The sequence below is a fragment of the Amphiura filiformis genome, chromosome 12 (genome assembly GCF_039555335.1).
Source record: "Amphiura filiformis chromosome 12, Afil_fr2py, whole genome shotgun sequence".
Taxonomy (NCBI): domain Eukaryota; kingdom Metazoa; phylum Echinodermata; class Ophiuroidea; order Amphilepidida; family Amphiuridae; genus Amphiura; species Amphiura filiformis.
This window is the reverse complement of record NC_092639.1, coordinates 53495016-53561394: the sequence shown is the minus strand read 5'-3', so window position 1 is coordinate 53561394 and position 66379 is coordinate 53495016. Positions and strand designations below refer to the sequence as shown.

At 36.6% G+C, this 66379-nt stretch overlaps 4 protein-coding genes and 1 non-coding gene across 5 annotated transcripts; 1 reads left to right on the top strand and 4 right to left on the bottom strand.

Moving 5' to 3' along the window:
• Window positions 1-3451: 3451 nt before the first annotated feature.
• Trnar-ucu (transfer RNA arginine (anticodon UCU)) lies at window positions 3452-3535 on the bottom strand. Its single transcript is given in 2 exon segments — window positions 3452-3487; window positions 3499-3535. It is a non-coding gene; the product is annotated as a tRNA-Arg (tRNA).
• Window positions 3536-19517: 15982 nt separating this feature from the next.
• LOC140166405 (uncharacterized) lies at window positions 19518-27854 on the top strand. Its single transcript, XM_072189862.1, has 5 exons — window positions 19518-19767; window positions 21478-22281; window positions 23123-23349; window positions 23814-23957; window positions 24950-27854. Exons 1-5 carry the CDS (start codon window positions 19747-19749, stop codon window positions 25020-25022), a joined length of 1269 nt encoding a protein of 422 aa, XP_072045963.1. The 5' UTR covers window positions 19518-19746; the 3' UTR covers window positions 25023-27854.
• Window positions 27855-35147: 7293 nt separating this feature from the next.
• On the bottom strand, window positions 35148-42587 carry LOC140165422 (uncharacterized). Its single transcript, XM_072188727.1, has 4 exons — window positions 42374-42587; window positions 37396-37542; window positions 35637-35865; window positions 35148-35390 (listed from the first exon to the last, which is right to left on the bottom strand). The coding sequence occupies exons 1-4, from the start codon at window positions 42545-42547 to the stop codon at window positions 35293-35295; spliced, it is 648 nt and encodes a 215-aa protein (XP_072044828.1). The 5' UTR covers window positions 42548-42587; the 3' UTR covers window positions 35148-35292.
• Window positions 42588-43254: 667 nt separating this feature from the next.
• Window positions 43255-50365, bottom strand: LOC140165421 (uncharacterized). Its single transcript, XM_072188726.1, has 4 exons — window positions 50176-50365; window positions 48519-48665; window positions 46492-46720; window positions 43255-45263 (listed from the first exon to the last, which is right to left on the bottom strand). The coding sequence occupies exons 1-4, from the start codon at window positions 50347-50349 to the stop codon at window positions 45166-45168; spliced, it is 648 nt and encodes a 215-aa protein (XP_072044827.1). The 5' UTR covers window positions 50350-50365; the 3' UTR covers window positions 43255-45165.
• Window positions 50366-59565: 9200 nt separating this feature from the next.
• LOC140165420 (uncharacterized) lies at window positions 59566-66177 on the bottom strand. The gene is made up of 4 exons (XM_072188725.1): window positions 65991-66177; window positions 64903-65049; window positions 63735-63963; window positions 59566-60710 (listed from the first exon to the last, which is right to left on the bottom strand). Exons 1-4 carry the CDS (start codon window positions 66162-66164, stop codon window positions 60613-60615), a joined length of 648 nt encoding a protein of 215 aa, XP_072044826.1. The 5' UTR covers window positions 66165-66177; the 3' UTR covers window positions 59566-60612.
• Between the last annotated feature and the right edge of the window lie 202 nt (window positions 66178-66379).

The following is a 66379-nucleotide window of genomic DNA, read 5'->3' as shown; positions in this document are numbered from 1 at the left end:
TGTCTTGCATTCGGTCACAAACCAATTCGTTGTACTTTGTGCACTTAACCCTTATATCCTAAAGAGTCGTGTGATATGAACTTTTCCTCAGGTCATAAAGAACAAAACAAGTCAGCGTTCGCGGCTTCCGGTGAGCTGCCGGTCCTAGGAAATGGAATATTACTGATAAATATATAAAGATGGCAAAATCAGTAAACCAGTTTAAGTTACAAATAAAGAAAAGTCTAATAAAAATTACATCTAATATTTAGGCATTATTTAATGACCTCACCCATCCCCACCCATCTCCACCCCAACTATCAATTTCTTCTGTGAACTGTGGAATGTCTATATGAAATGTTATAAATATTTATATTGCTTCTTTCTTTGCATGTTCTTCTCCTCTTTCTTTTATTTGTTAGCTTTGTGTAATTGTATGTTGTAACTTAAGGCAGTGTAAGGGGGGCGCTCGCTTCAGGCCTTTTGAGCATCTCCTCATTCAAATGTTGTGTCTTTTATATATATTTTGTATGTCGATTTGTATGAAAATAAAATAATGATGTATGATGATGATGATGTACATCATTTCCTACAGAGTCGTGAGATATGTCAAACTTTTCCCTTGGTCAAAAAAAAAAAAAAAAAGTCAGTGGTCGCATATCTGTAGGATCATCGGTTAATGAGATATAGTCACTTTTTTTGTACGTTGTGCACTTAACCCCTTTGTTTTTTACTTCTGGATATCGTTTGGAGTCAAATGATTTTTCATTTTAAAGCTTATGATATATTTTCTAAACACGAAATAAAACAAAATTGACCGCCAGCCGACTTTACAGCTGTTTCGTGATGGACGGTCACATATATTCATTAACATATTAAATCGTTTATCCCTTTTGGTCGATATTGAATTGGTTTGTGGCTGACTTAGCTTGGGGCCAATGCATGAATTGGCATATGGCCAAGTCAACTGTGGACGAATTGGTTTGGGCCGAATCGACCTGATACCAGGAAATGCCGAAAAATTACGTACTTTTACAAGGCAAAAAGCAACTTTTCTAGGCATTGTTGACATGGTGCCCCCGCTAAAGAAAGTTTCCTACTATAAAGACCTAACTTTTGAGATGGTTTGTACGGTTTGAAGGTGCAAAATTAACAATAAGCTTAAAATAAGACGCCGTTAACACCGGTTCATCATCAACGGCTTTGACAGATGACGTCATCAGACGCAATCTCTGTCTTGATAATATCGACATGGACTAATTATAGAGCACGTAGTGTGATGGACTGGAAACTTCACGCATCGATCTGAGGACAGCTTTCAGACATAAGTCTTGATAGTAATACGCTGTTTTAATTAGCCTATATCTGGTGGCAACAGCATTTTTCTACAGTCACGTGATAATGGCACCGGCCGATAATACACGGGGGAAGCCGACGGTGTCCACATCTTTTATTTTTTTTTCCTTTTTCAGCTTTAGTATGTGTTTTATCTGTACTTAGAGCTGGTGGGGGAGAGAAAGCATAAAATACATTCAGGAAAAAATACAACTCGAACCAAAGATCAAGGCTCCATTTCAAATTTAAACCTAAAAAATCACTCATTTTTTAAACCGGACGTTGTTCAAATTTGCGCCAAAACTTCAGCTCTGAAATAAAATATTGGGATTTTTTCTCAGATTCCTTCATGTAGACACTTGCCAGAAGCAAATGAGCTGAAAACGGGCGAATTTTGACAATTATCTTTTGAAAATAAAGCCACAACAAGCTCAAATAAGCGGTGGACTATTTTAACCGAATTTCACTGGTACATAAATCGTGGAGTGATTTGGTGGTGCGCCCTCTGAAAAGATTTGAAGAATAGAAGGCTGACGTTGCGCCAAAACATGTGGGCCTATTTAATGATATATGAACTACCACTCATGTTCTTGTCAGCGCTACAGTGCAAAACTTCTCTTTAACATTACATTCAAACTGAGACATTGTAAATTGGAACTGACACAGGAATACTTGTTTCTATTATTCTGTCAAAAGTAGCCTATCGTATGGCCGATACCAATTAATGGTATCGACCCACAGTACCGATCGGCGGTATCGGAAGTTTCAAGTATCGCCCAACCCCGAAATACAAAATTATAATGGCGACCTCCACAAACATGGAAATATCATCTGGCAGGAATTGTTTCAAGTGAAATAGAACGGATTGTCTTCTCTGATGTAAGTAAAAATGGTGGCATATTAATTATGCTCCAACATACAATGTAAACGTTCTCACTTAAGTTGATTTTGTGCAACAAGTTGCGACAAATTAACATTTTTATCCCAAACACATGTACTTGTATAGCGTTTACATTATATTCACTGTTTGTGTTTTACTGAGATGGCGACTCTAAAAATCGCCTAGAACTAAAAACCAAGCATTATCTTATCATTAAGATTTTACTGTTTCAAACCTGAAACAGATGTGCTGGCTAGCGAACACACATTTTGCATATCATTGTCAACTGGAAGGGGAAAAAAGAAGTTTATTTTCTTTAATAATGATAAGTGATGCCAAGCATGTGTTTTCAAGCTCTGTGCATGATTAATGCATTTCCAAAAAATATATATTTTGGTACATTTAGGGTCTGACATTAATGCTTAATTTGTGCGTGTGACTGGTTTCACGGTAGCAATTCTGAAATTTTAGATATACTCCAATTTGTAAAAGTGCACCCATGTACCGCTTTTGGGCATGTCCCTTTAAAAGCATGTAAGCTACATCGATACCGATGCCACCAATAGAACGAGAAGATTTGCCCCTTCATTTTGCATACCACTTTGACCAATTTTTTTTCTCATTTCTTCACAAAATGCAAAAACCTGCCAAAAAATGCGATGGGTGTAGTACCCCCTTAATGGCCTCTAGAGTCCACAAACTTCGGTGGAATTCAATCGTTTTACATATGCTGAGAGATCATGCAAACGTCTTTCTAACGGTAATAATTTCATTTTGATTGAAGGACATTCAATGACATATATGGTGCTTTATCTTTGAATTCGTGGGTAACGCCAATTCATTTAAGCTATCATAACTTGTCCCCTGGTATGACTTGCTAGTAAAGGCCTATTATGCACAAAGAGAGCACATTGGACGTGACATGATATGCTCCATCAATAACGTGATTTCCTTTATTAATGACATTTTAAAGTGGAAAGTTAACATAGAGAGAATTTTGTCCGCTTTCGCTGGAATTGACCATATATGTGGACTTTCAGTCTTTCAAATTCTTGAAAGTACTTATTAAAAAGAGGTTTATTTAATCAATAAATAACAGTTGGACTATGATATTCCCTATCCAATCCTGTGTAAGGCAGGAAACTAACTGGCTTATTACTCAGAATAGCAACCCGCATCGATAGTGTCATAAATATTTAAAATAATAGGAAATAAAAATAGGAATAAAAGGAAAATAAAATTACAATGCACAAAATTCGTCTCCGATGGGATTCGAACCCACAACCTTCGAATACCGTACCGAATAGAAGTCCGACGCGCTATCCATTGCGCCACGGAGACGGTTGAAAGTGGTTTAATATTTGCGGTACTTTTTCGTTTTGCCAGCGGCTCGACTATTATCATGGTTATGTAACCATCAAAACATCCAGCGTGTATGACTCCATGATTAAGAAAACCCGCCAAAATATGAATGCATGATGGGATATTGATTTTTAGTAGGTAATATTTCGGCTTGAAGGTGAAATCAAAGTCACCATGGTCACGCATGAATCTCGCATTTAATTTTAAAGGTCCCAATGATGAACTTTAAGCCATAATGTAGGCCTACGATCTTATAATAATTATGAAATTAGTTGTTTTGGATTTTTTTTTTTTTCAATCTGATTTTTTGTTATTTGTAATATTTATAGATTTGGAATCAGCTAAATTTATTGTGTTTGTCAGGTCAATAGAGCAAAGTTGATATAATATCATAATATGCATTAAGTCGCCCATAGAACTCCGTGTTAAATAGCCAGTGAGATTTCTTTCACTTTGTTATTTCGGCTTAAAATGGACAGAAATCTCCCCTGATAGTTAGTATTAATATTATTTCAGCATTTTGAGTAAATAATAACAAAATTGAAAGTTGATGAAAATCGTGGCTCAAAATTATACAAAGAATAAAAAGACCCCTTGATAATTATATGTTCTAAAGATCAAACATTACCATAATACGTTTCAAATAATTTAATACAAGCAAGTGGCGTATACTGCATGGTCAAAAGTTGTGATGTGTGTGGGGAACTGCATCGTCGGAAACTGAAGTTTTGGGTATTTTTGAATTTGAATTTTGACAATTGACCACACCGTTCGTGAAATATAAGAATTTTACGAAACTCCTTCAATTTCAAACCTTTCCACGGATTCACTGCGCATTATTAGCGCATAAGGCGTCTATTGTCTTTGACGCGATATGACAGATACTGTATTTGACTCCGTGGAACGGCCTGAAAATAAGGTAGTTGCGAAAAATTCTTTTATTTAAAAAATGGAGCGGTAAATTGTCAAAATTCAGAAAAAAAGTATGTGATAGCTGATATATTCCTCAACCATATCAGCTTTTTAGTTATGTCTGGTTTATGTGTTAAAATACCCAAAAAAATCAGTTTTCTTTCAGCGACACCGTGTAGGCCTATTAGAAAATCAATACGCAGAAAAAAATAAATTAAAAAACTGTAAAGATAATTAAACAATGAATATAACAAGATGAAACTCAAAAATAATTATTTTTGTAAATATTAGGACAAAATCAATGCGATACATTTTAAATGATTTAATACATTACATGCACAAATAGGAAATAGACCAAAAACGAGTTATGTTACATTATTGCATTTCTCTACAACCCAATATGCCATTTTCATGATTTTTTCAGTATTTCAAGAAAATACTCTCACCTTTAATCTGGTATTCAATACATGGATATATATACATTCACAGATCAAGCTTTTGATGGTTGCATTTTTTATTGAGTAACCTTGTAGGCCTACAGCGAAACAAACTACTGTTTACCATTGCATTACCACAACCAAAGAAATTTAGTTTTATATGACGGCAGACGTTAGCATTTATATAGGTTATTGCGCTTCAAAACACAAATTCTTCCGGTTTTTACTTCAACATTATTCAATTCAACTTCTGCTTTTCTGAAGTTTCCATTATTACAAGAATTAACAGTATTCTGGTCAGTGATGGAGCCAATGGGTGGGTGGGTGGGTGGGGGATATGGGGTACGCAGGGGCGTAGCAAGAGCATCAGGGGCCCATGGACAAGGAGCAGTACGGGCCCTTTTAACCATGGCGGGATTTAGCCTACCTGATGGAGGCCCCAAACTCACGTGCCGAGGAAGGCATGTGCACTCAAGTCAGTGGCCAAGTTTTGGTTTAACTAAAGGGGGACTAACATATTTTGTTCAATTCAATTGCAGACTATTTTGGCCCCATATCAACATATATTTTGCTATTTGAATGCGCTCGAAGCGCGGAAAATTTTCAATGTTGCCCTAGTTTGACCAAAAAACATGTTGTTATTGGGGTAAAAAGAAAGATGCATATGGCAATTTTGGGGCCCCCAAAGTTTGGGGCCCAAAATTGCCCTGGATCCGGGCACATCTGGCCCAATTGTATAAAAATCCGGCCCTGCTCTCCATTATCAGCCCTTATTTAATTTTCGCTTTTGTGCTCGGGGCCCCTGAACCCTCGGGGCCCATGGACTTCGTCCACCCTATCCCCCCGCTTGCTACGCGCCTGGGGGTACGTCTTCTTTTTTCCCTCCAACTTTGGCTTTGCCCTCCCCCCACATCACTCCCTCGGTTGCCTACCAGTCAGAACAACAAAACTTCTAGTTGGGCAACCGGAGGGAAGCCCAAGAGCAAAGGGAAATTTTCTCATGCCTGTCCATGGCAAAAGGAAGAAAGGGGAATTTATAATTACATTTTTATCATTTTCACATCTAAGACTTTTAAAAATAAACGCAACTTCTCCCTTCCCCCTTGTCAGGAAAAAATATAAAATTTGTTTAATGTGGCTAAATATAGACATGTTTAAGGCTATGATCTATAGGCTATTTGACTATAGTTAAAATGTTTCAATAACATTTTAACATGTTTAAAATGTCGGGTTAATATAATACTTTTTGGCAAACATTTTTGTAAATAATTTTGTCAACACTCAATAACATTATGTTAGAAAACAAAACACGATTCTAACAGGTTTAAATAATGTTTTAAAAACATTTGTGTTTTCTGAGGGGTATTCGTCCTTCGAATGTAAGGAGTCAACCCAGAACTTTCAAATCAATCAAAAGCCAGGCCCGTACGCAGGACTTTTTTTTTTTTGGGGGGAGGTGCTGATTTTAAAAAGTGGACTTTTTACAAGAGGACGTGCGATTTTGTGAAAAGTGGACTTTCTTCCCAAAATTTGGGCCTTTTTGACCAAAAGAGCGTAAAAAATCATATTTTTTTGCTCGCTACGCTCACAAGATATTTTGGGACTTTTTGTATACTTTTGCAATTTTTTTTTTGGGGGGGGGGGGGTGGGTTACAGCCCTGAACAAAGCCATTGTATGTATTACTAGTGAGTTCGCTTCCCAGCTTATAACAGCGTAAGTTACTAGAGAGGTGTCAAATTCAGTTCGTAACTCAAACGGGAAAGTAAAAGGCACAGTGTCGACAGCCAGTGTTATAAATATAAACTTAATACTCCGTTGGTGAGCGACGGGCGATTGGTATTTCACCGAACGCAAGAAAAGGAGGCCTACCGTATCTGATTGGCTAGAAATCGATCGCTGATCGCTCAGAGGTGTAGTACAAACTCAAAATGGAGACATGTATTCAATTCGATTGAAATCGATATTCTATTATTGACTCAGATAAAGAAAGTCGATAATGTACATTGAATTATAGATACAGCAGCTGGATCTTACACGGGTTCCTTTGTATAATTCATTTCTCAAATAGTTGAATATATTACAATTTTTACTTTGGATTTCAAAATTTTTACTTATAAAATGCAGTAAAATATATCCACAGCAAACAGCAAGGCCCCGCTAATTAGTGTATTGCTTTTCGAGTTAGTGTACTGGAAACAAAACCTGCGTTTTTCCTGACAACAAATCGAATTTTCTAAAATGGCAACACCATAATGTGGTACTGATCATCATGCACAAATCATAGAATAGAAACTATGCGGCAGGCTCTGTGTGATATCTCATATATCATGTAAATGGTATGCTTAGCCTGAGTCGCTCGGCCTATCTCGAACAAAATCGCCATGCGTAGCTTTTGAAAAACGAGAGGATTCGTTGTACTATCACGGCAATTTTTGACACGAAGATATAGGGATGATGATGATGTGAAAGGGAGAAACTCAATAAAAAGGGGAAGTATAAAATGGGGGATATTAAGTGGAAGTAAAACAGAGGAACTATTAAAAGGGGGAAGTACAATGCGTGAACTGGGAGATCAAGAGTAAAAGGAACTATAAAAAAGGGAAAAAGTTAATAAAAGGGGGAACTTTTATTATTAAAAGGGAAAGTAAAAACGGGGGACTATCAAAACAGGGAAAGTAAAAGGGAAAACGTTGAAATGGAAAATAAAAGGGACAAACTATTATTGGATAATCTATAAGGGCCCCTTATTAAGGGGGAACAATAAGACGGTGAAAATGGGTGATATAATAATTATACGTAAGGCGAAATTTGCGGAAGTCTTTATAATCCCTGAACGTTTCAAAATTTTGTATAATATAACGGATTAATCAACGGATTTAGACTGATAAAATAGTGCTTGATAATATACATACACTTTTGGAATTATTTGAGACATATTCGTGTTTACGTGTTAAACCAATGACGACGACAAAATGCAGTCAATCTTGGCCGCCCCCCCCCCTGCAAAAGATTACCCAAATCAAAGTACGCCCTCTCCTTTTGTGCCCGCCATACTTCAAAAAGCAAAAACACCCGATATTACCAGAGAGTCGAGTAAAGATTTTTTTAGTTGCCAACAAGTCAAGCACCAAATAGTTGCCACCCCGACGACTATACACACAGAGACATTTTTACATAACGTTATGTAAGCATAAATTATAACTTCATAATAAGTACCGGTAAGTAAAATTTACCTCACCTCAGAACTGAATATTTACAAAATTATGTAAAACGTTATTTTTAACTATAACATTTTACATAATTTAGTAAATATTACATAGTTCTGAGGTAAATTTAATTTAATCATTATGAGGTTCTGTGCTAACGTTATGAAAAATTTCTCTGTGTGTGTCTTTGAGGTCGAAATTTAATAAAAACCCAATGTAAAAGTATCAAAAATGCACGTAAAAAAACTAGGTGAGGTCAAAAAACGTATGGTGAAGCGCATTAAACAACAATATTTAATTATATGTATATGGTCAATTCCAGCGAAAGCGGGACAAAATTCTCTCTATGTTAACTTTCCACTTAAAAATGTCATTAATAAAGGAAATCACGTTATTGATGGAGCATATCATGTCACGTCCAATGTGCTCTCTTTGTGCATATAGGCCTTTACTAGCAAGTCATACCAGGGGACAAGTTATGATAGCTTAAATGAGTTGGCGTTACCCACGAATTCAAAGATAAAGCACCATATATGTCATTGAATGTCCTTCAATCAAAATGAAATTATTACCGTTAGAAAGACGTTTGCATGATCTCTCATCATATGTAAAACGATTGAATTCCACCAAAGTTTGTGGACTCTAGAGGCCATTAAGTCAATTTGGCTAATAATTTTGTTACCCGCGTATCAAAAATAAAATGATCGTTCTGAAAAATGTTAAGTGAATATGCCATAAATGACTATATCATGAAACGAAGTTTCGTTCTATAATTCTGAGGTCCAAGTGATTATTTTATGCAAATACGTTTTACCCATAAAATTCCATAAAATCAAATTTGACGTTACCCACGTATCAACTGTTACCCACGAGTCCAGCAAATATAATTGCCATAACTTAAATTAACATTTAATGACTTTGGACACTGAATTTAGTTTGACAAGCGCTTAAAATTGTAAATCGTAAAAATACGTTCACCGCTTTAAAAAGAATCTACGACGGTTTAAACTTGTGTTACCCACGAATAACGAATAGATGCTAACCTTGAAAAATAAGGAGATTGTTTATTTTAAGTTTAAATCAGCACATATTCAAGCCATGGGTATGCTATAATTTTGACAGTACTTACAGTTTATACACCTAAGAAACGCAAACCCCAAACGGTACTATAGTACTTATAGCTTTACCCACGAATTCGGCGTTACCCACGAATCCAAGGATTTACTCGTAAATTATATGTTTCTTATGCATCTTAACATTTTGAAAACATGCGAAATAGGTTCCAAAACAGTCCTGTTTAATAGCGTCCTCTTGAAGGTATACTGAAGCTGCATCATGAAGTTTTGATTGATTATCCTAAATTACCATTTTTGGGTAAATGCAATTGGTTAGAGAAACGGGAATCATTGAAACACAATGGAGGAATAACCGCATGGTGGTTTCCAACCTTCTGTAATATTTTCTATTTTGCCGCTTACCAATACATACCTTCAAATATGTGTTACCCACGAACATTTTGGTTACCCACGAATCCCTACTTAAATTATAGTTAACAATGTATTGATAGTGTTTTAGTTCACAGGAACTGTCAAACACGAGTTAATAGAATATTGCTGCATGAAAATATGGAATGATTTTACTAAAATAATAATATAAAACTGTTTGCTCTGTCTATTTGAATTTGGCAACTTCATTATTCTCAAAAATGTTATACCCAAAATGCCATAATGATCCATTCTAAATATTCCATGTAGTCTGTATTACAAGGCTGACATCCTGTTTAAAATAGATGGGTAGCAGTTACAAATTGAAACACAGCATACTTAGCTTACAGTGTACTTTATCGCACCTCAACGGTTAAAACATAATTTCGCTTTGACCCTACATAACACATTCTTTGTAAAGATTTATGATTACATGTTGACGACGTAAAAATAGTGATATCGCATCCGACCCCCGTCCCTGAATGTATGATTAAAAACGCCTGATAATAAAGTCATTACCTAGCTGGGGGTTTACACCCCCCAGCTAGGTACTGTAATGCTCTCCGATTCTTACCTAGCCGGGACTGCGGCTAGGTCTTGAAATGCTATCGGTTGGTTTTTCTGGCAACAAATATACACATTTTTTGCTCCAGCTCGGACATGCTTTGACCGATTTTGACCTAACTTGGTCACAATCATCATTGACTACGACTATACATGTCACATTACTTTTAATGGGTTAAAGGTCACAGAGGGGTCAAATGAGCCAAAAATGTGATTTGAGCTAAAATGGTTTTCTTCCTACATAAAACATCCTACAATAACGTCACTTGCCCATACGGCTCGGCTATATCTTGTGTCTATAGGGTTAACACAGAATTGGGGTCAAAGGTCATTAAGGGGTATTTCCGGTATAAAACCAAATATCTTCAAAATGCTTCTTCTGCCACAAATTACATAGTACGATGACGTCACTTCCACATATGCATTGGCTATATCTAGTGCCTATAGGGTGTTCACAGAATTGGGGTCAAAAGGTCATTAAGGGGTCATTTCGGTCCGAGTCTAAAAAGCTTTTAAAAATTATATCTGCGACATGTAACATAGTACGTTGATGCCATCTGCACTGACAGCATGGTCATTACCCATTGCTTGGAGTCAAGGGTTAAATTTTGAAATAGCCACAATATTTGAAGTAATTTATCCGTTTTGCCTACAAATTTTAGAAAAAGCACACCTTGTAGATATGTTCCTCCGATTTTACGAAACTAAAAATAAGTGGGACATACTGTAATAATTGGGTAATCCATCATTTTGCCTGTCAATTAGTGCCTGTCAATCATGAGATAAAATACTTGAGTAGCAGGGTACTCGAGAATCGTGACGCGTGAGAGATTAAGGTGGCGATTGGTACACAGTAATTATTTGGAATTTTAAAGAGGGAGGGAGAGACTGTGAAACGGAGTGGGTGGGGTGGGTGGGGTGGGGGCAGTAAGAGAGAAACTTGGGAGGTAAGGGAGAGAGACAAATGGCGGGAGGGTGAGAGAAAGAAGGAATAAGGTAGAGCCTATTATGGTTATGATGATGATGATGATATGATGATGATGATGATGATGAATCATCATCATCATCATCATCATAAGGTAGAACCGATCTCATCATCATCATCATCATCATCATCATCATCATCATCATATCATCACCATCATCATCATCATCATCATCATCATCATCATCATCATCATCATCATCATCATCATACCATCACCATCATCATCATCATCATCATCATGATAGGGAATCATGACGACCATGATGATCATGCATGATGATACATGTGCTACATGTATACATATTAATGTTCAGCGTTCAATTTCCAATTTTTATCAACTTTTCCTAGACCATGACATAAACAAGAATCGAGACATACAATAATTGGAAAGCGATACCGTTTGGGTGACGTGCCATATCATGTGAGTAGTCATGTAAACATACAAGCACTGCACTCTGAGATTCGCCGCCTACTACCCACTCAACGTGTGCTGATCATGCTCATGATACTTTGAACATAAGGCCGTGTAATATTAATATTTTGGTTCTCGTCCCTCCCTCCTCAATTTCTGGGATTTGTCAGATTTTTTTTTTTTTTTTTTTTTAATTTTTTAATACTTTGGAATGATTTATAAAATCTTCATACATATAAATAAGTTTATTAGAGAACAAGCATCACCTCCAAGTCTTTTTGTGGTACTCTAGGGGGTTTATCCCTCAGAATCTCACATTTGAAAAAAAAAGGGCCTCATCGTTTCCTCGAGCACTGTTGGAGAAGACCGAAAACTACTGACAATGCTAATTTTACATTGAAAAAAAAAAAAAAAAAAAAAACACCTCCCTCCCTCATCAATTCATGAAAATCCTCTGGACGAGAACCAAAACATTAATTTTATACGGCCTAAAGTGAAGTCATTTAATTATTTGGAATTCAAGAGAGGGAAAGAAGAGATTGAGAGCCAGAAATTATTTGGAATTTAATAGAGGGGGAAGGGGCTATTGAGAGAAATGATGGAAAGGGGAGTGGTGGAGGGATGTAATAGATAAACTTGGAAGGTAAGGGGAGAAACAAATGGGGGAGGGTAAGAAAAAGGAGTAAGGTAGAGAGGGGGGTTTTAAAGTTACCCAGCAAAAGTCGCAATTTTATTTTAATAAACCTGAATACAATAAAGAGCAATTATTTGGAATATAAGAGGGAGAGGGGAAGGAGAGATTAAGAAGGCGATTAGTACAAAACAGTAATTATTTGGAATTTAAGAGAGGGAGGGAGAGATCATGAGAAAGGGAGGGGTGGGGTGGGGGAAGTAATAGAGGAACTTGGGAGAGAGAGAGACAAATGGCGGGAGGGTGAGAGAAAGAAGGAGTAAGGGAGAAAGAGGGGATCTTTAAATTACCCAGGAAAAGTCGCATGTTTATTCTAATAAACCTTATAAATACAATAAAGACTTATAGAGAGGGAGAGAGGGGAAGGAGAGATTAAGGTGGCGATTAGTACAAAACACAGTATTTATTTGGAATTTAAGAGAGGGAGGGAGGGATCATGAGAAACGAAGGGGTGGGGTAGGGGAAGTAATAGAGGAACACGGGAGGGGGAGACAAATGGAGGGAGGGTGAGAGAAAAAAGGACTAAGGGAGTGAGAGAGGGGATCTTTAAATTACCCAGAAAAAGTCGCATTTTTATGTTAACAAACCTTATCAATACAATAAAGAGTAATTATTTGGAATTTAAGAGAGAGAGGGGAAGCAGAGATTAAGGTGGCGATTGTTACAAAAAAGTAATTATTTGGAATTGAAGAGAGGGAGGGAGAAACGGAGGGTGGGTGGGGAAGTAATAAAGGAACTTGGGAGGGGGAGATAAATGGCGGGATGGTGAGAGAAAGAAGGAGTAAGGTAGATGGGGTCTTTAAAGTTACTCAGCAAAAGTCGCATTTTTATTTTAATAATACAATAAAGATTATTTGGGGAAGAAGAGATTAAGATGGCGATTGGTACTAAACAGAGTAATAATAGTATTTGGAGTATTGAGGGGGGGAGATTATGAAAAACGGAGGGGTGGGGTAAAGGAAATAATAGAGGAACTTGGGAGGTAAGGGGAGGGACAGCTGGCGGGAGGGTGAGAGAAAGGAGTAAGGTAGAGGGGTGGGGTTGGGGTCTTTAAAGTTACCCAGCAAAAGTCGCATTATTTTAATAAACCTTAATACAATAAAGAGTAATGATTTGAAATTTAAGAGAGAGGGGGGGAGAGGAGAGATTAAGGTGCCGATTGGTACAAAACAGAGTAATTATTTGAAATTTAAGAGAGGGAGGAGGGGAGATCATGAGAAACGGAGGGTTGAGTTGGGGGAAGGAGGGGGGAGAGAAAGAAGGAGGGATTAAGGTGGTGATACAGGAATGATTATTACGACATTCTAAACATGAAAAAAATTATGACCCCAAAGGTCTAGGGGTCAAATGTTAAGTTTAAGATTAAAGGTCAAAGTTTAGCGGTTAAAGGTCAAACTTTAAGACTGGCATTTCCGGCCCCGGCTAGGTCCAGATCTGTAGCCAGATCTAGTTCTTTCTTTCTTCTTCTGGCAACAAAACTTCAAAATGCTTCTCCTCCTACATGTTACACCCTACAATTACGTAACTTGCACATATGTATCGGCTATATCCAGTGCATATAGGGTACAAACAGAATTGGGATCAAAGGTCATTAAAGGGGCATTTTCGGTATTTAACCAAATATCTTCAAAATGCTTCTTCTGCCACATATTACATAGCACAATGATGTCACTTGCACATATGCATCAGCTACACCACGCGCCTATAACTTGCACACAGAATTGGGGTCAAAGGTCATTAAGGGGGTAAAACCTTACAATTTCATTATCTGGACATCTGTATGGGGTATGGGGCTTAAACTCGGTGACAAAAAATCTCATGACCAGGAGAACATTTTGCAGGGGTCAGGTCAAAGGTCATGCAGAGGTCAAATTTTAAAAATTGCATTTCCTGGACAACTGTAAGGGGTACGGGGCTTAAACTTGGGGATAACAAACTCAATGATCTAGGGAACATTTTGGAACACTTTGCAGGGGTCAGGTCAAAGGTTAACTGGGATCAAATCTAATAATTTCATTTTCTGGATATATGTAAGAGGTATATGGAGCTCAGACTCAGTGACAACGAATCTCATGACCAGGGAACATTTTGCAGGGGTCAGGTCAAAGGTCATGCAGAGGTCAAATTTTTAAAATGCATTTTCTGGACATCTGTAAGGCGTACGGGGCTCAAACTCCATGACAACAAACTTAATGATCTGGGGAACATTTTTGAACACTGTGTATGGGGCAGGTCAAAGGTTATCTGGGGTCAAATCTTACACTTTCATTTTTGGACATCTGGAAGAGGTACGGAACTCAATCTTGGTGACATCAAACCTCAAGACCAGGGAATATTAAGGAACATCATGCATGGGTCAGGTCAAAGGTCATCTGGGGTTAAATCTTAGAATTGTATTATCTGGACATCTGTGTGGGGCTCAAACTCAGTGACAACAAACCTCATGACCAGGGGAACATTTTTGGAACATTTTGCAGGGGACAGATAAAACACCAACATGCCCCAGCTAGGTTTGTGGTCTATGACCACCATTTGCCACTAGTTTGTTTTGTTTTGTGTTCTTTCCAAGAAATTCTCAACATTTTCCTCCTGCACCACTGTTCCAAAGCTTGGATTCTAGATCTATCTGCTCTTCCAATAGCACATGCAGCCCATATGGCAATCGGGAAGACCAGGGCATCCATGATGTTCATCTTTGTTGTTCTAGAGATTCCTCTATGTTTCCAAAATGTCTGTGAGTGCAATGACAGATGTTCTTGCCATAGCCAAACGTCTTTTGATTTCCTGGGAGCTGTACTGCCTCCTTCATCTACAATGAGGGATCCAAGGAAGTATTAACAACCACTATATGTCCTCTCCACCTGTACCTGCTGTTCTTGCAATGAGGGTGGTATCGTCAGCAAACCTGAGGCTGCTTTATCGTCCTCCAATTGGAACCATACCCGAGAAGCCATCAAGTGCATTCCGCATGATATATGCTCGGCATATATATGTTAAACAGGTACGGTGACAAAATGCATCCCTGGCGTACTCCTTGGCTAATTGTAAAACATTCACTATCTCCACATTCTGTTCTTACTGTGGCTTCCTGTCCTTTGTATAGAGATCTAAATTAAATCCACCACATATGCAGAGAAGCACATGTTTTTCATGATGTTCCATAATTGTCCATGCTGGACACAATCAAATGCCTTGGAGTAATCAATGAAGCACAGAAATGAAGGTTGCTGGAATTTCACGATTTTCTCCATTAGGTTTCTCAAGTTTCTAACTCGATTTCAAGTTACCCTTCCTCTGCTGAAAACTGCCTGCTCTGGTGGTAACTCACTTTCTAGATGACCCCTAATTCTTTCAGCAATGATATGGAGCAGCACCTTGCTGGCATGAGAGATATGGTACGGTTATTAGCACATTCCCTTCACACAAACACTGCTCTTTTCCAGTCTTCTGGTCTTTTCTTCTCCAAATTTGTTACAGAGTTTGTGGATGATGGGGACTCCTTCAGCATCACATTCTTTCAACAATTCTGCCTGGATGTTATCAATTCCGGGTGATTTACCATTCCTGAGTCTTTTTATGGCTTGCTCAACTTCACACATCAAGATGTCTGGGTCAGCATTTGCATCTTCCTGATCAGATTCTACTTCAGGTGTATTTCCTTCTCTAGATGCATACAGGTTTTCACAATACTGTTTCCAAATCGTTTTGATCTCCTCTTCTTCTGTAAGGATGTTGCCAGCTTCATCTTTCAGCACATTGAGCCTGTGAGTTGGTTTGCTGGACAGTTGCTTGATGTTTCTATACATGTCCTTGGTGTTGTTTGTTACACTGTCCCTTTCAACCTCGGCATATTTCTGCCTGATGAAGTCAGTTTTATCTTTCCTGACCTGTTATTGTATTCTACTGCTCATATCACGATAATCCTGGCGGTTTTCATCCTTATCAAGTCCCTTTTCCTTCACTTTTCTTCTTTTATCCGCCAATTTGAAAACCTCTTCTGAAAACCAGGCTTTTTCATGTTCTTTCTTTTGGGGAGTGTCTTCTGTGCTGTATCTGTAATTACAGTTTTGATTTCTTGCCACAGTTCTCCTGGTGTGGACTCCTCTGGATCATCTTCCAATAGCTTCTGGAACCGATTCTTCACCTCAACTGTATACCTGTCACTGATCTTACCGGGGGGGCACATCAAAAATTTTGGTGGGTATGTTCCCCGGAATTTTGAGGTGGTGGGTCTTTGGGAGCTGACGGCGTACCGGTAAAGGGGGTCTTTTGGAGCTGCGAACCGGGCTGCGAACAAGTAAAATGGGGTCTTTTGGAGCTACGAACAGTCAAAATCAAGGGTCTTTCTTGGCTTTTTGGTTGAAAATCGCCTGAAAAAACAGAAATATGAGGAATGAGAAATGTTTGGGTATTTTAGAGCTGAAATTATCAAAATCAAGGGTCTTTCGGAGTTCTATTTTGGTTAAATATAGGGGGTCTTTCGGAGCTGCGAAATCCAAAAGGGGGTCTTTCCGGGGGAACATACCCGTACGGTCATTTGTGTTGAGTGCCCCCCGGGCCCCAGGATCTTACTCACATCATATCTGGCAGGCTTTCTTTGTTGTTTTGAACGTCTCAGCTTAATGGTCACAAGCCAGTGATTTTACAGTGGGAGGACAAGATGTTGAAGCAGCTATCAACTAAATTGTTTTTACCAAATACCTCATACTTTTTAATAGTGTCATTTTTCAAACTGTATACTTTATAAATTAAAAGCTTCAGGTCGTTATTGGTCCTAATCACCATGATCTCTCTTAAGTCATAGTTGAAACTCGCAACTACTCGCAGCCCTAGAATTTTGAGTTTGGATGGAAAAATATGGAATTATTATGAGATGGTTATCTTCTTTGATAATGAAGGTAAAAGACAAAAGAAAAAAAAAGGCAAAGAAAAAACAATTCTGTTTTTCTTCATAAAGGTGGGAAGTAACTTCAGCTCAACACGGAATGGTTGGACTTCAATTTGACCTATCTGCTCATCCGGAATTGTGTTGTAATGTCATCATTTCGCCCTACCGTAAAGAGGCAATTGATAACATAATACAGAGATTGCGATGTTCCGTAGTGGTGCGTGGACCGTGCGTTTATACGGCGTTCAAAACTGCGTTCAATATTACTAGTCTCGGTTCCATCCCAAAGCTGGATTGTGCTCATTTGTCATGAATGAGAACAAGGCGGCTGGAACAAAGAATAGCATCTGATCTGGTCACTAGAAGGCGAAGCGCTTAAAATTTAAAGGTCATCGGGTCTTATGTCTACTTCAATACATCATGCTTTTGATTTTAACTAAAAACCAAGGTTAATATGCTGCGTATTGTATTTCAGTGCTTCCCAAATATTATGGTTGCCAAAAACAAATATTTTGGTAGATACTGCATCCATGTATTTTTACTGAACATTCAAAATAAGACTTTCTCATGGTGAAAATTGAGTGAGTTGCATGAACCGTCGTGACGGCGTAAAAAATGTCGATTTCAACGTGTACCATGCGTATTAGGTGTGCGTTTGTTTAAAAAAATCGCAAAGGCAAACCGCTCTTTAAACTGTTTCAGGGGATCTTTGGGTGAAAATGTTCAGTTCCTCCAAAAATAATAACATCATCATCATCATCATCATCATAATCATCATCATCATCATCATCATCATCATCATCATCATCATCATCATCATCATCATCATCATCATCATCATCATCATCATCATTATCATCATCAACATCATCATCATCTTCATCATCACCATCAAAACGACACAAAACAAACAAACAAATTTCTTTCAATTTCACTTTTCAATTTCTTATTTCAGAAACATACAGGGGAAAACTTTTGTAATGTGCTATATTTACACTACTACAGAAACAAAGAAATAAGACTATTTTAATTGGGATATATTCTATTTATATCGTCGGAATCGCGCAATAATTTATGACGTAACGATAGAGTTCATCAGAATTTCATTCATTAAAAAACTTAAATTAAGAACAAGAGTTATTGACACATAGTGCGTCTCAAGAAATATTTATTTTCACAATCGTGTTCCTGAAAATAAAAAAATTACTTTTGTGACGTAATCGTGGTAATACAAATTCCCGGGAAACAGCATTAATACTTTCATATTGATTTTACGTCCCTGGGGGTTTTGATTTTGAATTGGGTAGGGACGGACGGCTAGGATTCCGTAAATATACTCCCAAATACTCCAAATTTGGCGAAAATGCGACCCAACATACTAATATGATTTATCGATTATTTTTATTCAATATTACTGTAAATTTGCCCAGTTCTGTACATTTTTCGCAAATGTTGCTGTAAAACAATAAAGAATCTGCACTTTCTTCAGACTTTTGGAAAACAGTTTGACACCCCATCTAGATTTCTGAAAATTGCGACTCAAAGTATACCAAACAGCCTGAAAATCCCTGGGCTGAAAATGAAGACCTGCGCGCAAGAAGACCGTATTGGCTCCTCAACATGTATACACTCAAGTTGCGTATAGTTTTATATAGTTTTATACATGTTCAGGGGCCTAAACAAATCATTCACAACCTTTCATGATGTTTTCACCAGGGAACATGTATTAAACATTACAAAACGTTAAGAAACTATACGTAACTTTAGTATATACATGTTGAGGGGCCAAGTGGACTTACAGTCTTCTTGCGCTCAGGTCTTCAAATGCACCCACACACCCTCGCCGCCACCATCCCACCAAGACCCCTCCCCCGGCCCTCACCCCGTAGAGGTGTCATTTTCTATGAACTTGTTCCTTTAAAACGACAAGTATGAAGATACAAAAGTATGTGAACAGAAATAGCTGCTTTATGCAAATATCTCTTTAAAACGTTTTGGTCTTAAAGTTATAAACTATCTTGCATTAATTTTATTAAATAAAAATGATCACATCTAAGGTTCAGATGTTTCAGTATAATAATAGTATCTTTTGAACTATCGAAAAATAGTGAAAACTCTGAAGTCGAATCGCTAAATATAAAATTTCACAAGAAGCAGCTTTGAAACAAAAACATAATTCTATAAAATGAATTCATGATTTGAAAGTACAAGTGTCAGCTGCCCTACAATGTTACTTTTTTAATTGAGTACAAGTTACATTCATAGTTTCAATTATATTCTCGAAGTGGGAAGTGGTTTGAATTAATGATCAATTTAACCTTATGCAAACCAGGGAGACTGGTGAACGGGAAATGACTGATTGAACAATAATAGGCCTAACTTTTTCATGTAATATAAATGATGGGTTTCAGCCGGGGTTTCAGATCATGAACATGATGAGGGGGTGACATACTCGACTATAATTAAATCATGACTTCAGACAGATAGGCCTACTTAGATCCCCGGACTTTGAGTCCCTTTAAATAGGGGGCAAAATGTTTCTTCAGATAATACTACTTGTTGTTGCAGAGAACTCAGAACATCAAATTAAGAAGCATACGAAAGAAGATGGATTTCTCAAAACAGTTGGTAAGCTTCTATGTCATTTACTTAATACTAGTTATATGATAGCCTACCTATGGTTTATTTGCATGTGCTTGATTCGCCTCTTTGTACAATTTCACAGAAATCAAGGGCAACTGCCAATTTCGCTTGATGGGAAAATTGTTGAAGCCGTGTTTGTGCACATGCATACGCATTTTTGAAACCGCGCTAGCGTTATACCTATTGATAATGTCCCTAGGCCTACAAAACATTGATGCTTATGCCTAATATTATTCTCAGTTTATCATGTTTATAGCCAGAACTGATGAACTTATTCAAGGGGCTTATATAAACGTTTTTAAATATCGAATTGTATTTTTGATGTAGTGATTTTGAATGTGCAATATATGTATTTTATATGTTTTCTGGCGAATAAAATGAAATGAAATGAAATGAAATCATTGCATGCGAAGATTCGTTTATGGCTAAGGCACCAGAGCCTAATTTGTTTGATCTTTGGATCGACCGTCTATGCTACTTCGATGCTTGTTATTAATTAACTATCAACTAATTAATCAGAATGAATGGTAAAATTGGATAATGCATTACGTATTACATGTGAGTTTGGTTGCCGATCCATGCGCGTCCTCGCAGGTTTTTCTCCGGGTGCTCCGGTTTTCCATCTGTATCTAAAATCGGACCTCTTCCCATATCCCTGTCCCGTAAAGTCCGGTTGGCATCCATTTAGTCGCCTCTTGGCACTATTGGGATTTGCCTGTCTTTGGCCGAATGTTATAAATAAAGATTAATTAATGTTATAACAATTAACTTGCTAATTAATTGATATTTTATACAATAATAAAGATCAACCAAGCATCGATGCTTGAAAAAAACCCGAACTAATTTAGTTCTATTGCCTAAGCTTTCATCAGCTGATAAAGAGCCGGTTTCAGTTCCTCGAGGGGAGGTGCGTAGAAAGCGCGCAAGGCCACGAAGAGCGACCATCGCACATCGTGACAACTGCATGGGTGAAATTTTAAGCTCCAGAGATCGCCTGTCACCTCCGCACTGAAGAAGTGCTAAGTCTGATTAGGATATGTGCCTGATAGAACCCTAATTATACTGTTGAACAATTTTATGTAGTTATATTATGTTTTGACAGAGATGATTCCTATCTTCTATCATGTCTATGATCTTGACTAACATGACTAAAGTGCTCGAATAGCAACGTTTGCACAGTATTGTTGTAGGACCTGAGAGCACATCAGACACATCCAATTGCATTCTGAATACGAGGAATATCCTTCTGACATGTCTGATATCAAATAATTTATAGTGTTTTTTTTTTTAATTCGTGATATAATAGAAATTTGATGACAAATTATATAAAGATTGATATTTTTTAATATTTTGGATATTTGGCAGTCCTTGAAGTAAATTAATAAATCTAAAGATATGTACCGTATGTAGCTGGGAGCAAAACCCGCCCACCATAATGAACATTTTGACCTTTCGTATTGAAGATATCCATTTTTCCCTCAAAGACATAAAATTTGAAGACAAAACAAAACAAAACATATAGGATACAGTGGTGGGGTGGGGTTGTAATACTTTGATCCGAAGAGCCAGGATGGCCAAAGTTGCCAATCATGATGCCGTGCCCATGGGCCAGCAAAAGTCAATCCAGCCCTATTTATACTAAGGAAGACGATATATGATAAAGAATCTTTTTTTGTTTTCCATTTATGTTTGTAGAACATCTTGCTGGTGGTACTTGCCTATGTCGTTTACGAAGTGAATTGCATACCAGTGGCCTGGACAGATTACAGACGTGATATGCAGAAAATTATATTCAGGCCAAGAGCGAGACAAATAACTAGGCGGAATTCACCATTTACTTACGACCGACCAACTACTCAATCAAGCGTGACAGAAAGTCCAACTCCTGACGCAATTGAACCAGCCACAACAAGTGATCAAAATTCATTCCATACTGAAACAAGCAAAACAGAGAGCTCGAATGTAGAAGGAGTTGAACTAACCACAGTAAGTGATCCGAATCCACAACAAACTGAAGTAGAAAGTGTGACACAGGTGACAAGTGATCCAAATCCACTCCAGCATAAAACAAGCGTGACAAGTTACCAAATTCGCAATAATGGTACAACGAACTTGACGAGTGAGCAAACTCTAGTCGAGGCAGAACCAAACGTGACAGAACACAATACATTAGATCACAGTGTCCTGAACGTGACAGAGGATAAAACTCTAGACCAAAGTGGAACAAATGAGGCTGATAATCAAAGGAACACAAGCATGACAAGTGTACCAAATCCAGCCCAGAGTGGAGCAAATGCAACGAATGAACAAAATGTAGACCGAAATCAAGCAGACGACACGAATCATCCGAATTTATATCCAGGCAGACACAGAGCAACACAGGAAACAGCAACAAGTGGAGGTAACCCGAATCCGGATCAAAGTGGGACAAAAACAACCGATGGTATGGATCAGAATGAGACATTGACTTGTGCAGAACCAGCGTCTGAAGACTTGCAGGTAAGAGGACACCCGATTAGCAATTCGCCGTAGAAGTGGTGATGTAACAGGATTAACTACCATGTAACCATAGCAATAGGTTAAAACAATATTTGAATATATCGCACTGTACTGCATTGAACCATAGATGTCAAAGAACAGGGATAAAGACCTGCATCGTAATTCTATAGAATATTCATATTATGCTAATCACTCGCACCTTTAAGATTAGTATCTTTGAAAAGAGCGGTATTGTATTCAATCTATGATTGCAGACATATACACAGGTGATAAGTGTAACCCGCTTGTAGTGCAGGGCGATATATTCAAAAATATGTTTTAACCTATTGCTATGGTAGTTAATCCTTACATCATCACTTCTACGGCGAATAGCCCATTTTCGAATTGGGCTATTCTAGTTGAAATCCACACACCCCTATGGAAGACATGACCTTAATCGCTACAGAGGGGTGTGTATATTCCACTTAGGTAACCCCATTTGAAATTCACACTCCATATGTGGAAGATTAAGATCATGTCTTCCACCATGTCCATAGCTCGGGAGTATATGTATCTCAACTGGAATAACCCATTTGCACATTCATTGGTACTTTCGCGGTTTGCTAGTTTGACAAGTCGATCTTTGTCATGAAATTACATGTAGGCGTAGGATAATAATAAAGTTCATGATATTTAAGGACGAAGACATTTACACAAACAAACACCAAATAAACAAATACATCGGTATTTTCTGGTCACACAATGGTATACTGCTTCTTCCGGAAAGTGATAGTGTCATGTTTTCTCCAAATAACCTTATTGCATTATTGAATGATGTGTTTTTTATTTGTCTTCCATCTAGACAAATTATACACGTCTGCACGGGGCCCATGATGTAGCAATTCAACCAAAGATGTCACAGAGAACCCCTCCTACCTCCGATGATCTCTACAATGAGCATTGTCGAGAAAATTACCCAGCACCTTACAGTCCTACCTGTTCACCGGATCTATTGGGTTTGGCTAATGGCGAAATCAACGAAATGAGTACGTGCCCATGGACTTACGTACGTCATTACAACAGTCTACGGTAAGTAAATGCCAAAGCACGATCTGCTCATATCGTATACGTCGTAATTTTAATAACGCCACACGATGCCAAATTACGACGCTACGTGACGTCGTTATTTACATCGTAATTTAGTGGCGTCTGTATTATAGCTAAGCAGGTAAAACCTATGAGGCGATTTTAGTAATGGCGCTATGGATTTTTGGAGAGTGAGAAAATAGTAAATTGTTACCATATTTTGTTTTAACCCCATGAGTACTACCTGTTAATTGGTTACAAAAAGACTATGAATTATTAAACTAATCTGCAATTTAGGTAAGAATGGTCGTAGTGCTGTCAAAGTGGAAATAATTAGAAGCTGTATTTTAATTGGTCGCACAGATTAATATAACACGTAATTGGCCAATCAGAGACGATGTAAGGAAGACAGTAGTTCTCATGATTTACGTTGTTTCAAATGTGTTTTATGTGCTTAAATATTTCAGATACCCACCGACAATGATGTTTGCCCAGTGTGAATGTACTCAATGCATTGAAGGCGACCAATTCTCAGCAACCAACTACTGCCGTCCGATATATACCAAAGTGAAGGTGTTAATGAGAGGGGAGTGTAATGAGGGTGTCTATTGGTGAGTTGTGTACTAATAAATATTCATCAAATAATAAAGATGTAGACCTACCTACCGTAGCGTAGAAAAAGATGTTATTTGAGATGCTTATTTTCCCGCTGTATAGTCAAATGATTGGCAAACTCAAAGTTTGCACTCAAGCTAATTTTGTAGCAATTTAATTAATCCCTGTTTGTCGTTAATCGAACGCGTGCTTAGTGTACAAACACTACGTCGCTTTAAGAAACTAAGCATGCGCGCGATTTGCCTTCTGCAAAAGCGAACGACTATGAATTCAGCTGTAGGCTTTTCTAATGGATAACCCCTGGATGTTTGTAATAGATAACCAAGAACACATTGCACCTATTCACTTACCGGATCATTGATATAATCCATGTGAGGGAACCCAGAAGAACACATATGGAGCTTATTTCCAAACCGTGTTAAGTCCACAACCCCATGTGTCTCATTTACTTGTGTGATACAATCACAACAATCGCAACAATGAGTTGTACCCTCTACAAGCTATTATTTACAATAACAATGCTGCATAACAATATGCAGACTATTTCTCATTTGGGAAACAAAGGCCCACGCAGTATTGTTACTGTGCTTTTGCTTTGTAATGCTGCATTCAACTGAAACTATAATACCTATAGCATTGCAATATCGCACAGGGAAATCAGATACATGGGTTTGTGGACTTAACACGGTTTGGAAATAAGCTCTTCATATATAGCCTTTTGTAAGGTGCCTTGATGACCAATTAATGTGACCGTCCATAAATTATGTCAGTATGACAGAATAGTACATACATGTACAATAGGAGTTTAAATTAAGAAACACAATATGGAACGTGTTTATAGTGGCTGTATTCGGAAAGATACGGCAAAATTCATTGTTTTCGCAGTAGACCTAATTATACGCTAAATATAAACGAATAACACGCTCACAGATATGGCAAGAGATATTTCAATGCTATTTAACGCTTTTATTTTTGCTGTTTTTCTCAGGTACTCTCCGGCATATGAAAAAGTGCCAGTGGCATGCGTGTGTGCTCGACCAAACGATAGGAGCACCATCTAATCAGACAAACACATCCGTAAAACAATAGGCTATAGGCCTACATGAATGAATAGATCGAAGGACGTTTATAAACCTGTTGGCGGTAGACACCACAAAGGAAATGACTTTAACAACACATATAGTTTTAACGGAGAAAAGTACGTCCACAATATTAAATGGATGTTGCCGATGCATCATCCTTTCTCAAGGGAGCACGGTGGCCGTGCGGAACCGATTCCTACTCTACCGTGATAGGAAGGTTGTGGGTTCGAGCCCCGGCGACGCCATATCGTGTTGTGCTCTTGAGTAGGCCTAAGTCACTTTATCGCGATTATTACTTTCCCAGGTGTATAAATAGGTACCAGCATTCTGAAGTGAAATGCTGGGAAGGTAACAGACTCGCTGTGGAGGAGGTGTGGTGATCCCCCTCTCACAGCAACATTTCCCGGTGGAGTCTGGCCTAATCACTAACGAAAGAGAGATGGGCACTCCGTCCTGTGAAAAATGCAGGTTCAACTCCTTTACCCTCCTTTATATCCTTCCTAATTTATGCAAAGAGATCGGTACCTCAATATGAGATTTTGGTGAGAGACGGCACGAGTTCGAGCCCCTGCAGGCGTCTTTAATTTGCTCGTGGAAAACTGAGATAGCTTGAACGTTTTCTGAAGAACATTTCCCGGTAAACCTACACAAAACTCGTGAAGCTAATCCTGGCTGTGATGGTTTATTTTGGTATGTCAAAGGAATGCGCTTGTTAAGTCCTTGATTTTGATGCTAATTGTTTAATGTATGGTCAGCAACAATCTGTAAAAGTGCAATATAAATCACTGATATTTACTGTTCTTTCAAATGGAAGCCTAACTACATTTTAAGGAATGAAAAGAAGAGATATCTTTTAAGGAATGAAAAGAAGACCTATCTTTTGAGGAATGAAAAGAGTCGGAAGTGCAATTAATGCAATAATCTTAAAGTAAGGTATTAAAAGCGTATGGTCCTAAAATATTACAATTTGTGTATGTTACTGTAAATAGATATATAAAATATTTATTTTCCCTTTGTACTCGATATAGCTTGAGACTGCCGTTTACTAAGGACCTACTCACTATTGCAAAAAAAAATACAGCACTTTTGGATTTTAAAAAATATTACCCTGTTTTACCGAATGAAACATAACTAAATCCTAATCTTTTAGTTAGTTCTAACTGGCAATGAAAGTCAAAATTTGATATTTTGGTCAATTTCGGGAAATAGGGGCCAAAACATGCGTTTTCAGGGCGCTGTGACAATCAAGCCCAAAGACTTGTACAAATACTCTTTATAAGTTATGCATTCATACTTCTTAATTTGTTACATAACCAGTTATCAAAAATAATATGAAATATTATTAAAAGTATGAACTAACTGTTAGCCTATACACCAATCCGAGAAGCGTTTACTGTATTTGGCCCTCTATTGACGGTAACACAGATGTACCAGAGCGGGAGATTTAATTCGTAATTCAATACTTATGATCGTGTATTGAATATCACTGTTGTGTACAATTCCCGGATACAATTCTGTGTAGCACGCAATAAATAATGGGTGGAAGGTGGAACCCCCGACCTCGGGACACCGCAGTTTTACATCGGGGACACCGCAGTAATGGCGAAGTCGGATTGGTGTATACATAAGATTTTAACTGCTTAGACTTGCGTCAAGTCTTAGAATTTTGTGACTACAATTGTAAGAAAACATGCAAAATTGCGTGCCTTATTTTCCCTCAAATTGCAAAAATATTAAAATTGGACTTTTATTGCCAGTTAGAAATAAGTACAAGATTAAGGTATGTTTTGGCAGAACAAGATAATATTCTTTTAATCCAAAAAATTCGGTGCTGTATTTTTCTGGAATAGGGAATAGAAGTAAACATCATTGAGAACAACGTACGGAGTATATAGATTTGTACAAACTTGGCACTTGCAGACTATTGTATTTATAATTTTTAATTATATTTTGTGAAACTTTATAAGACATTATTGGACTGTAAAGTGCAATACCGTATGTGTGCACCAATGTGTGCATCGAATATTTAAGCTATAGTAATAGTATATATACATGATATAATCAGACTTGAACATTATTATTTATTATGGGAGGAATGGTTGATACATAGACCTATTTCGTAGAAACCATGCCGTCATTATTCGGACGAAACTGACCTAGAGAAAACTGTAATAAGAATAATTTGTATATATTATATTTCTCTACCATATACCATTTGCCTTTAATATTAGTGTCGTGCTTTTACACGTTTACAATTAAATGTATTTGAAACTTGTAAAAATATAACTGTGAATATCTCTCATATTTTATTTATTAATTTATTACCAAAATGAATGTCAAATTAAATTTTGTAGGAATACAAGAAAAAGCCAAATCAGCATTAAAATTTGCAATGCATTTTGGGACAATTTTTACAGTTTTGAGACACTTTGCCCTCTGACCTATCAGGAAAATTTGTTTTTGTACATACAAAATATTATTTAAAATGTTTTACTAGAATAAAAATTGTTTATGAATATTAATCAATTATTTAAGATTTTGTTAAGGATAACATTGTTACAATGATGAATAAATGAATAATAATTAAGCAATTTCCCTGAGGTCAAAGTGTCCCAAAACTGCTCGCAAAAACCGGAAGTTACAATGGTGATTGGGTTAACAAATCACGTGATACAGTATGGTACTATTAGTGGTAGCAATTTCAATTTCATTTGTAAGAGATTTTTTTGTTTTATAATCACATGCTTTCTATGCAATCACAACAGGACACTAAATTGTAAGTTAGACGTATGTAAATAAAATATTAACATATTAACATTCGTATGTTTTTTGAATTGCAAAAATAAAATCTATCTATCTATCTATATGTATATAAATTGTATTTAAATGGCGTTACATAGGCCTATCAGATACTGTATTTTGTGACCCATTCCCACAAACCTTGGAATATATCAGCTGACCTACCCAACACACACAAAACGTTTTAGACATCATTCGCAAAAGGTTGTCAGAAACCGTTTAAATGTCGGGTTATATAAAGGGTATATAAAGGGTATAAAACATTTCATTCATAACATTAAAAAACATTTTTTGATAACCTACTGCAAATATTTTAACATAATGTTATATTTAAGTGTTGACAAAATATTTTGCCAAAATGTTTGCAAAAAATAGTTTACAATAACATTTTGAAAACATGTTTAAAATATTGTTTGTAGTGTGTTTTCAAATCAAACGTTTTAAAACGTTTTCATGACCTTTATATAACCCGACATTTAATGTTATTAAGGGGTACTACACCCCTCGATAAATTTGTGTCTATTTTTGCATTTTTCTCAAAAACTAAAAACACAGTGGTAACAAAAGTTATGTACAGGGTGTAACAATAAAATTTGTACAATTTTGAAAATAGAATGACACAAGTATACCGCTTATTTTTTGGTTTGATATTTATATGGCTATCAAGATAATTTCCTTAGCCACCAGATAAGCTTTGCTCTAATAAAATCGATGGTATACAAGTGAAGATATGTCCAATTATGTAACGTAGTCTTAAAACCGCTTGGGCCAGTTTTGTCTAAGTGTTACAAATGTGACTGAATACTGAGTTGAACCATGGACCAGTTGGACGGTGCTCTTATGATAGGTAGTTTTAAACAATGGGGTATTCGAAGTAGTAGAAATGATTACATAATGGAATATCTCCTTGAGTTTTTGAAAGTCACAACTAAGCACTGACATAACAACCTCATTAGAAATCGTGGCTGCAGTTCACCAACTTCAACCCCAATTCACATTGGAAGAGCGTACTTTTATAGTTGTTACATAGCTCATTTTCCAAACTCACGTCTTCCATCAAGGCATACAATTACATATAACTATGAGATATATGTAGAATCTGTTAACAGAAATGCTGGCAATAGTGGTCGCCCCAGAACAGCTAGAAGCCCAGCTGAACTTAATTTCAAAATTTTATTGTTTTGTACTTATGGATGCAAAAACTGTTCTCAGTTTTACCAATGATATCTCAGGGATATGAGAAATTACTTTATTTATAAGATAATTTGAAGGAACTTTCATGACTTCAGTTATAGATTTTAAAGAAATATCATATTATTATTAAGTTCATGTAAATTAAATGAAGAAACACCACTTAGAATTATTTTGTGTCAGTTCTTTGATGTTTAATGCACGATAAGCATATCTACGCGGTTCAAACTTAATATGCGCAAACATGGCAAAAGTGGCCCAACACGTTTTCTGGACGATTTAATTAATCCGCCATAACTTTGGAACCCGATCTTGTAAAGAAACCAACTAAACGTCTTCTTTTAGCCAAGATATTACTGATTGTATTGCATGTACCGTTTTTGCCATAACTTGTTTAGTTTTTCCATGAGAAGTCAAAATGCAATTGTATAAATTTTATTGTTACACCCTGGCAAGGTATCCAATTATTACACTGGAATTTCAGTGACCCAAGCCAAGCGGTTCGTTATTTATGATAAGAAAAGAGGTACCGCTAGAATGTACCTCATTTCCTATCATATATACTGAACCGCTTGTCTTGAGTCACTGAAATTTCAGTGTAGTAATTGGATTCCTTGCCCCAATAATATACATAACTTTTGTTACCAGTGTATATTATTTTTTGAAAAAAATGCAAAAATAGTCACAAATTTACCACAGGGGTGTAGTACCCCCTTAAAACGTTTTTACCTGAACCCAAACTATAGCTTGAATAAAATGTTTTAAAACGTTTTTGTGTTTGCTTGGATACTGGGTGGTACCATAATATAAAAAGCTAACAAACTAACTAAAGCAGTTAAAAAAGAAGAAGAAAAAAAAAAGCGTTTCGGGAGTATAGATACATCCTTGTTGCTAGATTAGAACAATAAGTATAAGTATTAACAATTTATTAAATTTGTCAAGTATTTAGGCTCATCTGCAATTGAGGTTTTTATTGTTTTGGATGCGAATCGTGCTATCCATTTAATAAAACACGTAAGAATAAAAACTGGACAAAAACAGATTAAAATGATTATCAATAATAAAATTGTTGACTTGGTTTATATCCCCATTTAGTAATGTGTTAAAACTTTGCTTTGGTCACTTGTTGTTCTGAAAAAGTGATATTTTAAAAGAGAAAGCCGTCCTTAGATCAGAGCACTATTCAACACAATATCACAAAACAGGGTCTACATGTTTGTGATGTTTTAGTCCACCTGTCAAGCTCATTCATTAATCACGTCACTAATAGGGCACATCATGCAATTCAATATCAAATCAGGTGGTGTATGACGTGCAGTCCCTAAATTCAGTAAATTTTCATCGTCAACCGTGTAATTGAATGGGATTATTTTTGAAATTTTAAAACGCTTGAAATATCACAAACAAATAGGCCTATGTTGATAAATAATATAAATACAAGCTAAAACCGTTGGGGTTCGATAATGAACCCCACAAAACTACCTGAGTATATGGAAAATGCCATACGGCCGGGCGGTTTCACGAGTTGCCGGCTCGATCATGTCATCCGCCGCCTGATCAAATGACACATTTGGATGACGCCACATTTCAAAAGGGGATTCCCCTGTTTCAAAGTACAGTCAACTACTACTTTTAGTACCTCCGGTCAATTACCTTACACATGTTACACATCACCCTTTAAAGGGAAGCGGTTCGTTTTATAAAATGTGTTCGATATAATTCGTGATTTGAGGTGCAATTTGTGGCAAGCTAAAGGAGAGGGGTTAATCAATTTGTGGTACGTATTGTCATTATAAGGCCGTAAAAATTATGTTTTGGTTCTCGTCACTTCTCTCCTCTATTTCTAGGATTTGTCAGATTCTTTTTTTTTAAATTTTTTATAGATTTTTCAAACATTTTTAGACTTTGGAAAAGGACATTTTTGTACATTATAAATAAGTTTATTAGAGAACATGGATCACTTAAGACTTTAGTGTTACTAGTTTAGGAGGTTTATTCCTCTGAATCTCACATTTAAAAAGGGGGCGGGCTCCTCCTTTCCTCGAGCACTATCGAAAAAAAACCGAAAAACTAATGCTAATTTTACATTGAAAAAAAACCTCCCTCTCTCACCAATTCATGAAAATCCTCTGGACGAGAATCAAAACATTGATTTTATACGGCCTAACACATCCATGGTGATTCAAGCATCCTCATTTTAGGGCATGGTTCGTTAGATATCCAGGAAAAAATAATTCCCAAAATTTCAGTGATTCAGACGTTGAATTTGAGGGTTACGCATATTGCATTGTCCTGTAGGCCATTGTACTTCAAGAATTTTTTCCAACCCTACCCCCCCAATATCAAAAAGAAATCTACGCCACTGTATGTAGTTCCAGGTTTCGGAATAATTCTGGTAAACACCCTGCGCACAAGTATAACCCTGATCCTAACCCTAACCCACAACCCTAACTCTAACTCTAAAAAATAGGGTGCGCAGGGTATACCAAAATTGTATTGAAAACACAGGGTGTGCAGGGTAAATCAGAATTGTACACAGGTTTCTGATGATACAAAAATCTTAATTGTTTTGGGGATTGATGGAGGATGAGGCATCACAAAGTGCCTCTTCAGACAACTTTTGGTATAATTATATTGCTTATTTTCGTAATTAAAATTAAAATGATGTCTTCACAGTACTTATTATACCCATTCTATGGTGAATATTATACTGAATATTGTATAAATACTCGCAGAATATTCGGTTGCTAGGACCGCTGCGCTTGTATAGGTCAGTTAATTACTGCATATAAGCTAATAGCCATTCCCTGTCTATCATTGTCTATTGGTAATAATGTTATCGCATGATTTGTTTTAGTATGATCGTAAAATTCTTCTTATGATGCTTTACAATTATGTTTTGTAATAAAAACAAATAAGGTAGATCCCCTTTGAATAAGTTCATCAGGACTGATATAGTTGTTGTGACGATAATTCAGTCAATAATTGATTTTATATACCTCATAGATTCCTGTCATCTGATTGGTTGAAAGTGCAGTCATTGAATTAACTATGTCCGCAAAATGAACTATGGACCGGTCCATGGAAATGAACTATGGACCGGTCACGTGCGTCACGATCAAACTGCGCGTTTTTCCCAGCGTAAAATGATATTACGCACGCGTTAATGTTTTCACGCGCTATAATTACGCACAAATCGCAGATTGTAATCTGTGCCGTTCGCATTGAAACTATTAATTTCTCTTCCCAAAATCGATGCTTTTAACCAAACAGATGACAAGAATCTTAAGATTTGGTATATAAAAAAAAACTGTTTTTTATTCGGGGCATGGTTAAAATTATAGGCCCGCGGTGATCTCAAAACCATGACTATGCCCCTCGGCTACGCCTCGGGGCATAGTCATGGTTTTGAGATCACCTTGGGCCTATGATTTTAACCATGCCCCTCATAGCAGTCAATATTTGTATAATTGATCATAAGCCATGTTAACCATTCATCAAGTGAACGTTTTTATATCTGATTCAGTGCATCAATTGCACTGAGTGAAGCAAGGATTTGTTTCTCCGTTAATAAAGTCTTCACTCCTTGCTAGCCCTGCGACTGATGCAGACCTACTCAACTTTAGTTAGAGAATAAATGATAGATTTTGTCTTTTGCCTATCAATATCGTGTCATAATGGATGGGCTGGCCAATATTTTGAGTAGTGGATGCCGGCGCAGCCGGTATCCACTACGATAAAAATATTGGCCAGCCCATCCATTATGACACGATATTGATAGGCAAAAGACAAAATCCTATCTTTATTCTCATTCTTATTCAGTTTTAATGTAATTTTGCGAGAAAAACTGCCTTTTTCAGAAAAAATTAAGTTACTTTTGTGAGGACATCCCCGTTGTTTTAAATGAACGAAACCATCACGAACATCTAAGCCGCCGAATCGCGTTCTTAGTTCTCGAACGTGTATTACGCGAACGCATTATCGCGCGATCATTGAGGAGCAACAAGCGTGCCGCCGTTGCGTGGCGGCGCGCGCCCTGACTAATATCACTATCAACTATTGCGAGATATTATACACCAGAAAACCAATCAAATTACGTGAATTCTTTACAAGACGCACCCATTGAATAAGAATTAGAGAATAAATGATAGATTTTGTCTTTTGTTTACAATATCGTGTCATAATGGATGGGCTGGCCAATATTTTGAGTAGTGGATGCCGGCGCAGCCGGTATCCACTACGATAAAAATATTGGCCAGCCCATCCATTATGACACGATATTGATAGGCAAAAGACAAAATCCTATCTTTATTCTCATTCTTATTCAGTTTTAATGTAATTTTGCGAGAAAAACTGCCTTTTTCAGACAAAAATAAAGTTACTTTTGTGAGGACATCCCCGTTGTTTTAAATGAACGAAACCATCACGAACATCTAAGCCGCCGAATCGCGTTCTTAGTTCTCGCACGTGTATTACGCGAACGCATTATCGCGCGATCATTGAGGAGCAACAAGCGTGCCGCCGTTGCGTGGCGGCGCGCGCCCTGACTAATATCACTATCAACTATTGTGAGATATTATACACCAGAAAACCAATCAAATTACGTGAATTCTTTGCAAGACGCACCCATTGAATAAGAATTCATGATGAATAGTTAGACTGGTAACATGATGACGATTATAATGTCATCATGTCTTGCACGTGAATCATATTCAATTATACTTATACTCTGGTAAGACTCATTATTAAAACACAAACATTTTGTATTTTGCTCAGTTTATCTGAGGATGTAAATTCGTAATAAATCATTAAACTTAATTTCTGTTTCATCTGGTTCATTTCGTGTTAGTCGGCATTCCCGTTTCCGTTCATTCCCTCTTCCCTTGGGACTCCAAATCAGGTACCTCGCTCTACTTTCCCCTTGGACTAGTTCCTCAATTAAACAGTCATAACACAGTTAAATTAAATATCAGATTTCTATAGTTGCACAAGTCCAGAATTTTACTCTCATGTTTTAGACGTTTCATCTTCCGTGCGGAAGATTTCATCAGTAATGCGCCGATACAGCCGCTGCACCACTTCTGGTCCTCCTACTCTCATCCCCAGGGTGTGTTGTTGTTTGCAGTAGCTGATCGTAATACATGACATGGGAATGAGAGTAGGATGAGTAAAATTCTGGACTTGTGCAACTAAATCTGATTATTAAAAATAAGGTAGATGTCGGTTTTAGACCATTATTTTGCATTTTTGTTATCTTTTATCTTTTTTTCAGTTCACGATGAATCTGAATGCATAGTTACTACACTGCAAAAACAAGTGTTTATATTTAAACACCATATTGTGTTTATTAGAGCAACACTTACTAAACACATAATTCATGTTAATGGCCTAACACTAATGTTAATGGTTCTAACACTAATGTTCATAAATTAACACTTGGTGTTATATTACAAACACTAATGTTTGTAATATAACACCAAGTGTTAATTTATGAACATTAGTGTTAGACCATTAACATGAATTATGTGTTTATTAAGTGTTGCTCTAATAAACACAATATGGTGTTTAAATATAAACACTTGTTTTTACTACGAACGATCTTAGGGAACAAACCAAAAGATCGATGACGTCCTATAAACGTAACTGGTTTCATTTCTCAGCCGACCCCCTCCCTCCCTGCCAGAAACGTAATAAAGAAATGTTGACATTTTGACATAATAATAATAATAATGACACATTCTTCAGACGACGTAATCGAGTATTTTTACCCCCTCCCCCCTAAACGAAACTAGTTTCGTTTATAGGACGTCATCGATCTTTTGGTTTGTTCCCTTAAAGAAACTGTTTCATGATACAACAAAAAAGTTCACATATTTTATCGTCGTTTTATTAATTGGTCCATAGAACAATAATTAAGCTTTTATTTTAATCACCTTCTCCACAATTATTATCACCTCCATCATGACCATTAGGAATAATATGAAGTCAAAATTAAAATTGTACTCTATCTATATCGAGAGTTGAGAACCAGAAAGTCGTAACTCACAATGAAAACCATTGTGAGTTGCGGCTTTCTGGTTCTAAACTCTCGATGCACATAACTTTTAGCTGAACTTGAAATAAATATATTGAATAAAGAAGAATGATAGATATAAGAGAGGAAGTAATCTCGCGGAGGTATTTATATAAATTATTTTTAAATTATATTTAAATCGAATTTCGTAATCACGATTGAATGTTCATTCGTTTCAGCATGCCTTTAAACAATTGCAATATCGGAGCATGCGTAGAACTCTTCTGGTTCTGGGTGGCATCCAACCATGCCTGTGCCATTCGGGCAAATTCCCCAATCGTTACCTGAGATAAATAGATAAAGAGAGCAAACGAAGAAAATGTTTGTAATTATGTGAATAAAAATTATACAGTGACTGGAAAAGGTTGATTATCAGCATGTTTTTTGTTTTTTGTTTTTTTAAAGTTTTTTTTTAAAAATTTTTACCGCCGAGCTCGTAAAAACCTGGCTCAGATTTCAGTTTATAGCGCGATGTGGAGGAACCGGACTTTATTATTGCTCGACAAACACATAATACAATGTATACTTACCAGTCGCGTATTTCCACTGCAATACACATGCCTCGCACTTGACACCAGCAGGAAGTTGTAGTTTAAAATCCAAAAATCCTCCCGCCTTACCGATGTTAACTCGTGTCTCCCCCTTGTGGTTTGTCAACAGATGTTGATTCAAACAGTCGAATGTTAATGGTTCCGACGCTTTGGCTCGAGCACAAAGACGGAATTCAAACCAACCAAGATGATTGGTAGTCAATTCAAGCTGGAATTGAAATGTCATAAACTTATTAATTTCAAGAATGTTTGAAATATGACGTAGGTGTAAATTTAAAAGGGCATTTCGTGATCCACAGCCTCGTCCCCCCACTTTTCTCAAAAAACGTTGAGATTTTTATACCACTGGAAACCTCTGGCTGCATAATGTTTATGTACCAAACATTTCTTGCAGATTAATTCGTTTAGCAAAAATATCGTCAATTTGAATTTCGTTCTGGTATACCAGAACGAAATTACAACAGTGGCCTATGGAGCAGTGTAATGTACATAATCATGCATAAAAGAGTTTCTCGTGGATATCTACTGAAAAGTGTCATAAAAAGAGGACGCTAGGATCATGAAATCCCCCTTTAAGTGTTGTTATAGATTATATCACTCGATAAATTATAGACATGCAAGGCCTCTATATAGGAAGAAGAAATACGAAGAAGATTGCACACTAGACTACGAATTAGCAAAACAAATCTAAATTTGGGGCTAAACTGGTCTGAAATTGAAAATTTTTGGGGACAAAAAAGTCCCAGTAAAACCGGAACAAAGAAATCATAATCTCCGTCCCCAAACATTCTAACGCTTCCGTCGCCATTGCTTAGACTTAATATAGCAATGGGTAGGTGTAGAATTTATGTATGAGTGACATAAAACAAATATTAACTGTCTTTTTTTGTGTAATGGTCGAAATATAATCACGAGGTGAAAGATACCTTCTTCGTATTTCTTCTTCCTATATAGAGGCCTTGCATGTGACGTATCATCCCGTAAATATGGCGGACTACTCAAATGCATTCAACAAAAGCATGATTGCAATCTACCGTGACAGTTCGTCTCACACACATAACCCTGCACTACGATCAAATAGGTTGATGACAACATTTGATTGAATGGACTGTACTCCGCCATAACTACGGTGAAGGACACCGGTTCAAATCCTTTGTTTGGGGCCAATCAATAATTTCATACAGGGCCTCTATAGACGAATCCAACGAGCCAAGTCATGGTCAGGATTTGGTCGGCCATTATCGGGTCCCCGCATGCACCAAACAGGTGTTGTGAGTCCCCAATTGGGTGGATTAAACCCGCTTAGAATTCGATATTAGATTCTTTTGTGTTGTAAGCTATCATCATTCTTTTGTCAACGTGTAACACAGGTGATAGAATGCAGTATTATGCAATTCCGCACGGGAATCAATTTAACCAAGGCATATTCGGTGTTTTTCGTACTAAAAAGGCGAATGTACAGGGCAATTTAATATTTCGTCTGTTATGATTTTTTGCGGAACTTCCCCCTTGCCCACGCACGATCTGGCGCACACACACAGAGGCAGAAATTCAACCAACATTGCCCTGTCACGTCAAAGTACAATATTGGCCCTGACTTTCGGCCCGTTTAACACCAAAATTCACAATTTGCAGAATTCAAATTTTGGAGTGTTATGCCAAAATGACGCCACCTTAAAAATTGATATATCCATGGTGACATTCTCCGCGTCACCATTTTGATGTTTCCCAGTCTTACCTGTACATCGATGAGTGACCCTTGTGTGTACGTCTGTACTATATACCCAGCGTGATATTTGCCACCATCTTCATGTTCTCTGGGCTCAGCCTGCCTCCAATCATCGCCACATACTCCGCATTTACCGTCGTTCATATCCCATTGGACCTGTTAAAACAGTTTAGTTACTTATTATTATCAAGGTGATACATCTGATGGTACTGCCTTCATAAATATTCTTACGCTATCTGGGATCATAACGATTTTTGTTTTGGACGTTTTTTGTTTAAATATTCTTTAAATATTAACTTCTACTCCAAAGGGTCATTCGAAGAAAACGCGTTTCATGGAAGTTTCTTAAACCCGAAAAGTTTTTGTTCCGAAGAGTTATGCATTATGCAGTTACTGTCCGTTTTTCCTATTCAGTGCACACACAGTGCTCCAATTGATCACTGTATTGTAGGTATTTTAGGCAATAAACTAGTTAGTGAGCTGGAGGGAAAACCCTTCACCCAAAATTAGCCATAGAGGCTCACATGTGAATTATAATATTCATCCTTAACATACTACAATTTGAAGTAAAACATGTCACGGGAAAGCTGTTTTCGAGCTATTTTTCCGAAGAGAGAATTCCAAAATTTCATAGCAGTCGGACGTGTAATTTCAATGGCAACTTGTGCTCAACAGCTGACTTGTGATAGCTCCCACTTCGAAGGGGCACCGTCGGGTGATCGGTTTGATCAATTTTCGCCATAGAAGCTGTAAATAAACTTCAATTCTTTCCCTCTATGGTCATCTAAATATTATTAAAATGCGATTTTGGGAAGATTGTTGTCGAGCCCTCCCAAATATGGAGTTCTGACTACTCGATAGGGAGCTAAAAAATGAAAAACTTATTTCCAAACCGTGTTAAGTCTAAAACCACATGTTTCTCATTTACTTGTGTGATACAATCACAATTACTCTGACAAGTTTGACATGAGTTGTACCATCAACAAGCCTGGTTAACAATATGCATACTATTGTTCTCAGTTGGGAAACAAAGGCCACGCACAGTATTGTTACTGTGCGTTTGCTTTGTAATGGTGCATCCAACTGAAATCATGATGCCTATTTCACCACAGCCCATTGTAATATCGCACAGGTAAATCAGAAACATGTGTTTGTGGATTTAACCATGGATATGAGACACATCCCTGATTTAACATAGTTGAGCTGTTTTCAATGAGATTTATCTTGGTTTAATGGTGTTTAAGTCCTGCAAAGGTCGTGGTGAATTCTGCTGTAGACATGATTGCATAATGTTTGTCCGAAAGGGTTTGTCGGATCAATTACCCTTCGGGATCATGGGATCAAAGCGTTATTCTGAAGTATTTTTGTTTCGAACAATTTATGTTAATATTAGGTATGTCACAGTGGCTGCACAATAATTCTGTCATACTGTGCACGCATACATAACAGTGAATCAAAAAGCGCGCGGATCAAAGTTGGCCAATTTTTGAAAACATACATGTCAAAAAACGATTTCCTCGTTATGTTTCATTGATCACAATAATTTGTCTTTTTAATATATGGTAGGTGAAACATTTCCTAAATCACTATCAACTCCGCCGAAATTAAACACTGCCTAGTTTAAGAGTTAAGACCTGTTTTATGAATTTTTTTAGATCGTCCATAAATCAATAAATATAGGTCTCTCGAAATAGAGGACCTAGTACCATCGGTCTGAAATACCAGTGTTTGTTATCATGTATTTTTTTTCCTTGGACAATGAGTGAAACACTTCCCTATACCAATTGAAAACTCGGTGCACTTAGGCAATTAACTGCAGTTTCTTTATTCAACATCACAGCAGGTTCATATTTGACAAAATCATGCTGTATGAATAAAACATAAATAAAACATTGAAAAAAGTAAAAATTACATATGCCTAATTAACATAAGAATGGCATAAATATATAATTAGATGTAATTAGCTAATTTGCATAATTAATGACTTTTTGTGTATTTTTGTTACCAAATGAAAGAACTTTGGGTACTTATGTAAAAAAAAAACCGCATCCTCATATCATGTACGGTTCTCTGTTGGCATTATTTTTGCATATTAATTAGCTGGACTTACTAATTTTTTAAGCTTTTATTTGTCTGCAGATTCGTCAAAATGGCTAAAATTGTATATTTGGTGGATTTATTACATTTATTCGAGGAGAGATTCTTTAATCTTGTTTTCTTTAACGAAGTCCGGAAAGATATGCAATTAATCTGTGATACTTAAATCAATGCTACCTTTTCAAGTAAGTGTCCGAATAAGCATTACAAATCCCAAAATTACCATTTTGCCATTTATAGCAATTTGTGGCAGGTTTTCACCCGATTTCCGGGTATCTTCAAGTTGACGTTACATCACTTTGCATTATCCGATTTCAATTCTGTTTTTGTTTTTGAAGCATTCATAACGATGATTCAATTAAAAGCGTCAAATAACATGTTTCTGCTGCGCTTATTTTTGGGGTGATATACCTATTAATATTGATATTTATTCCAAAAGATTATTCTAGAGTTCTGCGTTCAGCCTAAAAAAATATCCGAAATAAGTTTGCATAAAAGCTTGAAACCACCTTAATTTTGTTAATTCGATTTAATGGATTGGAACTGCCTAAATCATGTATTTTGTATTGACTTTTAATTTTCAAGGATCATAGATCAAAAGCCTTTGGTTTCAGGAAGTTAACATGTTTGAATAAACATGTAACAATACATTGGTAATGGTATACTTTTTATTTCAAATATCTAGATTTTTTAAAAATGTTACCATGATTTACCATGCAAAATTAACTTATCAAAATTTAACAAAATCAACAAAATAATGCATTTCTCCCCAACTATTGCATCAAGTCATGAAAAGCTTGTTTGCAAAACCCTTTACATCCACTTGAGCAATTTTGAGAAAATATCAAAACATCATTTAAAAAATTACTGATATATGGGGGTTTTCAACAAAACAAGTTTTTGGCAGGATGCTCAACCTACCCAAGCCAAAAACTGCTTTTGTTGCAGTCTACGAGATCATCAACTACATCTATTGAAGCTTCCCAGCAAACACAAAACATTTTGCTGTAGACATGATTGCATAATGTTTGTCCGAAAGGGTTTGTGGGATCAATTACCCTTCGGGATCATGGGATCAAAGCGTTATTCTGAAGTATTTTTGTTTCGAACAATTTATGTTAATATTGATATTTATTCCAAAAGATTATTCTAGAGTTCTGCGTTCAGCCTAAAAAAATATCCGAAATAAGTTTGCATAAAAGCTGGAAACCACCTTAATTTTGTTAATTCGATTTAATTGATTGGAACTGCCTAAATCATGTATTTTGTATTGACTTTTAATTTTCAAGGATCATAGATCAAAAGCCTTTGGTTTCAGGAAGTTAACATGTTTGAATAAACATGTAACAATACATTGGTAATGGTATACTTTTTATTTCAAATATCTAGATTTTTTTAAATGTTACCATGATTTACCATGCCAAATTAACTTCCCAGCAAACACAAAAACGTTTTAAAAACGTTTTAAATAAGTTATATTTTGGCTTTTGGTTTAGGTAAAAACGTTTTAATAACATTAAAATGTCGGGTTATATAAAGGTCATGATAACGTTTTAAAACGTTTTGTATGAAAACACACTACAACAATATTTTTAAATGTTTTCAAAAATGTTATTGTAGACTATTTTTGCAAACATTTTTGCCAAATATTTTGTCAACACTTAAATAACATTACGTTAAGATATTTGAACCCAGCAAACACAGAAATGTTTTTAAAATGTTTTTTTTTCAAAACCTTTTAATAACATTTAAATGTCGGGTTATATAAAGGTCATGAAAACGTTTTTAAAACGTTATTGAAAATATTTTGGGCAAACATTTTTCGCAAAATATTTCTTCAACCCCAAAATAACATTCTCTTTAGAATGTTTTGTATCAAGTTTTCAAGAATGTTTTTGGAATGTTATTAAAACGTTTTTATACCCTTTATATAACCCGACATTTAAACGTTTTCTGTCAAACATTTTTGTTTGCTGAGCAGTAGATTATCAAAAAATATTTTTTAAGATTATGAAAACGTTTTATACTCTTAATATACCCTTTATATAACCCGACATTTAAACGTTTTCTGACAACCTTTTATAACCTTTTGCGAATGATGTCGAAAACGTTTTGTGTTTGCTGGGTTATCAAAATTTAACAAAATCAACAAAATAATGTATTTCTCCCCAAATATTGCATCAGGTTATGAAAAGCTTGTTTGCAAAACCCTTTACATCCACTTGAGCAATTTTGAGAAAACATCAAAACATCATTTAAAAAATTACTGATATATGGGGGTTTTCAACAAAACAAGTTTTTGGCAGGATGCTCAACCTACCCAAGCCAAAAACTGCTTTTGTTGCAGTCTACGAGATCATCAACTACATCTAGAAATATTGAAGCTTCCCAGCAAACACAAAACATTTTCGACATTTCGCAAAAGTTTAGAAAAGGTTGATAGAAAATGTTTAAATGTCGGGTTATATAAAGGGTATATAAAGGGTATAAAACGTTTTCATAACATTCAAAAAAATTTTTTTGATAACTTACTTCTAATATTCTAACATAATGTTATTTAAGTGTTGATAAATTATTTGGCAAAAAAAATTCAAAATTACATTTTGAAAATATTTTTGTAATGTGTTTTCATACAAAACGTTTTGAAACGTTTTCATGACATTTAATGTTATTAAAACGTTTTTACCAAAACCAAAAATCCGTTTTGTGTTTGCTGGGTTAGTAGCATGTAACTAATCTTTGTCTACTTTTTCGAGATTATGAATTAACATGGAATCAACGAAATATCACTGCAAATCTATAGTCGTCGTAAATTAACCCGCATCAAATGATATTATTATTATTATTATTATTATATTGATAATTTATAAAATCAATTAAACGAACATACCCCTCTTCCGCCACAATAGACTTGGTCGTCATTGTAGTCACGTTGAGGTTCCGGCACCCAGAAACCTTTCCTCCATTCCGTACCCCTACCGGCCGGTTCCCACAAACGACCATGTCCCTCAACGTACACGGCAAACACAACGGCAAAAGCCGCCAATAAAAATCCACGTAGCATGCTGAGTATAAAGGGTGTTAAACTGAGTGAATACAATGGAAATGGAATTTTGGTTGGGCGATGTTTATATATTCTTTCACTTTGGGCAATTTGGAACAGTTTTATTCGAGATAATATTATGATAAAGCAATAATAATAATTGACGTATATTGATTGACATAATGCTTTGCTTATTAGCATATTATAATTATAATATTTTGAGAGTGACTTTGTGACGTCGCAAGTAACTGACAGGGACAGCGAACTTTTCGTGACTTCAATTGACTCAATTTGTTATCAAATTGAAGCTAACCATACGGCTGTTTTCGCACAAGATATGGGCACCTTTTAAATTAAACAATAACAATTAGGCAATAGAGTCAAATTAGTTCGGTCTTCCAATCGACCACCACTGCTTGATCAATCCTAACGCGGATAAAATTCATTAATAGTGATTTCACATGAATCTGTTCATTTAATAATATTGACCAATACACATTTACTAGCAATTCTGTTTAATTAATTGATAGTTCATTAATAACAAGCATCGAAGCAGCATCGACGGTCGATCCTAAGATCGAACAAATTTGGTTTTGATGCCTTTGCTTAGTAAACCTGACAATAACAGTTTCTTACCCATAACTGTGGTCTTGTGATAGCCTTGATGTACATTAACTATTAATGTTTCTCTTTTAAGTACCTATAATTACACCAAGAAGTAGGCTAAGTAGTAAGTACAGCCATGTATTGTAAAGGTGGTGTAGTCTAAACATTTAGATGGTTTCAACAATTAGTTAACCATAACATATTTCTGTTGCATGGTTCTCAATCTTCTGATTTTTGCAGTAGCCGGTTTTCGTGTCTGAAAATGCAACACTCTTGTCTCTCCTACTCATTTGTGTTGAGCGTATGCTAGCTACTAGTAGGTACTTACTTCCACTGATGGATTGTTGTGTAATGGCTGCACCAATGTCCACATGATAAATTTATAAATACACCGTGATTGGCTGTTAAAGGAGAGACACATTTTTGAACAAAAATAACATTTTAAATAGAAAACAGATCAGTGACATATCCCTCCTCCGCCACAGTAAACATCATCAGTCACGTTTTGGTTTCAGCATCCAGGAACCTTTTCTCCATTCCGTACTCCTACCGGCAGGTTCCCACATGTCCCTCAACGTACAATGCAAACGAAAGTCGCCAATAAAATTCCGCAATAACAAGCATGATGGCTACGGAGCTCTAACAATTAAAAATATTTTTAGTGACGTGTATAATTTATATTCTTAAATTTGATCACGTTTTTATTTCAAAATTATGATGATAAAATTAGTTTATGGGGTAAAATTTTTTGTGTCAGTTATGAATTTACATATACGTTTTGTTTATTATTAATTTCAACATTCTGTGGGCGACTACGGTGGATTCATGATGGCAGGTCAAATTTATTGAGAGTGACACAAACTTTCATGACTTTGTTTGACGCAAATTGTTATCCTATTCAAATAAGCATACGGTTGTTTCCCACAGATAAAGATATGGCTGACGTGAAGAGTTTAGTTAATTGTATAGTCATTTCACCTTTTATTTCATTTTCGATGTCAAAAGGATAAAATGGTTTCAACCGTCATGGTTTCACAGAAGAAGAAGAAGTCGTTTTTTTACAGTTACCCAACTCTTATTACACGGCTTAATTAGTTTTATTCATTACATTCACGGATGTTTCACTCTTCATGTGCATTCACTGACCAAAAGTATCCCACATTACTTTACCATTACATTGACCACCACTTATTCGCCTGGACCATAACTCAATGGCATAATGAAAATATTATATATACTTGCAACTTATAAATAGGTTTCAAATTGACCAAAAATAAAAATCAGACAATTCCGCCGAGACTCGAACCACATACCTCGGATTATGAAACAAGTTCTAGAGCACTGCACTACACAGTCCGATTCGTCAGAAGCTTGTTCTTTTCGACGGTATAGGGTTTTGGTTATTGTTTAGTTGTTTCAATCTTACTAGCCTGCGGGGCTTTTCTAAATTGGATCATACTACCGTATTGATAGTAAATGATTACATTATAAATGAATATCGCCGCTATAAGGCGATCTAATACGTCCAGAACAATAAGCGGTGCTCAAGTAACCAAATAAAAGAGTTTAATTCAGTGGCAAAATAATGCAGGTCACAGGCTATAAAAATTACAAGTTACTGTTGAGCAATTCCTTTTAGTGTATGTGGGATATTATCATTCCTTAGTCAAGAAGGAATTCCCGAAGGAATTGCACTTGACCACAGCGGTATTGCGTTAGTTTATACACAATGTTCACCCCTACACACAAAAAGTGCAGATATTTTAATGTCATTTTATGAATTAATTGGCTTCTGCTTTAATCATTTATAGTCTGCAATTATGACCACCTTCATCAAGGCAAGGAGCTATTTTAAAACAATTATCTTGAATTAAAAAAAAATATTGTTACGGTTAATCCAGGAATTAACCGTAACAATATTGATACAATTAGGATATATGTATTTGCTTTTTTTTTTTTCTTCTTCTTTTGTTTTGGCTGTTTTCCATGGGGGCGGTAATTTGCTGTGATCGTTCGTTTATTTCAGTATGTCTTTAGACAATTGCAATATCTGAACATGCGAAGAACTGTTCTGGTTCCGGGTGACATCCTACCATGCCTGTGCCGTTTGGACAAATTCCCCAGTCGTTGCCTAATAATAAATAGATAAATAAAACAAGACAGAAGTATGATTGTTATTGTGTAAGTAATAGTTATACAATGATGCGATGAACAAAAGTGAATAACTAGAATTTATTTTGTTTATGGTACTTGTTTTTACATGTCGCCACTGGGCGGGAAAAAACTCATATGTACTTTTTGCCCTTGAACATGGACAAGGCTTTATCCATGTTCAATGGCCAAAAGTAAATATGAGGTTTTTCCCGCCCAGTGACGATGTATTGATTTTATTGAGGATAATCAACATGAAAATATCCACATCAAATTATAGTAGGTCTAATTACAACTTCATTAGCATAGCTGCATGTTGTTTGATGTCATAAATAAAGTATTACTATTGGTTGTTTCATTGTCGCGTTTTCGCTCTGATTTTCATAAAATGGTCTCTAATTGTACGATTTTTGATAGCAATTGAAATAAAGAACCATCTAAGATGCCTCGTTACATGGGTAACCGAGTGAAATGGGAATGACCTTTGACCTTGCTGCTTATAACTTGATAACCATGCATCGTAGATATGCCAAACTGGAAGTTTTCTGAATATTTTGGTGCGGTGTTTAACCAGATTTGAGAAATTTTGACATTTTGAAATCGCATATCATATTAAACCTCTTTAAATGAAGACCTGAAGTCCACTTGGCCCCTCAACATGTATACACTAAAGTTGCGTATAGTTTCGCATAGTTTGGTAATGTTTTATACATGTTCTGGGGCTAAAACAAATCTTTCACAACCTTTCATGATGTTTTCACTCTGGAACATGTATTAAACATTATTAAAACCTAAGAAACCATACGTAACTAGTGTATACATGTTGAGGGGCCAAGTGGACTTACGGTCTTCTTGCGCTCAGGTCTTCAAATACAACCAAAAATAAGTTTGTTCTTTTATGTTTTGATGTCACATTTAACATAGAAATTAATAAAAAACATTACAAACAAAATACAATGATTACCATTAGAGAATGAATTTGGAGAAAACCTTCTGATAAACACTCGCTGAGCAGCAAGACCTTCCCTCTAAGCTTTTAATCCGATAAGCTGATTATCTATTTGTTTTCATGAATTGGAAGACATTCTTTGATGTTTTACTGAGCTCAATAATCTGAAATTACTGGAGCGTGAGCCACTCAGGCTGGTGGCTCAGGATAGTATTTTATTAACAGAAGGTTTTCTCCAAATTCGTTTCCTAATGCTTACCGGTCCAGTACATCCATTGTAGTACGCATGCCTCACATTTGATACCGGCAGGAAGTTGCAGTTTGAAGTCCATGTAACCACCAGCACTGCCTATGTTAGTTCGCGTTTCCCCCTTGCGATTTTTCAGCAAATGTTGATTTAAACAGTCGATTGTTAATGGTTCCGATGCTTTGGCTCGATCACAAAGACGGAATTCAAACCAACCCAGATGATTCTGTGTCAATTCAACCTGGAAATTGAAATAGGTAAAACGTATATTCCAAGAATTGAAGTAAGATTAACCTAAGTGCTATAATAGAATACTGGCTGCCTATGAGTGGGATAGTTCAAAATACAGTATGGCTCACATCACCGAGTTGTTCCGTCCTTTAAACCTGTTACATACCACAATTTGTGCGCAAAATAGCCAAAATTGCGTACATTAGTCGCGAATAAAGTAATTCCGTTTGACATGGGTTCAGTGTTACCAAGGGCGTAGCCAAAGAAACAGGGGGCGAAGGGATAAAATGGGACGGCAAAAAGTAAATCGTCCTAAAAATGACTAAAAATGGGACCAAAGTTTGGCTTTTCCCCGCACACTAAAAGATTTATAAAATTTACTTCGAGTACTGTTAAATATCAAAAATATCAATTTTTAATCATTTGCTTCAAAAATTATTTGATATCAGAAGGATATTCTTCGTATTCAGAATGCAATTCGATATGTCTGATGTGCTCTAATGCCCCACAATAAATACTGTCCAAACGTTCATACCCCACCCCTTAAATGTACAGAAAGAAGGATACAGTGGGCAAATGCTGTCGCATGTCGGACTGACCTGCCCGATAATGCCCACCTCGGCCTAAAACGCTGCTGAATTAGGCACACACATAACCGGGATTGGGAAAAATAATAAGGCCAACCGTCAACGCCATTATTTTGCACGACTAGACCTAAACTGCTACACTTTTTTTGTGGTCACATATACACGTTAATGTTAATACACGAAAATGTGCTAAAAATCATATAATATAAACGGTGCTCGACTAGATTTATATCTTGCTTAGGAATTTTGCAGTCAAGTTAACTCAATCGATACGGGGTACGACTACGGTGCGAAAGGTTGCGTTTTCGAACCCCGAGTCAGTTTATGGAATGGAACCATATGATATATTCTTAAAGTGTATGTAGGTGGGATGAAAAGCCGACGATCAATTGAAAATTTTGACCTTTCGTATTGAAGATATGGATTTTTTTCCCAAAACACAAAAAAAATTAGGTCTTTTGGGGAAAAAAATCCATATTTTCAATATAAAAGGTCAACATTTTCAATTGATCGTCGGCTTTTCCTCCCAGCTACATACACTTTAAGAATATATCATAAGATTTATAAAATGTACTTCGAGGACTGTTATATATCAAAAATGTGAAAAATATCAAATTTTAATAATTTGTCATAAAATTTGTATTATATCGTGAATTTTAAAAATGAAAATTATTTGATATCAGAAAGACATTCTTCGTATTCAGAATGCAATTCGATATGTCTGATGTGCTCTCATGTCCCACAAAAATACTGTCGAAACGCTCAAAACGCTCATTCCAGATCCCTTAACACCAAAGTTCACGATAAAGCAAATCAGCAGAATGTACCCGCGGTTGTATGCATCGTATAATTTATGTGACTAATATAATGTGTACCAACAGGAATAATGGAACTGGGATTCGTTAATGAAATGAAAGTATGAAACTACGATGATTTATACGTGTGATTGGTGAATAAAGAGTACACTTTTTTCAATTTCACGAACAATTAAGTGGATGAAAAATGACCCCTTTTTATTGTATTTCGCGAATCGCGTTTCTTTATCTGCAAATACCTCTTAATTTCGCGAAATAGTTTCCGACGAGCATGAATACCCGCGGATACACAAAGTGCCGGAACCGGGCCTAACACGTCACTAAACTAAATCAGTTCAGTTTATTATACTAGTATATCGTGGTGTCTGTTCGCCGCCATCGCCACCTTCATGTTTCCCAGGCTTACCTGTACATCGATGAGTGACCCTTGTGCATACGTTTGCACTATATATCCAGCGTGATATTTTCCACCATCTTCATGATATCTTGGCTCAGCTAGTCTCCAATCATCACCACATACTCCGCATTTACCGCCGTTAATTTCCCATTGGACCTGGTAACAGAGTAACTTATGATTAATTCTGCAATACACTTGATGGGTATTGCTTTCACCACAGACCGTAGGGTCTGTGCTTTCACGTACTCTTCCGAACAGTTAAGTACATCTTCTTCTTAACCCCTTGGCCAAAATGAATATTGTGTCCAATTTTGAACCAATCAAGAAGCATGAGAAGGGTATTAATAAGATCATCTGCAAATACAAGTTTGACCATAAATAGTTTAAAGCCTAGTCAAGTACGTAACATTAATAGCTTAGTTGTTTGGAGATTTGACCCGAAAAAGGTAGTAAAAATATTTTGAGGAAAGAATTCATGACAGAACAACTACATAATTCCACCTTCGTGAAATTCTTGAAATGTGTTTGAAAGGGGACAGGAATTATACAGGTTAAAAAACAATGAGTGGCTTCCGTTGGTTGCAATGTATATATGACACATACTCCCTCTGTGGAAGATATTTCCAAAATCTTCTACAGGGGTAGTGTAGATTTTAAATGGAATAGCCCATTGATATTAGCGGTGCAAACAATTGGTAAAGTTTGAAGCTGCTGATGCATTATTATGCCAACAACTAACATGACTAAACACATCCAAACAAATCCCCAATACTTTGAGTGGCCATAACTTCGAGTATAATTAACTTAAGGTTTTAATGCTAAGACAGTTGCCCTTATCAGCATGCTGCTCAAAATTTGGTGTATTTTGCCAAATGAAAACTATTATCAAATTAACGGTTCTCGATTGAAGTTTAAACAACAACTTGGCTCTAATTAGTTCGCCATATAACATATATAAGTTTCGAGCTACCCAATCTTCTATAAATTTCAAATCGTAATTGTGGAGCGAATGCTTTACTGTACTTTCACTTGTAGGTTTAAGCTTTGCAATTAGTATACAGTAAGCCAAAGAATTAAGGTACCAGTTATGTTCACCCCTGTATATCCTCAATAAAGACAAATATGTCAAAATTAAAACCAGCCGTCGATACCTGTGCTCTTTAGATTGAAGACCTTATTTGTTGAAATTGGTTGAGAATTAAAGAAACGGTGATCTAAAAACCTAATGAAGAAACGAAATCAAAAGTTGCACTTTTGTGTTCTAATCAATGAAAGCACGATGCTAGTTTCAACGTGCTAATCAATGGAAGCTCAGCGCTAGTTCTCTTGTTCACGAACGCTTTGTGTACAAATCAATAGGGCATTTAATGCAGCAAACTGCAACCTTTACATTGGTATCCTCCTTAGGTTTTGGGATCGCCGTGTCTTTATTTCTTGAACAATTTCAACGAATAAGGTCTTAAATTCGAGCTAAAAGATGCACCTATTTGCTGCCGGTTCCAATTATGTCACATATGTCTTTGTTTAGGATATACAGGAGGTGAACATAACTGGTACCTTAATTTTTTGGCTTACTGTATATCGACGTATACATGGCTTTTAAAAGGGATACCATAAGTTTATTTTATACTTTGGTAACTCTATCAAACTGAGACCTGTGACATACCCCTCTTCCGCCGCAGTAGACTTCGTCGTCATTATAGTCACGGTTAGGTTCGGGCACCCAGAAACCTTTCCTCCATTCCGTACCCCTACCGGCCGGTTCCCACAAACGACCATGTCCCTCAACGTACACGGCAAACACAACGGCAAAAGCCGTCAATAACAATCCGCGGATCATGATGGGTGTGGAGGTCTTCAACTAACTGAGGTAAAACAGTTGAAAAGGTTTTTCGGTATAAGTGATGTGTATTATATTTTCAAATTTGATCACGTTTTATCTCTTCAAGATTTTGAGGATAAAAAATCCTATAAAATCCTATTCATTTATTGGAGGACATTTATGTATAAATTAGAAATGAATATATTAATATAAGCTTTATTCTTTACATTTCAACATTTTGACGGCGATTTGTGACGTCATTATGACACACCAAAATAATTGACAGGTACAGTGAACTTTTGTGAATTCGTCTGCGCAATTTGTTACCCAAGTGAGACAAGCATACGTTTGCTTTCGCACGGATAAAAATATGAGTGACATGTAGTATACTATAAGGCAAGTTTGATCAGCCATTTAGGTATTTCTATTAAATTATTCTTACAGGAAATGCGACAATAAAGACAGTAATCACATTTATATTTCAATAGGTCTTGCAGTTCTTGAGTCAAGAACAATAATATATCAAACGAAAGTTTTGGGTGTTTCCCTCATAAAAAAAAATCATGGACATGGGGAGGAAATGGCACTCCTTGTGATCTTCGTAGAACCCGTACTATTCTTCTTGTGTGTCCGTTTTATTTGTCTCAATATTTGAGAGCAAACACTGCTAAGTCATGCTATATCAAATTACATAATACTAAATTACCTTATATTGAAATAATAATGAAACTTTGATATTGTGAATTATGCGGATGTTGATTTGCATTCTGTATAGCAACTGTGGACGTCCTTGGTGATAGGTTTGTCCACCCCTTGGAACATTCGTAGAACCCTATTCCTCTTGTGTGTCCGTGTTATTTTGTCTTAATATTTGAGAGCAAACACCGCTAAGTCATGCTATATCAAATGACATATTACTACAGTACCTTATATTTATTGAAATAATAATGAAACTTTTATATGGCGAATTCGCATGTTGATTTGCATTTTGACTGATTATAGCAACCGTGGACGTCCTTGGTTGCAGGTTTGTCCCCATTTAGTTGGTAAAAACCCTATTAAACTAGTAATTACTGTCTTTATTTTTAACAAATGCAAATGTTTAACAAATACACTCCTCAAAAGAATTAAAGGATCAGTTGAATATAATCAGCATTTTTCAAAACATTGGATATGATGATAATATTATTGATAATTGTGCTTGATCTTTCATTTCATCACTTGTTCCCTATTGCTGCAGACAAAATTCACTCATTGCAAATATCCGCCATGACCCACATCGTGAGGGGGAGGGAGGAAAATGGAGGCCAAAATTTCGATTTTTAAGCCATTTTTCAAACGTCACCACGGCCAAGGTCAAGTCACATATTGGGGTGGGTTTGTGTATGTGACGTGTGTGTGGGTCTATACCTCACATTAGTGGGTATAAGATGCCCTCAATGTATCCCCGGGGTGGGGAAAGTCATTAATGTAACCGTACAAAGGATGACCACCCGGCCCCCTCATTCTTTCATTCATTCATTCATATTTATTCGGCAAAATCGACAAGAACAATAAATATAATCAATCACAATTTATCACAAATTTAGCATATATGAAATACATGGATACAAGCAAAGACACCAAAAAGCCGAAATGCCAGGATAACCCATAAAGTCTAGCTGCAAATGTGTAAACTTATTTCCAACATAAAGACAAGACGGTGCCTGGGACGGAGGACAAAACAAGCAAAAGGACAGAAAGGAACAGGTTACACAAATGCAGCTGACTCTTGGGTTAACGCACATCTGGCAAGGTGTTTTTTATGGCATATTTAAAAGTATTTTTTGTCAATAATAGCTTTGATTTGGGATGGTAAATTATTCCAATCAAGTGTGGATTTTTGGTGTAAGATCCTACTCTCGGGACATGGAAATTTGAAGCACTAGACCTAGTGGTATAATTATGAACATGAGATATTTTTGTAAAGAATTGATCAAGATAAGACGGGGCCAGTGAGTGAAAAATATTAAACATGTGATTTAGCCTTAATTGTCTAGCCCTGTTTTGGGTATCAAGCAGTTTGACAGTGTCCAAATTGATTTGACCAACATGAACTCTCGGGGATAAGTTCAAAATAAAACGAACCATTTTGTTTTGAGTGATTTGAAGCTTACGTTGACTTTCCTTTGATAAACCAGTAAACCAGGAGGTGCTACAATAATCTAAATGACACTGCAATAATGCAGAGCAGAGATTTTTTCGAAGCTTTTGGTTGAAATATTGTGTGTGTCTATATACAAATTTGAGCCTGCCAATAGCTTTCTTAAGAAGAGAATCAACCATAACTTCCCAAGCTAGATGTTGGTCTAGTGTGACACCAAGGTATTTTATGGATGGGACAGGATTAATTGTATGACCATTGTATGAGATGTGGAAATCAGAAGCTTTTTTAAGTTTTCTGTGCGAACCAAATAAAATGAGCTCGTTTCTCTGAGGGTAGGGGTCTGAATCGTGATCATTAAATGGTACAGAACGACTGAACATATAGAGTATTCATTTATGCATTACGTTGCACTATTAAGGGAGCTTCAAAGCTTCAAAGTCGAAATTTTAGCCTCCATTTTCCCCCTCCCCTCAAGATGTGGGTGATAGCGGATATTTGTAATGAGTGAATTTTGTTTACAACTTATCCTTTAAATCTTTTGAGGAGTGTATATTACAGACTTAACATTTAATATGGAATATTTTTTCGCAAAGTGCCAAGACTGGACTGGAAGGGAACTGCATGAAACGCACGGGCTAAATATTACTTGGGGTGTGTCGGGAGATGACGTAAAATAATTGTTTGACAGAAAATGTGCTTTCTATTAGTTTACATTATGGCGCTCAGAATGTAGTGAATTAGCCTAAAATGGCGGATTTAAGAAGAGTAAATTGATTTTTGTGGGGAGTAAAATTTCTGAATTCGAGCAACCTTATTTTGATATTATCAAATTTATTGAGATTTGAAGTGGTATATGAACCTAAATACCAATAAGTGTTCATCAGAACTGAAATGCACTTGTAATCTACAAGTTTTGAAAGGGGAGGAGCTTTAAAAAGTAATGCTATTAAAAGTGGTACGCACTCAGAAAGTTTGAATGGCCCATTGGTGTCAAAGGTTATAAACTTACTGTACACAAGGAAACAGCATGGGTTCATTGGACACACAGGAATCCGCACAATTGTTTTTATACCCGTACCCTAAGTTTTTAACATTTGACCCCAGGGGGCTATTCCAACTTTCTGAGTACGTACCACTTTTAAGAGCCATATTTTAAGCTCTCCCATGTTGCAAGTGTATTTCAGCTGTGATGAATGCCAATTGCTGACAAAGTTTAGGAAATATCACCTCAGACTCCTATAAATTTGATAATAACAGAAAAATGTTGCATTAAGTCCGAAATTGTGTCCCCCACAAAGTTCAAATTCAGCCTCTCCAAATCCGCCATTTTAGGCAAATTCGCGACATTATGAGCACCATAAATTACACTTATGGAAAACACGTTTCTATCAAACAATTATTTACACCATCTACCGACACACCCCAATTAATATTTATCCCGTGCGGTCTATGCAGACTCCGTCCAGACCAGTCCTGTAATTTTGCGAAAAATATTCCATATTAAATGTCAAGTCTGTGTCTAGAATTAACATTTATTTTAATTATAGACCACTTGTTCAGTTTTTGCAATATTAATAATGGTACTTCAAGCAGTAATATTCGAACATCTTATTTATCAACAATCAGTTTGTTGCGAGCGATTTTGTCTGTGCTTGGACCATGGAGTTGTAATATTGGACTTTTTATTTGAACCAGTTACTGAATTGATATATCTGCATATGCGTAGCACTGCTCTAATATGTCTGAGCATCCGACCATACCGGTGCCATTTGGACAAATTTAATTTTCAAATTTGATTTTTAAATTCTCATTCCCCATTTAAAACGGTTGGTGCTACATATAAATAGCAATATATCAGCTATCTAAAAATGTATTGTGATGATGTTTAATGTCTTTAAATAGGTTTTAGGGGTTAACAAATTCATATTTTGCCTCCCTAAATTACTGAGGTTTTTCAAAAGTCTTTTATTGGAGTCCAAAGAAAGCACTTAGAGCACTTTGTGTTTGAACTGTTTTTCTTTGATGAATAACCATTAACTTGCTTGCATGTCATGCATGTTGTACTTTGTTTGTATTTTGGTAATTCAAATAAATATTATTATTACATATTATCTTACATTAATTGCTACAGCTTTGATTGAGTTGAAGTGGATGATGTTTTCATCATCATCCTCTTGGTCTCTTTGCTCAGCTACAGTATCATTTGTCCATCTGTTTTGACAATTGCCAACTATATATTGCATCAAGTGAAGCAGTTGAACATCTACATCTTCCGGAATCACATGGTGGATCTGTCGGACAACCACAACGTATCATCCTGCGTATGTATGAAAGTGCCGGTTGCACATTATCTGGTTATGCCCCAGGCATCAGTGGCTTGTTTTCAGCCACCCCAACTGACATGAATTCAGATTAGAGGGATCCTGGTTTAACAATCTCTTCCAGATGCTAACTTGCAAAGGAGCTCGTTTTACATTTTCAGCAAATACCTGTTGTTGGTGGCAAGGTCTTCAACTTCGGTGTGGTTGTCACTTTCTGTTTTGTAACTTTTGACAACCAAGTAATGTACCAAACCTATGACATCATCTTACTTACCTTGCTTCCATAGCATGCTGCAACAGAGGTGATAACCTCTGCAATTATATCATCCATGACTTTCCATGTCACCCAACCTGTCTCACTTATGGCCCTTTGGACGCACTTTGATAACAATTACCTTAACAATTTCCCGAAGATATGCAGTATATGCCACAGTGTAACAACCAGAGAGGGCATGAGCAGCCAGAAGTTGTGGTACAATATCTACATGCTTCTTTGAGGTTGCTGCAATATTTATTTTTGGACGTTTGGAACAAGCACCTTCCATAGAGAGGTTACAGGTAATATTGCTGTCAATGTATATAGCAATATGTGAACAACTGGAACACATCAGTGTGTGATCCCATTATGACGTTGATATTCTTAATCTCTTGGTTGGTAATGAAGACGACTTGCTGGGATATTATAATAATTATTAGCTTCTTCCTTCACGGCTTGTATTCAGACGATGGTGGCCGACATTATTTAATGCGGCAACAGCCAATATCGTAAGAAAAACAGACACTATGACGGCAACATTGCCTGGACGTTGGACGCAATTATATTCCCCGAGTCGAGGTGCGTTTTTAACTCTATTGGCCCCGTTACGGAAAAAGTACACAAAATGTACTTCCCAGTGCAATGTACACATTTTCGCATGAAAATAAATAATTCTGGATTCAAATTGGATGTGAAGAAAAGAAATTCCCTCGCTGGGATCGGATGCGAACCGCCTGGGCGGCAGGCGAATCTGCTAACCACTACACCACACGCCCATTGATACCCACGAGGGAATTTTTCAGTATATAATAATAACATGTCGTTGCCACACACGGGAAAAAAATCAAAAAACAGTATTTACAATGAGGTTCACTGTCCAACCTCAACCTCAATTATTTGAGACATTTTCGTGTTTACGACGTCAAAATTCAGTCAATCTTGGCCGCCCCTGGTTTGTGGGACCAATGAAGATACAGCACAACACGTTTATGTATTGCAGTGTAGAAAAATGATGATGAACCTGATGAAAAAGTGACCATATCACCCTCTTCGACAAAACCGTTTTTATCATTGTTACAGCTATTAAAGGGGCGTGCTCCGATTTTTCATATTTTGTTTTCCATCTTAGATTGATACCTACCATTAAAACAACAGTTTTTGATATGAGAAGCAGAAAAGCACCTATAACAATGACACGTAGGATAGTACATACACTTCCGGTGTAACCACAAATCAATTACATTTTTGTTCACACCAATTAAACGAAACATGAAAATTGTATCTTGGGTGTTAAATTTCACTGGAGTAATGAGAATAACATGAGCTTTCTTTCTGATACAAAAATCTTAGGTTTGATGAATTAAAATAGAATGGGGCTGTCGATCGGGTCACGGACCTTTAAGGACACTCGGGTGTACATAGCGAATCGTGTAAGGTGGCAGCCAGTGTCAATAAAAACTTCAATGCTTTAGATAAGGACAAATATGTGCCACATACAGGGTGTATCAAAATGATTGGTACCAATCAGCTTTGTCGTCTAATGAAACGCCTGCTTCTTCCAAATTCAACATTAGATCCTCTTGAAATGGATACAATTTCCAGTTTTATGACCTTTTGTTAGATAAATCTACAAATAAGATGGATGTTATACTGCATTTGATGGGGAAGTCATGGTCATGTTCACTGGATATTGATTGGTTGGGTACCAATCATTTTGATACATCTTGTACAGGGTGTCCCTGAAAGAACTGTATCGTCAGAAACTTAATTGTTTGGGTATTTTAACGCCAAAACTAAGCATAAATAAATAACTGGTGTGGTTGAGGAATAAATCAGCTATATAGCTATTTATATGTGGTGGTGGAATTTTGGTGGCCATATTGAATTTTTATGTGAATGAAGCCAGTGGCGTAGCCAGGATTTTTCAGAGGGTGGGCAAAGGGGCAAGACACTTTTAAGGGGAAAAAACGTTTACCAAAATGGGCAAAAATGTGCTAAAAATACAAAAAAAAAGACCTAAAACTCTTAAATATCAGGCGGACAGCATCCCACTTGGGCCAAGTACTATGCCCTCAGATTTTCTTGTTCATCAAAGTATAAATAAAAAATGAAATATTGGGTTCAAGTTTTTATGAGGTTGCGCAGCCGGCTGGTTATCGCGTTAATTTCTGTTAAAGGCTGCCTTTTGTGTTAGACATGGTATCCTAGTTATGTATTCGAAAATTTTTTTTTATAAATGTGCAGAGCATGGCACTGTGTTTGCTTGGCGTTGGCAGCGAAAAATAACGGGTTTTGCAATTAACTCCTTCAACATGTTCAAATCAGGTTAATGGTCCACTGTGGTGAAGAGGCCTCAACCGTAAAATTCAGAGGCTCTTCAAATAATCATAAGTGTGGATCTTGCGGTATTTACTAGCAAAGGAAATGAGGGGATCAGAAATAGCTTATTCCATGGTACAGGGTACGGATGTTAACAAGTAGTCCTTGTGGCAGTTTTGGATCATTTTCTAAAATGATCGATTTAATGTACAGAATTATACATGTACTACATTAATAAATTCGATTTAATAGTTCCAATATCCGGAGGTATCTACCTACTGGGTATTTGGCATGGGTATATTTACCGATGTCCACTATGTAATCTGAATATGAATATAATAGGAAAATGAGAAAGGTATCAGCCATTTAATTTCTTTTGACGCGCTAGATGACTGCCTAGCGAATTCATGTAAGTCCGCGGCATTTTATATTCTCTCCATTGGTATTATGGAGCTTTTTATTTCCTCCTCCGAGGAGATGATCGTGTAGAGGATTGCCTAGCGAAATATTTGTCCATTGGTATATGGAGCTTTTCCTCCTCGATAAGGAGTTGATCGCTAGATGAGTGCCTAGCAAAATAGTTCCCAGTGTGTTAAGGGGAACTCTTGGGTTATAGGCGCAACAAGCTTCCCAGTAATTGTTGGGAGGCTCGGTCGGGTATTTACTCCGTTCGAAAAAGTTGTCCAGAAATCATTATTTGGCTGATTCAGGAATTTTCTAAAAACATTGCTTGAATAAATTATGCGTTCTTTCTGAATGGCTGACCAGAGGCCCAAATTTTGGTGTAAGTGTTTTCGTCATTTCAGTGTCTGGGGATAATAAGGATTCAGAAAAATATACTTTGATATATCTATGATGTATGGTTATGGAGTTATGGGCAAAAGAGTAACATTGTGACGTCATAGGTCCGATTTTTCCCTCGCTGGGGGTGAAAATGAAATTTGCTCTGATTTTGATGTAACTGGCCTCAAATCATTTGTCTTGTTGCAATAAACCAGAAAAAAGAATAGTTTTAACCATCTTGGGTGCTTTCTTATCCCGGTAACACAACAATTTGTCAAGGTCAAATTCAATTCAATGGGACTATATATACGAAACATCCTACATAGCGCAAAGTATTATTTTTCTGATTTATCATAAAAAGACAAATAATTTGGGACCATTTACAACAAAATCGGAGCATTTTTCAAATTTGTTCTCTGTGGTGTCAAAATTAGACCTATGACGTTACTATATTACATTTTTGCTCGTAACTTTACATCGTACATAATATCAAACTATACTTTTTCTGAATCTTATGACTAGAAGAACACATTGCTTGTATTTTTAATCAAGTCCGAGCAATTTTGAACTTGACCTCTATGTAAAGTTCAATGCCCTTTTCTCACCAAATAAGGGTGCTGTTGAAATGCCTCCATAGCCCTATTATGTACTGTATCTCTGCCAAATGTAGCAAATTTAATATGATTTGCACAATTGTTACGGGAATTTACTGGACCAATATCATAATGTTATGAGGTGAGATAAGATGAAAAACGTTAGGAAGCAGCTCTTGACGGCCGTGGTAGATTGATATCTGTTTCTTTCTTTGTTGGTTGGTTGGGGTTGTGTTGGTTGGGGTTGTGATGTTTCTTGGGGTGATTAACAAACCAAAAATAAAGTCATCACTTTGTAACCTGTCAAAAATGCGAACCAGATCATGTTATGACAATTTGATTTATACGGTTGTGTGCGCAGTCTTGTTAGTTCCGTTTGCAACTTTTGAACATGTACCAAATTTCAAATACTGATATCACGTTTTGACAATTAAGAGCTTTTGGTGGCAAAATTGTGGCATCACGTCTCCACATTTGAGCTAACAAGATATGACGGGTTATATAACATCTTATAAACATGTACTTTTGTTAATGGGACTTAACCGCTAGTCCTATTAATAAAATGTTTTCGAGTCCAAAAAATAAAACGGGGTTCGCTAGTTCGAAAAGTTGATTTAGAAAAGTAAGGGTTAGATTTAGAGTTAGGGTTGATTTATGGTAAGAATTAGAGTAAGGTATAGGGTTAGGGATATTTGCGGCACGTTGGACTTGCCACAAGTAGGAATAGCGTACCTTAGGCCCAGCGACCCTTAGAACTAGAAACGTTAGGATCTCAGGAATCAATCTCGCAAAGCTCTTATTGCTTTAATTCTTCAGTTTTATTTCATCATTTTTTTCAATTTCATCTGATTCGCTCACATACGTTCAAAACACAACATAAAAAGAAAGTCCTCACTTATTAGTGGTATCGAATTGGAGATAAATTCTGCACACATCCGTATCAGTCAAATTGTCATAACATGAGCAGTTGTAGTTTATGATGAGTTACATAAGTGAGGACTTTCTTTTTATGTTCTGTTTAGTACTTAGTATAAGTATAAGTATTAGTGTACAAATGCCCACTTTAAGGGGGTACTACACCCCTCGATGAATTTGTGCCTATTTTTGCATTTTTCTCAAAAACTAATAACATAATGGTAACAAAAGTTATGTATATTATAGGGGCAAGGAATCCAATTACTACACTGGAATTTCAGTGACCCAAGAAAAGCGGTTTGTTATTTATGATAAGAAATAAGGTACCGCTAGGATGTACCTCTTTTCTATCATATATACTGAACCGCTTGTCTTCAGTCACTGAAATTTCAGTGTAGTAATTGGATTCCTTGCCCCAATAATATACATAACTTTTGTTACCAGTGTGTTATTATTTTTTGAGAAAAATGCAAATATAGTCACAAATTTACCACAGGGGTGTAGTACCCCCTTAAACAATTCAATTTATCACAAAGCAATACTATATAACTGTTAAACTTTGACTACAATCATGTACTTGTTCATGTGCTGTATTTGATATTATATAGATATTATTATTGATATTATATGTAAATCAATTACTTCAACTTTTATAAACCATGAGTTCGGTAATTCAAGCAATTTCGTTTGAACTTCATTCTGTGTTCAGATGTTAACTATCATTTTACTGGTTTTGAGACGACGGAGTCGCAATAATGAACAGTTATTTATTTGCTTCGCAAAGTGCGATACATTCTCAGATTTAATTATACAGACTTTAAGGAGAAGTATGCATGTATTTAAAATGTCCAGAATATTTTTCTTACGTACCCCTCCTTTAATTATTTTATACATAAAAATCAAATAAAATAAATCTCCACAACTAGTATGAGATATTTTACATTTATGTTAATTAATAGCGATGTCTGCACATGCCCAGAATTGCTCTGGTGTGTCTGAGCATCCCACCATACCGGTGCCATTTGGACACATTCCCCAGTCGTTACCTGGTAAAAGTGAAGGTTAAGAGTAATCAAATATCCAGCAAAATGGTTATGTGTGTTGACTTGTTCGCAACGCTCGATTTGTTCATAATTCTCGCTATTCGCAATAAGGGCGCCGCCAGCGGATTTGCGATAATAATCGTGATGTATCATGGGAAAAGGTCGACATCAAGTCCGCGCAATACGAATATTACCATGCTATTACATAGGAACACGTGACAATATTTTTTAGTTTGTCAAAATAAAGGTGTTACACGCGAATCGATACTCAATAATACTTAAAAATTTGTGATTTGAAATGTGCACAATTAATTTTTTTTTTTTTTTTTTGATGTAATACCGTTATATTCCCATGATACATCACGATTTTCCCATGATGCATCATGATTACATCGCAAACCGCTGGCGGCGCCCTTATTGCGAATAGCGAGAATTGAATATAACAACATCACAAGAAATAAGTCCCCATCTCAATATTTCGCCATAACATCGTAAGATTACATTTTGTACCAATAAAACTAACTTAAAAATAAATATATGGCTATTTACCAAGTGTTGTGTGAAAATGAAAGATATCAATGACGAATCCGCAAAATGGAAGACAAAAAGATATTTTTCAAAAGTCACAAAAAAGGCCTATGCTTGTCACAAAAGTTGATTCATTGCTTGTTACTAATGGAAAATCACACGTGGTTGAGTGAAGTTTTAAAATTCCTACCAAATGAACATTAACTATAGACGAATCCAAATACACGCATTCCTACACCTGACTAGCAGCCTTTAGTTGGGTAGCCGTCGGCTACAATGCACTCAAAATGTGAAATGATTCGGCCTTGGCGGAAATTTTAAACTGCATTCCATCACCCGTTTTACACCTTCCGCGAAAACACAGGCAGACAAAAGAATAACACAATACAGTTCCCTTCGACAAAACACACATCATGGTCTATTCGCTGTTGAAGTGACATAATAATCGGATTAACTTACACGCGGTATCTATGGATTGATGTACTTGCGAACAAAAGGACTATATGCATGAATAGATGCGACGGGATTACCTGCGGAATTATCTCCATTATATATATTATTAGCTATTATTCTATTAACCCTCCTCGTCCTTGCATCTTCTCTAGGTGTTAGGCGGCTTTTATTTGCACAATTGGACGCTCAAAGCACCAGGTTGGTGCTAGCGGCTACCCAAAGATGTCCGACCAAATCCTGACCATGACTTGGCTACTTGGATTCGTCTATAATGTGTAATCAATTCATGATCATTCAGCCATGCATATCCCCTTCTTGGGCCAGAGCTCAGCACTAAGGTGGCCAGTCCCATTTCTTGTCCCAATACACCTTGCCGTTAACAAGCATAGGCCTACTTTGTGACTTTTGGAAAGGTCAGTTTTTGTCTTCCATTTGGGCTCATTCAGCCATGAAGTCATGGTGGACATCCTTTATATTCACACAACACTTAGTAAACAGTCATATAATTATTTATTTCTAGGTTACTTTTATTGGTACAAAATTTTACCTCACGATGTTATGACGAAATGTTCAAAGGTGTACTTATTTCTTGTGATGTGTTTATAATCTCTCGCATGCTTGTTTACTATTTGTAAAATCAGAAATAACTCATTTCACATACTCTTTATGCGACATACAGGGTGTCCCACAAAATGTGGGCCAATGACTAAGGTGACATGTGCTACCATGAAATGAGATTTAAGTCGCAAGTTGGTAGTTTCGAAACGTCTTGACTACTGCGTTGGTGTTCTTTTCTTTTAACACGCACCTGTTCACGCCAGAAGTATGTCTGCGTGTCCTTTGTGAACAGGGGCACAATGGGCCATTCACGAAGGACTTACTAGTGGCTTATACATGTGGCGGTAAACAAAGAACACCAACTCATTCAGCCAGAATGTCTCGAAACTATAACCTTGCGACTTTATACTCATTTTGTTGTAGCAGGTCACATAATTTGAAATGGTGGTCACCATGGTTACATTCGATATGAGTTGGTAGTAACATACCCTAGTTACGAGAGATTAAAATGTTGGAAATGCAAAGAACTGAAGAATGTGTCTAACGTGTAGAGGGGGAGGCTTTTGGTACAGCGAATATCAGGAATACTTCATTATTTGAGTTCAAGGTTTCACTAGGTTGGGGTAAGGTGTCTAGAAAATGCTGACCGGACTGTAGGAGAAAGTTGCAGAGAAGTGCTGACCGACAGAATACCACAGGCAAAGAGCACAAAAATATTCCAAACATTAGACCATAAGATCATATTACGTGACATGAATAAAAATCCTTCACGTGACCTATTTCTAATATTTTTTATTGATCTATAAAGCCTTTTTTAGTCTCGCCGTCTTATAGACTCCTTCCTTTCCCTACTGTGATTTTCATCTGTACAACTTTCTGCAATCACCATTTTCTGAACACCTTACCTAAACCTGATAAACCATTTCCTTCGCAATAGACGATTTTAAGAATATTTATAAGCGATAGGACCCAACAATTTCATCAGAAAATCCACATTTTGGGGATACTGCAATATATTTACGAACAGTGTGTGAGTAGCTTATTAACCGCTATTTTTATTTACAACATTAATGAAAAATCAAATTATTAAGGGTATACGATGTATTGTTGGTCGAAGCAGCCAAAACAAAAATTGATTTTCATTATCTGAATCAATATAATATTGAAAAATAACACTTTGGTGTTTTGCAAAAGTTCATTCTACAAATCATATACTTTGAAAACTTGCTTAACTTATTGTTGTTAATGAGTAATATACGTTTTTACAAAAGTGTTGTTGTTTCAGCCCTCTCTACAACATAACTCAAGAACCGCAGAACCTACAAAAGTATATCTGTGATATTTGAATTCTTCTACACGCTCGCTATGAATTGAGCAAGGCAATTTTTGCTAAAGCTCACTACCATTCGCAAGATGCCGTGAACTACTATTTTCTGCTGCTTCGACCAACAATACATCGTATACCCTTAAGGCTACTGTTTATATTACCTGTATTATATTTCCACCGAAGAACACACGCTTTACATTTCACCCCAGCAGGAAGTTGAAGCTGGAATTTCAGGGAGCCTTTAGTATCTCCGATATTGACTCTTGTTTCGCCCTTATGATTCAGCAAAGTGTGTGTAAAACACTCATGCGTAAGTGTTTCTGTTGGTTTGTCGTCTCTGGGGCACAAGTGGAATTCTACCCATCCCAGATGGTTTTGGGTAAGCTCAATCTATCAAATGAAAAATAATAGACAACAAATGTATACAAGAATTTGGGGTTTTAAGGTTACATATTCAGTGGCGTATCAGGCTCAGTTGTCTGAGGGGGGTAGATAACAAAATTCACGGTAAGCATCATTTTGGCCCGTGTTGCCACAGTATTTTAATTACACTATTTTAGCCCAAATTAATTTTCTATTTACCTGGCCAAATTCACCTTTACAAAATTTAAGCCCAAAAATAAAGGTAAAATTTTATGTTTACCGTACAATTTTTAATTTTATACTATTGGGGGGGGGGGAGGAGTTGAAATAATTGCTTTTCGGGCTGAGTTAGCCAATCAAACCATTGAGAGTGTTAACTTCCTAAACCCCCCCCCCCCCCCCCCCCCCCCACTACAAGACTGGAATAACTTTTCCCATGCCTAGGTTTTACCATTATCACAAAGTTTAAATTAAAAAAATGATCACCATGACAGAAGTAACAAATTAACGCACCCAATGTTCTAAATCAAACCTTAAGATATGCGGAGCACATGAGTGTTTCGTTCTGGTATTTTGAAAATTTGAAAATGACAGCTCATCATGAAAATAGTGCATTGGCCCATTTATGCCTAATACTTTTGAATTTGCCGTACATATTATAGTCCGGTATCTACGAGAAGTTAATGATGACCCCCGCCCCCCCCCCCACCCACCCACAGGACTCTACCAGAGTGTGCTTGTTAGCCAGGTTTGAGCAACTTTGAAATTTGACCACTGTGTTGACCTTTAACCTTGAATATGGCCCTTATATATTTGCTTGACAGAACCAGTAAGTGTTTACTCTCTCTAATATTTCGTCCTGCACGTCGGAGTAGGTAAGAAATAGTAAAAATTTACTGGTTTTGTCAAGCGAATATACCAATTGATTCGATGTAAAACCTGGTGAATTTATTCATTGATACTTACTTCTACTTCTATCATCTGTCCTGCCAAATATTCTTTTACGATATAACCGTTATCATATCTGCCATAATCCTCGTGATTTCTTGGTTCACTATCTGGGTAAGGGTCTCCACAGACACCGCACTTACCGCCATTCTGTTCCCATTGAATCTGCAAGAAATTTAAAGTGTCTCTGATTGGCTGATTTCATGACATAATCATCTGAATAAACCGATAAAAATAGAGCTTTTAGGTCTCTTAGCACTGTTAAGCTTAATCCCTTTCAGCCCAACTGGTTATTCTTTAAAATTCGATTGGCTCTGTGTAACCCATAGTTTCAGAAGCCGAAAATGTGGCCGGTAGTGCCCATGAGGTTACAGCCCGGGGGTTACAAGCGGTAACAAACAATTCAGCGCCGGTTTACATCTGCTTTCAAGATCGGTGATTCGTTGTTTGGTTATCAAACACTTCCTTTCCCCAATAAAATTTGGGGAGCTGCAAGTGGAGGTTAAAAATCTTTTAAAGTGCGTATAGGTTTGCGCCGGGTTCGGTTGCCAGCCTAGTTGATGCGACCTGTTTGTTATGATTGCAAACTTACGGCTTGTGTCAACCCTTGAAATATGGAAATTTTGCGACTTGATTACTGATTTCTCCTCCCCAATTTAACACGGAAATCTTTCTTGAAGATTATTATAAAGTCTAAAATATAAAAGAAAATATATACTCACAAATTTGACAAATCCAACTTTGACCAATATTTTAGAAATAGCCACCGAAATGGCCAAAATGGAGTGATAAAGTATTTATGAAAGTTAGTCAAAGTTTTTTAAAAAAATGGCGTTCTTAGATCTTGATATCTAGTTTTTAAAAATTCAGAAATCTGACGTCACAGTGGAATTCGTCACATTTGTGCTATTCTAAGTATATTCTGATATATTTTAGGCCAATGTTTAACAGTAATGAGGCACGAAAATCTCCATAATTCCAGGGTTGACTCCACCCCTAAGCCTTATTAAAACACATAATTAGAGCAATACCATATGCCATTGGCTTAACGCCGCACCCTTATTGCCCTAGCTTCCACATCACAATGGAACCCATCACACACTTACTCCTCTGCCGCCACAGTACAATTCGACATCATTGTAATCTTTCTTCTCCTCGGGCACATCAAAGCCTCTTCGATGCTCGGTACCTCTGCCTGGTGGTTCCCACAATCGTCCATGGGAATCAACATACACTGTGGCAATAGCCACCAAGAAAGCCAACAGTAGTACTTTGAACATGTTTCGCTGCACAATAACCAACAACTCGGAGAAAAGGAAAGAAAGAAATGCATCAGAAGCAAACAATTTATGATACCCAAAAAGAAACATTTCACGTCATAACACTGTCAATCATAACGTCATTGAAATTATATGATACATCGACGATATTTCTGCGTTAATTGATAAAAGATATGAATCAGTCAAATCTACCAGGGATAATAATACAAATGAGT

What these genes read in the sequence shown, in the direction of transcription:
- LOC140166405 (XM_072189862.1), top strand. Translation starts at nt 19,747, where the DNA reads ATGGATTTCTCAAAACAGTTG. An exon ending in TGGATTTCTCAAAACAGTTG is followed by an intron (nt 19,768 to 21,477) that starts GTAAGCTTCTAT and finishes TTATGTTTGTAG; the next exon opens with AACATCTTGCTGGTGGTACT. An exon ending in CGTCATTACAACAGTCTACG is followed by an intron (nt 23,350 to 23,813) that starts GTAAGTAAATGC and finishes TAAATATTTCAG; the next exon opens with ATACCCACCGACAATGATGT.
- LOC140165421 (XM_072188726.1), bottom strand. Translation starts at nt 50,349, where the DNA reads ATGATCCGCGGATTGTTATTGACGGCTTTTGCCGTTGTGTTTGCCGTG. An exon ending in TCTACTGCGGCGGAAGAGGG is followed by an intron (nt 48,666 to 50,175) that starts GTATGTCACAGG and finishes CTCTGTTACCAG; the next exon opens with GTCCAATGGGAAATTAACGG. An exon ending in ACAATGGATGTACTGGACCG is followed by an intron (nt 45,264 to 46,491) that starts GTAAGCATTAGG and finishes ATTTATTATTAG; the next exon opens with GCAACGACTGGGGAATTTGT.
- LOC140165422 (XM_072188727.1), bottom strand. Translation starts at nt 42,547, where the DNA reads ATGCTACGTGGATTTTTATTGGCGGCTTTTGCCGTTGTGTTTGCCGTG. An exon ending in GGTCACTCATCGATGTACAG is followed by an intron (nt 35,866 to 37,395) that starts GTAAGACTGGGA and finishes TTTCAATTCCAG; the next exon opens with CTTGAATTGACTACCAATCA. An exon ending in GCAGTGGAAATACGCGACTG is followed by an intron (nt 35,391 to 35,636) that starts GTAAGTATACAT and finishes TATTTATCTCAG; the next exon opens with GTAACGATTGGGGAATTTGC.
- LOC140165420 (XM_072188725.1), bottom strand. Translation starts at nt 66,164, where the DNA reads ATGTTCAAAGTACTACTGTTGGCTTTCTTGGTGGCTATTGCCACAGTG. An exon ending in GACAGATGATAGAAGTAGAA is followed by an intron (nt 63,964 to 64,902) that starts GTAAGTATCAAT and finishes TTCATTTGATAG; the next exon opens with ATTGAGCTTACCCAAAACCA. An exon ending in TCGGTGGAAATATAATACAG is followed by an intron (nt 60,711 to 63,734) that starts GTAATATAAACA and finishes CACTTTTACCAG; the next exon opens with GTAACGACTGGGGAATGTGT.